Source organism: Polyodon spathula, chromosome 12 (assembly GCF_017654505.1).
Source record: "Polyodon spathula isolate WHYD16114869_AA chromosome 12, ASM1765450v1, whole genome shotgun sequence".
NCBI lineage: Eukaryota > Metazoa > Chordata > Actinopteri > Acipenseriformes > Polyodontidae > Polyodon > Polyodon spathula.
Window position 1 is genome coordinate 16927356 of NC_054545.1, and position 72089 is coordinate 16999444.

At 38.5% G+C, this 72089-nt stretch overlaps 2 protein-coding genes across 8 annotated transcripts; one reads left to right on the plus strand and one right to left on the minus strand.

The window, feature by feature from the left end:
• The first annotated feature begins 2984 nt into the window (after window positions 1-2984).
• LOC121324820 (protein farnesyltransferase subunit beta-like) lies at window positions 2985-25210 on the plus strand. The gene is made up of 12 exons (XM_041267022.1): window positions 2985-3188; window positions 4199-4263; window positions 14224-14296; window positions 14450-14541; window positions 15107-15253; window positions 16391-16474; window positions 18362-18448; window positions 19535-19664; window positions 20761-20893; window positions 21245-21356; window positions 22060-22174; window positions 24595-25210. Exons 1-12 carry the CDS (start codon window positions 3090-3092, stop codon window positions 24712-24714), a joined length of 1257 nt encoding a protein of 418 aa, XP_041122956.1. The 5' UTR covers window positions 2985-3089; the 3' UTR covers window positions 24715-25210.
• A 3568-nt stretch (window positions 25211-28778) lies between these two features.
• Window positions 28779-46506, minus strand: LOC121323818 (protein max). Of its 7 annotated transcripts, none has more exons than XM_041265048.1 (6): window positions 46356-46505; window positions 45978-46004; window positions 39298-39405; window positions 36054-36098; window positions 31633-31756; window positions 28779-30052 (listed from the first exon to the last, which is right to left on the minus strand). In XM_041265048.1, the coding sequence occupies exons 1-6, from the start codon at window positions 46389-46391 to the stop codon at window positions 29844-29846; spliced, it is 549 nt and encodes a 182-aa protein (XP_041120982.1). In that variant the 5' UTR covers window positions 46392-46505; the 3' UTR covers window positions 28779-29843. The 7 variants fall into 7 exon arrangements, with proteins under 7 accessions (XP_041120982.1, XP_041120980.1, XP_041120985.1 ...); XM_041265046.1 differs by having other exon boundaries at window positions 31633-31771; XM_041265051.1 differs by lacking the exon at window positions 36054-36098 and having other exon boundaries at window positions 46356-46506.
• Between the last annotated feature and the right edge of the window lie 25583 nt (window positions 46507-72089).

Below are 72089 nucleotides of genomic sequence, written 5' to 3' on the forward strand. Positions count from 1 at the left end.
AAAAAGTTTTGTGTAATAGACCTAAAGTTAAGATAAATTCTTATATACTAATTGAAGATGTAGTTTATATGTTCAGAGCAGAACTATTGATGGTTGCGCAAATGAATTTGCATGCACCCTGACTACAACTGCGACACTTTTCACTTCCAGTGCCGCTATTTGGCATAACAATGGAACTTCTGCAGAAGAGAGCGGCATTGACCCTCTGTCCTGCCTTGTGGACTGTGGAAGACGGGGTCAATTGGTTGATCCTCCTGCAAGCCTTTTATGTTCATCTGTTTAATTTGTTGTGTTATTTCTTAAGAAATAGATGTGTGCGACAGGGGTATTACATCACATTTCCAGTTCCACGTTTCTGTGGTTCCAAAGTTTGTTGCGTTGTTTAGATAGTGTGGATGGTAAAATGTCAACAAAATACCTATTACTGTGACATGTGTAAACAACTAAGTTATGACTGATGAATCACACCTCAGTACCTGGACAACTGATTCACAAAGACAGTCTTTCATCTACAGGGGTTGTTTGGTGCCACAAACAGTTAATATTTCCTCCCCAACTCACATTTTATTTTTGATGTGACACATTTCAACAGTGTTAAATAACTTCAAATGTAATGACATTGTTTTGTTCACAATCCAAACGTGATGATCACACATTATGTAGGCAGTGTGGGCTTGGTATCAGAGCAATTACACCCCTCTGCCTGCAGTTCAACTGATCAATTCTGCATCTACACTGCATGGATCCCCATTGAAAAACAACCCAATTACAGAGGCTAGGCTTGGCTGGTGAGGAAAGTGGAAGACAAGCTGTCTTTTGTTCCTATTGCCTTAAGAGCAGCAGCACTATCTCAGGGTTCAGTATTCAATGCCATTTATCTCCAGGGTTTACACCAAGGGCAACAATTAGCTCTAAATATTTAATGGGCAACTGCAAATCAGCAGCCTATTATTTTATAGCCATTTAAAGGTTCACTGTACTAGCTGGAATAACAATGTACCATTCCTGTGGCTATGGTGTTTGCAATTATTCAAGGATGAAGTACATAAGAATACAAGGAAATGTACAAACGAGAGGAAGCCATTCAGCCCATCTAATTAAGTTCCTAAGCTCATTGGTCTGAGTCAAGTTAGGTCTTAAAGGATCCAAGTGATTCTGCTTCAACAACATGAACAGATAACCCATTCCATACCCTCACTACTCTCTGTGAAGAAGGTCTCCTTCCCTCTGTTTTTAGTCTATTCCAAATTACTTTCCAACTGTGTTCTCTGGTCCTGGTTTCTGTACTGTGCTTAAAGCATTGGTTTTGGTTAACTATAAGAACATAATCACCTCTGATCTATTCCGTGAACCTGTTAAAAAGAAAGCTCTTCCTACCTTTCTGAAACTTTACTTCCAATTTTACCCCCTCATTTTCACCTCTGCAATAAAATCATGGTTGTGACTTAAAGAGCAACTTGTCACTAGGCTGAAATAACATAGTTATCTTAACCAATGTATTCCTCTTATCATTAAGATGTACTTTGTAATGTTAAAGCCCAGCCATTTATAGGACTCAAACAGGACTCCAACAGTGTTCTCTCAACTGGTACACAGGAGTGTAACCATTAACCTGCCCCCTTGCAACACTTTGCCCACAATGGATGCAAGAAATACCACATTCAATGTGAAATTTTGTACTGTTGTATTTGAGTGTAGCAGGAGGGCAGATTAATGGTAACACTGTACATTCAGTATGAGACTAACGCTATCTCACTCTCTCACACATTCCTAAACTTATCTCACACATTATGAGTAATATATATATATATATATATATATATATATATATATATATATATATATATATATATATATATATATATATGCCGGGGGGTCTGGTCCCCCAGGGTCTTTATTAAATATATAATGTTATAATAAATGAAATTACCTTAATGGAACGTAATCATATTAGGTATCCTCCCTTCATGACAGTCTTGACCAACCCCTTTCATGAAATTCTGATCCGCCCCTGATATATTAATCTCACATATCTCACAAAGGTCTTTTTTTAAAAAATTTTTTTTGACAAACTGTTGAAGAATTGGTGACTTCTGGTATTGAGTCAGTTAACACAAGTGGTAAAGGTGTTTTGTGTATTTGTAAATACAAACATCTAATTTTTGTATACATGTGAAAAAATATTTGTTTGAATAGTGTGATATTTGTATATATAATTTTATAAAGGAAAACTGCAGTGCAAAGGTGCAAAATCTAAAAGAAAAAGGTGATGTAGGTACACAAGAATGTGAATAATTGATAAAAAAAAAAAAAAAAAGGTATCAGGATGTTTTGGACAAGAAGTCCTTCTTCAGCTGGATGGAAAATGCAGTGCGTAAACAAGCTCATATCTATATATTGTATCTGTTGGCTCATCATTGACCAGTTATGACACTGAAGGCTTTCTTTGCAAATACGAAACGCAATGTGAGTTTTTGAATTACCTTAAGGCACAGCCAAGGCCTTCCCAGGAAAGTTCAAGGTCTGTGAGATACAGCTTGGGAGACATTTTTGGAGGAACAGGACTCAGAAGGAAGTTTAAAAAGGGTTATAATTGTAACATACTTTGCACAGGCCCAAACAGTAGCTTGCAAACAAATGAAAGTGAAAGTATGATTCCAGCAAGAATATGATCATGAAACCTTGGTAAATATCCTAAATGGCATCTCTTATCTCATCTATTATTTAAATAAATAAATACACAGTTTAAAAAACAATTATAAACAATATTATGAATGTTGAGAGAAAGTTACCCTTTCGTTAACATTAAATTAACCACCTTTGGAGAACTTTACAGTACAGTCGTTGTTTATCAACCTCTAGAGAGCGCAGCATCTCAATATTGAGAGATACAAATGTTTGAAACAGTCGCCTTTAAAAAACGCGTTTCACAGTACAGCGAGTACCGAAGCAATCCCTGCTGAGGTGCCGTAGGACGGATTTTCTTTGGATCCGCCCAACCCGCAGGAAACCCAGCGATAGGTGGTTCAGAGGAGAATTCATATTAAAACTGGATTTTCGTTATTTTTTGTTAACTTTTTTGTGTTGTTATGGAGGAACCACTTTCAATTCTGCGCTGTCTTGGGGAATGTCATAGCGCGGAACTGTTTAATGAGGACAATGTGAAGACGGTTACTTCAATCGAACAGGTGATATCTGTATAATAAACATGCTATGAACAGGCAACGTTTATGTATATGGACCTAGACATGATGCTGACAGGGTTGTGAAGTTGAAAAACGTAAACATTTGCATTTGCAAAGCGCGGAGCAGTCTTGAATTGAATCTTACCTAGATATATCCAGTGCTGGATAGTTTCATCAGAACTAGCGATTAATACAGTACCATACGAGTGGTAATCACAGATTAGCTAACTGCTCAACCTTATTGTCTGTAGGTTCTGCCAAGGACATAAGAACCGTTAAGACTGGCATGTTAAACAGCAGTGTGTGAAAAAAACAAAACAAAATAAAACAACAAAAAAAAGGCTTCGACTTGTTAATCATTTACATTGGATAATTGGTGGTTTAAAAATACAGTACCGGTCTGGGTGTACATCTAAAGTTTGCAAGACCACAATACAAGCAGTTAGATCATTCTAAGAGACTTGCATGCTTCGTTTTACCACTGTGTACCCAATAGCTGATATAGCACAGTGGATGTATAAAAAACAGCTTTTCATATTCTGTACCTTGATCAGACGTTTCTGATTATTTTGTTCACTTTTTCACACACACACACCAAGGCACAACATTTTTTCCCCTTGAATAAGTTTTAACAAAATATTTCGTACAGTTAATTATCCTCATGTACAGTAACTCCCAATAAAGTCTACATTGTAAAATGCATTCAAAATGGCTTTTTTCTTATCAGCTACAAATGGATCTGTATACTACACAATACGACTAGTTTGCTGTTTGCCATTCATGGTTAAGTTCATGATTTTGTTGCCAGTTGACATTTATTTTCATTATGGAGTCTTTTGTGTGTGCTTGTCTTTGATCATTTACTGTGGGACCCACATAAAATAAGATTAGCCTATACCTCCTCTTAGACTTTTTGTATCAGAATTGTAAACTAGATATTAATCAAAGTATAATTTTTTTTACTTTAACGCTGGTCCAATGTCCTAATATAAAATCATCTTTGTGTTAAACAGAGAAAAGTTGAAGACAGTGTACAAGAGGTATTCAGTGCTTACAAGATAAATCACAGATTGTCACAGTAAGTATTACTTTTCTGCAGTTTACTTCAGATTTTTAACCTGTTTTTAAGCGAGTTCAAGTAAGAGCAGTTAACTTATAGTAAAAATATTTGTTTATATGGGTAAAGTCCATTAAAAGCACATCGTATGTATGACACATGGATAAGAACAATTTCAACTAAGAGCAGTTACCAAAAATGTGAATACGGATACCATAAGAGTAAAATTACAGTACAACAAGAAGTAAAGTACAAGATCCAGCAAATAGTTATAATTAAGAGCAGTAGTACAATACGGTGAGGTATGGAGCAGTTCAGTGTGAGTAAAAGAGTAAAATTACAGTACAACAAGAAGTAAAGTACAAGATCCAAGAAATAGTTATAATTAAGAGCAGTAGTAGAATACGGTGAGGTATGGAGCAGTTCAGTGTGAGTACAAGCTTATGCTAGTAATGGCCCATTTGGTTGCCGTATAGTCGAGTTGTGAGGTTTACAGATGCTGTCTGAACTGGTGTGTCTTCAGGAGGCGCCGGAAGGTGGTCAGGGACTGAGCAGTCCTGATATCCGTGGGTAGGTGGTTCCACCATTGAGGGGCAGGGGTGGAAAAGGAGCGGGCTCTGGAAGCGGGGGAGCTGAGGTGGGGGGTACAGCTAATCTGCTGCTAGTGGTTGAGGAGCAGAGGGGGTGAGAAGGGGGTGTAGGGAGAAATAATAAAGGAGGGAGCAGAAAGGTTGAGAGTTTCGAATTGTGTGTGTGTATTAGTGTATACTAGAAGTGGAAAAAGAAGTAATATAATAATATGTTTAGTTTGCTGCAGCTATATAGCTGACTGAATAATATCAGAAATTTTTAAAGACTTAAGACTTCAGTATGACTGTGCTGATTAAACATGGGCCATGTCTAAACACAATAGCAATTTGTTGTACAGTCTTTTCAAAGCTGTATTCACAGCTATATTGGGGAGCACTATGAGTTTATATAGCTCAAGAGACATCCCTTGGAACAGCCCTGGTCTATAGCACTTTTTTTTAAATTTTTTTATTCATTGTTACTAACCTGATTTTGAAGTTGCATAACTAACCACCTACATCAGTTCCTCATCACAAGTTTATTGTTTTCAAAATATTCTGCATAACCATTAATGGTAGTATAGCCTTTAAAAACGTATTAAGCAAATGAGTGCACTGAATTTGTGTAGCCAAAGTCTCACCTTCCTTTGTTCGATATTCTCTATTCTAGATTTAGGATTGATATGATCATTTGAAGAATTGTTTCATACAATAGATTACGAGTAAATGGTAATTTTCAGAAATCCGTGACTAAACATTGCACTGACACTTTATGCAGAGCCAGCCTAATTCAAATTGTCATGTTGTTCTATATTCTCGCAGTTATTAATTTAAAATGCTGTAATCTTGAGTTAGCCCGTGTTAATAAAGTCACACCACAGACCACACTGCTCAATTGTCAGCAGTGTTAGTACATTACGTTCTGTTTAGGGGAGCTGGGGGTATGTGGGCAAGTCGGTTAGTCAGTACGTTTACATGACAAAGCGTTTTCTGAAAACTAAATCAGAATACTGATTTTCTTAAAACGCCACTTTTCTGTGTTTGCGTGATTAACGAAAGAAAATCTAATTAGAATTCAACTGTATACATGGATTTAAGTTTTCGGAAAATGCAGGATATTTTCGCATGCAAAGTACTGCAGTAGCCTAAGTACGATTTGAAATGACCGGACATTTCAGCGACAGACCGGAGACCAATCCAATAACTCAGTTTTATTGAAGTGTCATGTCTTAAATTCAGAGATTACTATACTATACCTCTTTTCAGATTCCACACAATGTGCAATCAGCCTTTCCAACAGCTCATTGTGGTCTATATTACCAGTTTCTTTTGCAGACATTAGTGCGAATCATCACGTCATTTTAAAACTGGAAAACATTTACTGCTTCACTATGGCCTATTAACAAATGCATATGAACTTTAACAAATGTATTACTTTATCCCTAACTAGACAAATGGATGCATACAGACTGACTACAGATTATTATTATTTTCTGTTTCCTAAAACCACGTGCAGGAAAAAAGGGTCAAAGTTTGCACATGCGCAGTATGCTATTTCAATAATGTAATAACCCGAGATCCAAGATGCAAGAGTATAACTTTAATCACAGTGTCTTTATTAGAACAATCTCTGTTGAAACCTACACATTAGTGTTTTCTAAGGACTTCCTCGACCCCCCCGGTATCCTAGGTAGAGGGTAAGTATGTAGCGCGCTACTGACCTCTAGTGGCATAACGTGAACTGCATTATATACATACACATTCACATTACTACATCCTCCCCCCCTTAAGATTTCAGCTTCTCTAAAATTTGGAAACAGTTTAAACACAGTTATAAACAAAATGTAACACTAATACACTAGATGTCTCTGAACTATTGCTGTAACAACAACTACACACAATAGTCCATCCTTAACTGTACATAAACATTTAATTTCAAACTTTTTTGTAATTTTTTTATTTACAAGTCAAAGTCCTTCAGGTAACCAGGCTTTTTGACAGTTCTTTGGGAACGACGCACAGCTTGTGCCATGCTTTGATTGTCCCTGCCCACCTCTGGGGAACTCCCAGTTTGTTCCTCTGGTTTCAAAGCAAGCTGCTCTGAGACAGTGTCCGCATTGTTTGGAACAAGTTCATCTGGCATGGTTACTCTAGCTGGTGGTTGTAGAACCTCTGCAGGTGTGTCCTGCACAGTATCCTCTGACCCAGTGGTGTTGTCCTGTTGTCTAGACAGGATCTGATCTATGTGTCTGCGTACTATTCTGCCATCTCCCAGCATTACCTTGAAAGATACAGGACCAGTCACTGTTACAATGACTCCTGGTATCCACTTGGGACCGTAACTGAAGTTTCTTGTCATCACAGAGTCTCCGTCTCCAAAACTCCACCCCTTTGTGTGCTTGTCGTGGTGTTCCTTTTGTTTATTCTGCTTAAATTCCACTTTTCTCTTTAAATCGGGATGCACTAAATCAAGCGTAGACCAAAGTTTCCTCCCTAGTAACATCTCTGCTGGGGAGAGTCCTGTGGTAGTTTGAGGTGTTAACCTTTAGCTGAATAGTACCCTTGACACTTTAGTTGACATGCTTCCTTCTCCCGCTTTCTTCATCATCGTCTTGAATATTTGAACGGCTCGTTCTGCGAGACCGTTGGAAGACGCATGAAACGGGGCTGATGTAACATGGACAATGCCATTTTTGTTCATGAATTCCTTGAACTCTGAGCTGACAAAACAGGTGCCGTTATCAGAAACTACCATTTCTGGTAATCCCTGATTGCTAAAACTTTTTCGCAAACAGTCAATTGTAACAGCTGATGTTGCTGAAGTTACCGGGTAAACATCCATCCATTTGGAATGAGCATCTATGAGTATCAAAAACATCTGCCCCATAAATGGTCCTGCATAATCTAGGTGTAATCGCTTCCAGGGTCTGTCTGGCCACTCCCAGGGATGTAGCGGGGCTGTGGCTGGTGCTTTCCGGTGTTCCTGACACTTGCTACATGCCTTTACCCGTGTCTCTATCTCCTCATCTAGTTTGGGCCACCAGAAATAACTTCTGGCCAGAACCTTCATGCGCGAAACCCCTGGATGGCACTGATGCAGCTGTTCCAACACAGCCTGTCGTCCTCGCTGTGGGATGATGACACGTGCCCCCCACAAGACACAACCATCTTGCACACTCAATTCTGTCTTCCTAGCAGAATAAGGTGTAAAATCTGTTCCTTCCCCCTGCTGTGGCCACCCCCTTAAAATGTACTCTCTCACCCTAGACAGTATGGAATCTTTACCTGTCCACACTCTCACCTCCTCTGCGGTCACCATCGCTATGTCTTCCATCATCAGCACCCTGTCTTCCAGACCTGTGGATTGGGAAGTGTCCGGCAGTGGCACACGACTCAAGGCGTCTGCGTTGCCATGGTCCTTACTGGCCTTGTAGACTATCACGTACTCATACGCCCGCAGTGTCACAGCCCACCTCTGGATCCTCGGTGACACCATCTGTGGCACAGCCTTCATTTCGTTGAAGAGTGAAAGAAGCGGTTTATGATCTGTGCATATGGTGAACTTTCTACCATAGAGATACTTGTGAAACCGTTGCACCCCGAAAATCACAGCCAGTCCCTCTTTATCAAGCTGAGAGTAGTTTCGTTCAGCTGATGTGAGTGTTCTTGACATAAAACCTATGGGTCTCTCCCACCCATCCGGCATGAGGTGTGAAAGTACTGCGCCTATCCCGTAGGGGGAGACGTCATAGGACAGAATCGGCTCTTTCTAACTGTCGTAATGCACAAGTATATCTGGATTGCATTAGCTTTTTAGATTTCTCAAAAGCAGCCTCCTGCTCTTTTTTCCATTGCCATTTTGTGTCTTTTCTCAACAATTTGTGCCGTGGAGCCAACAGTGTTGACAGGTTAGGTAAAAACCTGTTATAATAGTTCAGTAGTCCTAAATAAGCCTTAAGCTCTGTTATGTTGGTAGGTGCAGGTGCATTTTGGATAGCTTGTACCTTGTTCTTAAGTGGGTGTAGTCCTGTGGCATCTACTTTGTGACCCAGAAACTCAGCCTCACTTCCCAGAAAGGTACACTTACTTCTCTTTAGCCGTAGGCCTGCCTCCTCCACTCTCTGAAGTACCTCGCTTAGCATCTGCAGGTGCTCCTGATCATTCTTGCCCGTCACCATGATGTCGTCCAGGTAAATGGCTACATGGGGAATTCCCTGCAGCAAACCCTCCATAATTCTCTGAAAGATAGCTGGACTGGATGAAACCCCAAATGGAAGACGGTTTACAGTAAATAACCCTTTGTGTGTGTTTATAGTTACATACTTTTTTGATTCCTCATCCAATATTACCTGTTGATAAGCATGACTCATGTCCAATTTGCTGAATTTTGCCCCTCCTGAGAGCTTCAATTCTGGGAATGGGATACTGTTCCAGTTTGGATACCCGATTTACATTAAGTTTGTAATCTCCGCAAATCCTCACAGAGTTATCAGGCTTTAGCACTGGGACTATGGGAGCTGCCCACTCAGAGAATTTCACTGGTTCAATTATTTTGTCTCTCAAAAGGCGGTCCAGCTCAGCCTCCACCTTCGGTTTCATAGCATAAGGCACAGTTCTTGGCTTAAAGAACCTTGGTGTTGCCTCTTTGTCAACATATATTTTAGCCGGTGGGCCTTGCAATGTCCCCAGTTCCTCTTTGAATACATTCTCATGTTTCTTCAACACATCCTGGAGTGTTGTTTTGTCTCTACCTGCCTGGTTTTTAGTGCCCCAGTTTAATTCCAACTCCTTAATCCAACCGTGGCCCAGTAGGTTTGGTCCTTTGCTAGATACTACTACTACTACTGGCAGCTGTTTAACAGTCTCTCTGTACTGTACAGTTAAGTTTGCACTCTTTCGCCTGTATAGGTTCTGAGATGCAGGGAACATGTCATTAGCTCAGGTACTTTTGCCCCATTCCTTAGTTTGGAGTACTCTGTTTCATTCATAATTGTAACACTGGACCCCGTGTCAACCTCAAATTGCACATCCGACTTGTTCACTTTTAACTGTAATGTGATAGGCGCTGCCTTGGGAATGCTTGTCTCTGTTACATTATTCATAATGAACACGTCTTCACCGTAACTTGCATCTGTTTCAGGATTTTCACTAATGTGATGAGCCCCATGTTTTTTTTTTCCCACTTTTCCCTGCTTTTGTTTTCCTCCCCTCTAGGTTTGGTTTTCTCCACAGGTGAGTTCGCCCTGCACGCTTTCCTGACAAGGGGACCAGCGATGCTGGCAGTACTAACAGTTGAAAACCTTGGTTTTAGTTCCTGTTAATGAGGTGTTTTTTTTTTTTTTTTTTTTTTCACTTTACTAGATTGCTGCATGTAAATGTCAGGTTCACTTATTAGGAAAGCAGTATCACTTATTTGCTAATTTACAAAAAACGTAAATAAAGTTTAAAAGATTAGTCTGTGCTTTACCAGGGGCTCACTTGGCAGCAATTTCTGGGTTTCTTTGTAACCAATAAAAGATCAGCTTTCTAGACTTCCGCAGTCCAGTTTTCAGAAACTTGCCTGGCTCAGTTGAAATATATCGGAGTGTTTCCCTAGCAACAGAGCAAACATAGAGAAAATAAATAACTAAAAACTATTGTCCAACTGGAAAAGTGTAATGGCAAAACTTGTTGTCCCTCACACAAATCTTATTTATACCACAACACAACTGTCAGTCTCCGTTTGAACGAGGCCCTGGACTGAATGCCAGGCAGAGGGTGTTCATCAGGATAGAGGTCTTCCCTCTGTCTCGCTCTCAGAGCTGTGAGGGGAAGCTCAACAGGTAGTATTTTAGAGGAATCACATACAGTATGCTGTATGGCTGATATTCACACTAGTTTATAACGGAATCGTCTTATGTGATAGTTTCCTGAGCACATTTCACAAACGTCATTCTTGTATGTTCAATGCCTGTACTAGGCAGCTAGTTGCAGATGAAGAAATTCCTAGATTTCCCTAAGTGTCTGTTTGTATCATTTGTGGCTAGATGCCGTTGCAACTGCTTTGTGCGCATGAACCTTGACCAGCATGGGTAGGTTTCAGACATGGTCCAGAAACTCTAATGTGTTTATGTTTATTTTATTGTAGCCCAGGGTTGACTCTTGAGTTATAGCAGCTCAGGAACATCAAACAAATCAGTTCCAACAATCCTTCCCTACACAATAATCAAAGATGAACAACATCTAACAACAACAACAACACCTGCAGCAATACATCAGTGACAGTGACAACTAACATCTTATATTTTGGACTTGGCATTGTGAGCAAGGCATGCAAATGAGGGAGTACCAGCCATGTGATTTAAATCGTGAGACCGTGAAAGACAGTGTTTGTGAAAACAAAATTAAATCTCTGTAGCAACTTAGCTACCCTGTGGTGCCACTATCTTAATGTACTGTTTGATCTTTGGTCAAAGGAGTGGTTTTTGGAAAGTTAGTCAGATGAAAGAAGTGTTGTGCAACTGTCATTTTCTACTACGCTGGCTGAGTCACAGTAAATTAAGTGTGTGGGTAATGGGATGCTGCAGAAATCTGTGACTAAACATTGCACTGGCAGTTTATGAAGAGCCAACCTAATTCAAATTGACATGTTGTTCTATATCCTAGCAGATACTAATTAAAATGCTCTAATCTTGAGTGAGCCCGTGTTAATAAAGTCACACCACAGACCACACTGCTCAACTGTCAGCAACGTGGCAAGGCACTCGTGCGTGAAAACATTAAACTGTTTTGTGCTTTCATTTGGCATCTTAAACAGCTTCTAAAAGGTCTCCTGCATTTTACTATCTGTGTCTTTGTGTCCCTTTACTTTTACTATTTTAAATAAATGGCCTATTAAAGTCATCAATTAAATTGGACAGTCACTAATTTGCCTATTTTGACAATTTTCCAAGATCTTCAGGTTTGATTTTTTTTATATAAAATGTGGGTTCTGTAGGATACAAGCAGATATCCAGAAGTTGATTTGCCACCAGTGGATTTATGCTTTGACCTTGCGTCGGTGAAAACACAGCACCCTGCATTATATTTGTATAACATAGTTAAATAAGTTGAATTAAACAGTATACCTAATGTGATCTGAAACAAAGAAACAAATAAATTTTACTGAATTCATTAAAAGATTCCTGCAAACTGAGTAGAATACAGATACACATTTAACACGCACATTAATAAGATGACAATTCAGTCCTACCTCCTGGTGGACGCAGTGTTGCGCAAACACATTCCTTACAGGTGACCAACACCCTTCATCTTCTAGAACCCCCTGAGTCTACAGCACCCATACCATACCGCTGCACCTTCTCATCCCTACACATCAAAACCATCAATCTGCTGTCTGCATTTAACAAAGCATCTGCCCAAACAAGCTCTGTGCCTTTTGCAGCCTTGAGTTTGAAATATCTGCATATCCCCAATTAAAGTATAGAAAAAACAAGCATCAACATGAAGGTGTTCAACACAAAAGACAAGGGGACGAGCGATGCTGGCAGTACTAACAGTTGAAAACCTTGGTTTTAGTTCCTGTTAATGAGGTTAATATTTCCTTCACCACCTTGCTGCAAAATGCAGTGCCGTGAAAAAGTATTTGCCCCCTGACTGATTTTCTGCATTTTTGGACATTTTTCACATTGAATTTGGTCAGATCTTTTTGTGGGTTGTAGTAGTATACAGAGGGAGCCTGAGAGAAAAAATAACACCAAAGTTTTGTCCTGCTTTCATTTGTTTGGTGTGCAAGGTAATCAAACATGCAGTCTTCAGGTATGAAAAAGGTATTGCTCCCCTAGTTAACGCAACCCAATTAAAGGGATAATTAGGGTCAGCTGTTTGAATACTTTGGTTAACAATCTGGACTGATTTGGGCCAGCCCTGCCCAATATAAATCTGACTAAATTTGGCCCTTACCATCAGAGTGAAGTTGTCAGCACACAGGTTCTAGCGGCACATCATGCCACGATTAAAAGAAATTCCTGAAAACCTCTGGAAAAAAGGTGTTGATGCCTATCAGTCTGGAAAGGGTTACAAAGCCATTTCTAAGGATCTGGAATTCCACCAAACCACAGTCAAAGTTTGGCACAGTAGTGAATTTTCCCAGGAGTGGCCGTCCTGCCAAAATCTCTTCAAGAGCAAGGCATAAAATCGTCCAGGAAGTCACAAAGAACCTTAGAACAACATCCGGGGATCTGCAGGCCTCTCTAACCTCGGCTAAGGTCAGTGTTCATGACTCCACCTTCAGAAAGGCACTGGGCAAAAATAGGTTTCATGGCAGAGTAGCAAGGCGGAAACCACTGCTCACTAAGAAGAACATGAATGCTCATCTCAGGTTTGCCAAAAAGCACCTGGATGATCCTCAAGAGTTTTGGAACAATGTTCTATGGACAAATGAGTCAAAAGTGGAACTTTTTGGCCAACATGGGCCCTGTTATGTCTGGCGAAAACCAAACACTGCGTTCCACAGTAAGAACCTCATACCAACGGTCAAGAATGGTGGTGGTAGTGTCATGATTTGGGGATGCTTTGCTGCGTCAGGACCTGGATGACTTGCCATCACTGAACCATGAATTCTGCTTTGTATCAGAAAATTCTACAGGAGAATGTCAGGCCATCCGTCTGTGAGCTGAAGCTGAAGCGTAGTTGGGTCATGCAGCAAGACAATGATCCGAAACGAAAAAGCAAGTCTGCATCAGAATGGTTGAAGAACAAGAAATTTAATATTTTGGAATGGCCTAATCAAAGTCCAGCCCTAAACCCCATTGAGATGTTGTGGCAGGACCTGAAACGAGCAGTTTATGCTCAAACCCACAAATGTCACTGAGTTGAAGCAGTTCTGCATGAAGGAGTTGGCCGAAATTCCTCCACGGCGCTGATCAAGAGACTGATCAATAACTACAGGAATACTTTTTCACAGCACTGTATGTATGTGTACAAATAAGCAGGGGATAGTGATGATATTGCCTATGGGCAGCTAACAAGACTGTGTTTTTTTTTTTTTTTAAACCTCATACTAGACAGCCTGTCTTTTCTACTAAGCACAGAACATGTTCATCATGAACAGTTGGTCAACAAAGCTTATATAAAGTGTTTCATGAAACACTGTGTAGTACAGCATGACTAACTGTTAACTTGCGCAATTCAGCTGTAACAATTGTCAGATCCTAGACATGAATCTAAAATTCCCTGTGCATGCAAACCCGCAAACCTTTGGGATTGGAATTCAAACTCTGTGACATTGATTCCAATGCAGTCAGTTCCTCATGCAAATAAGTGAATGTTCTCTGAAGTGTAGATAAATAGTTCTGTGTCTAACAAATTCAAAAGTAATGTGCATTGGTCAGATTTATCTTCAAGCTTCTTCAGCTCCTTGTCTTTCTTTCAGACCCAGTCTGCAACGGGAGCAGCATTACATCTATTTAAAGAGGGGTTTACGGCACCTTTCTGATGCCTATGAGGTACGTTGTCTCGCTTATCTTTCAAATCATTTTTCTTAAGACGTTCGTGTATTATTAAAACACTTTTTTTTACATGGCTTCTTCCAAATGAAACTACATTTCCAGTAACACTTTTACCAAGCTGGAACATCTGGTTCTGTGTCTCTTTGTCAGTGTCTTGATGCAAGCAGGCCCTGGCTTTGCTATTGGATCCTACACAGCCTGGAGCTCCTGGATGAACAAGTCCCTTCATCTGTAGCATTGGAGTAAGTGGGGATGAAAAACACTATGCTGCTTAAAAAGTGGCTGATATTTTTTTATTTTTATGAAAGGGTCATTGATAGTGTTTTAGTACTGTGTAGGTGTGTCAAGTTTAAACGGACACACGATTCAGTGTGGGTTAGTGCTACTGAACTCTATTTTCTTTTGAATGGTAATTGTTTCTGCAGATGCCTTTTTGAATTTGCATAATAAAAGTCTAAGGTTTCGACCTGATCAATTTATACCCTGTCAGGGTAAGCCACAGCTGGATTTTGTTTTTTACAAGCACTGGGAAATTATCCTGCATTGCATCAATCACTTACAGTCAAAAGTGTACAGTTGAAAAGAGGTTATGATGAGGTTGTATAATGTACTGGTGAAACTGCATTATTGGGACCAATTTTCTACAGTGAGCAAATTGCCCTTTGCTGAGATATAGCCCACTGTGTTCAATCCTGGTCACGACATACTATTGTTTAGGAATGCCAAATAAAGCCCTAGTTCTGTGGCTTTTAACAAAGAAGTCTGGTTTCAAGAGAAATGAAATCCTGTTGTCGCTTTGTTTCCCAGTGTGTGTAAATTCCTGGCCCGATGTCAGAGTCCCAGGGGCGGGTTTGCAGGGGGCCCTGGCCAGCATCCGCACCTTGCTCCCACTTACGCAGCCGTCAACGCGCTCTGCATCATCGGCACAGAGGAGGCATACAATGTGATCGACAGGTACGCAGGCTCTTCACACATAGCGTTTAAGTAATATGAGACACACAAGGGAGCCCCTTCTAATGATCTAAACCAGGGAAGGGCAACTCATAGATATAATTCATGATAAAAGTGTTTTAAAGATCTGATCCACTGTTTAATCAGTTCAGTTTAGTAATTAAAGACGTGGTTGGAACAGATACCTGGACTGGAGGTGCTGAGGTCGCCCACCCCTGATCTAAACAGCAACCAATGTAAGCACTCTGTGTAAATGCTGTGGAAAGAGGTGGTGGTATTCAGATGCTCCATTATTTATACCAGTGGTCCTCAAAGCTGTGCCTCTGAGGAAATTTGTGTCCGTAAAACCAGAGTGCTGAGCATCTGACAGAATCTGGAATACTGAACTAGCAGTAAATTAGCTTAAGTTATTACAATCTACTGCTACTCTGTCTGAATCTCTGTTTGTGCCAGTTCAAAAATCTGCTTGTTAACATTGTTTTATTTCACATTCAGCTTACCTGGACTGAGATTCATTTTGCTTGACATTTAGTGGCCCCTGACGTAGGCCCTCCTACTCATGGTCAGGAATTCTGGAATGTCCTAAACTGTGAAGACACTTATATATAGATATATATAGATATATATATATATATATATATATATATATCGATATATATATGTATAAATAAAATTAGAGAGAGAGAGAGAGGAGAGAGAGAGAGAGAGAGAGAGAGGAGAGAGAGAGAGAGAGAGAGAGAGAGGAGAGAGAGAGAGAGAGAGAGAGAGAGAGAGAGAGAGAGAGAGAGAGAGAGAGAGAGAGAGAGAGAGAGAGAGAGAGAGAGAGAGAGAGAGAGAGAGAGAGAGAGAGCAAGTAGATTATAATAGTAATCATTTTATAATGATGAGGAATCTTTTTTTTTTTTTTTTTTTTTATATAAATATGTCCTTTAATATATTGCGACGCTTTAATAAGTCACTATTTAAGACTAAATTGTTATTTATGGGTTTTGACTTCTTATTAATAATTGTATAATTGTGTTAAAACTAATAAGGGCTTTCTGATTGCTTCATCATAAATGATTCAAATGTTTAAGTATACCTTACAGTACAGTGCAGTTTTAAAAAATTTATTTTAAAAGTGTTTTCCTGTTTTCATAGGCAAAAACTGCTAGAGTTCTTGTATTTACTGAAACAGCCTGATGGATCGTTCATCATGCACGTGGGAGGTGAAGTGGATGTCAGGTGTGTTTGTTCACTATTCGTATTGTTTACAGCACTCATCTGAGCTCAGTTTGGTGCCAGCTGCTAAATGAGAGGCATTTGTTGCCTACTTGTTCAATAAATCATATGATTTAATGAATGAACCATCTTACAAGTGTAGCGGAACTCCAAATATAATTTACTCCCAGTGAGATATTTATTCTTTGTTTTACCTTCCAAAACTGTTCTGCAGTGGTGACTGCCCACGATATTTGCTAAAATGAACAAATGGCTGCCTTATTGCACTGGGAGTAAATGAGTAACATTTTTTTGTAACATTGCATTTTTGGAAGTCTTGCAGAATTTGAGGGGAAGGTTATCTATTCAGTGTTACTGGGATACAAGGGATCTGATTGATGTTAAATGGGCAATAAATGTGCCACCCCAGGTTTTTGTTATTCGTAGAAAATGTATAATTAGGTGCAGCTGCAATTATGAGACGGTTTGCTTGTTAAAATCATATGCATATATTTTGAAGGGTGCATGATTATCTGTTCAGGGGTGCCAAGATATTTAGCAAGGTCTGAGTGGGTTAAAAAGGACAACAACTGACCCCCAGCACCACAAAACCCAGGTATAACAAGACGCACATTTGTTTTTGCACAATCTGGTTACAGAAATATTCGTAACTAGCTGAATTCTTCATTTGGCAGAGTCCTTGAAGTCCGCTAGACAGCTAATACAAGGTTAGGGCAGTGATGTAACACGCTTGGTGCTCTGCCTCAACAGCTCTGTAGCCTAGTGCTACAGACGAAGCTGACATTTGAACTTTGGCCTCCCTGTGCTGCTGAACAAGAGCAGACACTAGCATGCACTGGCTTCTGGAAAACCCATGGCTGCACCAGTCTTGGAGACAACTGTGCTTTTCATCCTGTGAGAGAAACCTCTTTTGTCTAAGGCAGCTTGTCATGAACTGGCTGCATTCAGCTGCAGGGGTTACATTTGTACAACAACAGTGCTGAACTGCATTCAATACACTGTTCAGTTGCCCCTATCCTATTTTGGGAGTAAATTAGATTATATTTTATTATATATCACAGGATTTTTTAAGGGTGGTATCGTGTGCATTTTTGGCATGTAATGCCCTGCTGCATATATAAATATATTATGAGTCACGTAACTACAAAAGAATGCTGTATTTAAAGAAATCCTTTTAAAAGCTAAGAAAACCGGTTTTGGTTTTATCTATTTTGGATATGTGCTGCCATAGCAGTTCTTGACTGAAGTCCCCAGAAGAAGAATCAAGATAAACGTAAAAAAAAAAAATAAAAAAAAATCTAACTCAAATTGGCTGTTTCCATTTTCCTGTTGTTATTTATTTTACCAGTACGGTAGAGGAACAGTATGTTTTTACTGATAGGAACCAAAGAGGTAGCATGGGAGTGGGAGAACTACCACATCACCAGCACAGAACTCATTGGTTTGATACCTACTCAGTCATATGCATTGTTTGTAGATCGTTGTACATGAAAGTCTATAACATTTATGAATAATACTAATGTTTTTTTATTAACGTTGTAAAGGTTTCAACGGTAAACTAAAATAGAAATCTTGAACTTATAGTATTTCACAAAGTATTTAACCAAAAATGTACTGTTTAACTGGATTGTTGTATTGATTTTTTAAAAACATTTTTGAAAAAGTTTAAGCATTTGCAGTATCTTGATGTGCTGTAAACCACTGTAATTGAATATTTTATGTGGAAATCTATTTAAATGTGAAAAACAAATGAAATCAAGTTCATGTCTGATAGTTTAAATGGTAAACAGCTGTTTACACAGTTTAATGTATTAAACGTAGATTTACAAAAAAGAAAAGCTGTATCTTTAAAACTGTACTGTGTGTTTTAAACCTGTCTTCTTTGTATAGAAGTGCTTATTGTGCCGCTTCGGTGGCATCCCTGACAAACATCATCACACCCTCTCTGTTTGAGGGAACCCCCATTTGGATTACAAGGTAAGAGGCATCAGCAACACAATATATGACTCAGCATTTTGAGACTCAATCTCTCCCTCAGGACGTTCCTGGAAACGGAGATGCTCGTAATATAAGCAGGATAAGAGAGTTCTGCAGGTGTTCTGAATTTCTGGTGCTGACTCAGTACCAGCATTATGTATTTAACCCATTACTGTTAAACACTCTTTAGTGCTGAATTTAGAAATATGAAAAGAAACTTAAGTTCAATGACCAAGCCAGAGTGATGCCAAAGATCAGTAGCATTATATCCATTATGTGATTTTTAGGAGGAGTAATGTCAAAGGCAACTGTAAAACTAAAGTTGGCAAGTTTCCTTAATATGCTGCTGCATGGTGGGGAAATAAGGTGCTGCTTATGTAGTGGGGGTCCCATGAAGCCTCATGGTAAAGCATGGAATCGACCCAACTGGGAATCAAAGGGATTTTTGTTTTAACATGCAGTCTGTTTGTTGAATTTAGGTACTTTGAGTTTCTGAAAACTTATTTATTAAGCAGTTATGCCTATATTAATATAAAGAGCGTATTTAAACCTAGAGATCAGCCACAATAAGTATTAGTGCCACTGTATGCTGGTGTCCTAATTTGTCCTTGTTTCTTCCCAAGAAAAAAGAACCAATGTGTTACCGAAGTGTTTTGTATCTACAAAGTCTTTGATGTATTTAGAAACCCAATATTGCCTCATGGCTGCTAACTTCTCTTTTGCTTGTGCTTCTGACAGTGCTGGGTGACCAGCAAGCAGTTGGGAACTGTGAATCAAAGGGATTTTTTATTTTTTTTATTTTTTAAAACATATGGTTTGTTTCCAAATTAACTTAGTTCTGTTCTTTTGAACACAAACCGGTGGAAAATTCAGAAATGTTGGTTCACGCTTCAGTGTCAGAGAACTCCATTCACTTAAAAGTAGCCCCCCTTTGTTTCGTTAGTTCATTTTCAACTAATTTTGCTTTCAGACGGCAATAAAACAGCATTTGTAAATTGTCACCTTCCTTAAAAGACTGGCCTCCCCTCCTCCTGCTAGCGTGATTGTTCAGCTCTGTACAGTGATGTCACTGTTCTTGCTCTCCAGGTGTCAGAACTGGGAAGGGGGTATTGGTGGTGTACCTGGACTAGAGGCTCACGGTGGTTATACTTTCTGCGGAATGGCTGCCATGGTGATCCTTCAAAAGGAGCACATGCTGGACCTCAAATCCTTGTTAGTAAGTCATGTTTCTGTACCACACAAAGGAAATGAAAGTGCAATGACTACAAAGTGCTCTGAATCAACCAGTTTATTCATGATATACTGGAACACAGAATTGGGGTTTTTACTATTGCACCTTCTATGTTTAAATAGCTATGAAAACTGCTATTTGGAAATTGCAGGCTAATTTGCAAATTAAATGAAGTTCTTGGCAGTGAATACATGTTGCGGAGAAACAATTAAAAAAAAAATGTAGGGGCACTTTTATATTCAGGAACTAGAGTTTAAAATGTCTAGTTTGTTCAAAACAACAACAGAAAACGGAAAACTACCCAACCCAAGCAACATTACCTGTCGGTGCAGAATACATTTTAAGTGGGTAAGAGCTGCTGTTTGTTTAATTTTAAAACAGGTTTACTTTGCTTATTAAGACCTGTCATGTCATGCTTGCACCCTAGATAATGGCTGTCATGTCTACTTGAAAGGCAGCAGGACTTGACAGAGGTTGAAGACACTGTTTTTTTCAGTCAGTCTTACTAAAACAACATAGGGAATCAATTTGCATGCAGGAAGTTCATTAGACATTTAATCTGCACAGTCCCATTAAAAACACTGCACCAAAAAGCACTCCCTAAACCAGTAGCGTATGCTGTTGCACCGCGAGACAGTACAGCAGCCACATATACGAAATTTCCTATCAAGAAAAGAAAAATGTTACATTTTACGCCTGCGTTTTCAACCTTTACTCTAAAAATCTGGACTCGGGAGAAAGCCCCTAATATCAGGTGATACCGATTTTTATTAGGGCGTCTGGTCACCCTAGTGTACTGTGTGTTGAAATTAGGTACTTTGATTTTTTTCAAAGCCTTATTTTTTAAGCAGTTGTGCCTATAGTAATATAAAGAGCGTTGGCTATTTAAACCTACAGATCGGTCTGAATAAGTATTGGTGCCACTGTATGCTGGTGTCCTAATTTGTCCTTGTTTCTTCCCAAGAAAAAAAGGAGCAATTTGTTACCTGAAGTGGTTTGTACCCTCAAAAGTCCTTGTTGTATGTAGAAACCCAGCATTACCTGATGGATGCTAACTTCCTTTGCTTGTGCCTCGTGACAGCGCTGGGTAACCAGCAGGCAGATGCGATTTGAAGGAGGGTTTCAGGGCCGCTGCAACAAGCTGGTCGATGGCTGTTACTCATTCTGGCAAGCTGGACTGCTTCCCCTCCTGCACAGAGCCCTGCATACCCAAGGTATGGGTACTGCAAGAGTTTAATGCACTGCTCCGTTGTTATCTCACCATTCGATAATTCACAAATTCAGCTGAAGCACCGTAAGGCCACGGTGACGGTACATTTTACTATGTACTGAACTTACCAGTAACTGGAAAAGGGGTCTTTCTTTTTGCTTGCAATAGATTTATCATTATCAAATGGCATATAAAACTGGTGCTATTGAAAAGAAAGTACCACAAGTCTAGCTTCATAGTGTATGTAATACGTTTTTGTAACAAATTTCAGTCGAGTCTAACGAAGAAATATGTCTTCTTTCATACCTGTGCTAGTGCTTATTTGTGAATGTCTAACAACAGTGTGTTGTTACAGGGAGTCCCAGCCTCAGCATGACGAACTGGATGTTTCATCAGCAGGCTCTACAGGAGTACATCCTTCTCTGCTGTCAGAACCCATCTGGAGGGCTCCTGGATAAGCCTGGCAAGTGAGTGATTGACAGCTTTGATATTTGATATGTGATTGGCATGCTCCTCACCATTTGAACCATTACACTGTGTAACAAATTTTTTTTTTTTTTTTTTTTTCCTGGGTAGTAAGTGTTATTTCCTAAGTGCTTATGCCTCAAAAGTATAGAAAATGGCTATTATTCCCCACAAACTTTGCTTTTGTGACCAGGACAGTGATATTTCAAAATATCACTATTTCCAATGGGAAAATGGGCAAATGTGTGTCTTTTCGTTCACATAAAGTCAGAAAAAAACAACATATGAATCCAAATTAACATGTATTTATACTAAAGTAATACAAAGATGACTACAAAAGATTTAGAAGTGAGTAGTTTTTCGAGATTTACAATTATACTGTAAACAATTGTACTGTAACAGGCTGTAAATGGGCACCAGGGTGATTTAATCAATCTCTACTCCAAACAACATCTTGACGATAATTACCTAACACTTTGCGATGCTGCCTTCATACTCAGCACACCGCTTCAGTTTCTAAACGGGATTGATGAAGATGATGTTACAGTACTCTTTACCACACATTCGACTATCAGAATGACCTGTATGTACAGTAAATCTAATCTACTTTATATTGTATTTACAGCCGTAAATAATAAGTGACTAACATTTTAGCCCAGTGGTATGTATTGCTCTAAGCATTTGCTTTTAATTTCCTTTTTTTAGATCCAGAGACTTTTATCATACCTGCTACTGTCTAAGCGGACTTTCTATAGCACAGCATTTTGGGAGCTGGGAGATCCATCACGAAGTGATCCTGGGCAAAGAGGAAAACCGCTTGGTGAGTTTCCTGAGAAATATAAATACTGTCAACAGGATTACATTAAGCGATCCTGATGTTGCATAAAGTGACACTAACAAAGCAGACTGTACAGTAGTAAATTAGGGTCATTCCATCCCAAGTGAGAGAATGAGAGTACTGGCATGTGGGCTTGTAGTTGTACAACTAATGCAGGTTGGTGTACATTAGAAATGGGGAGCGCTGTCTAGTGGGGATTAGACCTTTCCTTCCCTCTTTGTTAATGATGCATCTGCTGAACCATTTCATTTACACCATTGTTGAATCCCTCAAGTTGAACCTAATTAAACTTTACACCAATGATATTTTCCAGTTGTGTCATCACCCATCTCCCCTACTGGGAAAGCTAGGAAAAGAATCCGGCTTGGGATGGTTTTAGTTTCCGGCTTCATAATGCATAAGAAAACAGCTTGTTACCTTGTTTCCTAATGGGAGTTAGTTTGAATTGTAAGGTCTTATTTTGTCCCACTTTTTATAGCTCACTTTTCTCCTAGAAGGAAACATGATATAATGAAACTGATTGTGTCACGAGTAGAGATCCTTCCTAGCTTTGCAAAATGCAAAAGGTTTCATTGTTACTCAAGAAAATCAAATTCTTTTTTTAGACTATGACCTTTTTGGACTCTAGGGAAGCAGCAGCCATAATATACTTTATATCCTCTACATTGTCCAACTACTGTATTTAATTTAGTGATAGCTTGGGTTTTAAACTGTTCTACAAAAAAAAAAAAATCACACAATTGCATAGACTGCATTCCTTTTTTGGCAATGTATTACATGGAATAGGTACAGCACCATCTAGTGTCAGCAGGCAGTAGAAACAGCTCCATTCATGATTCTTCTACATTATGAACTAAAATGTGTATTTCTCAGTGTTGCATAGAAGTTCTCAAAAGCAACACACCTACAAAACTTAATATATTCAGTGGAGAAAGTGGAGATTATTTTTATTTATTTATTTTTAATAGATTACACACAAGCATGTGGGAGTCCAACCGGACCGTCATCAACGTGCATATGAAACAGAGCAAAATACCACTGTGAACAAATGAATGAACACATTGTGTCAAGTACCCATTATAGCTAATGCATGTGAATCTAAAGAACATCACACACATGATGTTGTCGCCAGTAATACATCAATACGTGAATACTTTTTTTATAAGAAACATGTTTGTGAACCTCTGTTTATTAGTTTAAAGGGTAATTGCATTGGCTTTTTCACATTCTTTTGTTATATTACAAGCGGTCCAGAGAAATTGCCTGAGAAGGATTAATGGGAGACTCTGAAACAGACAGCCACTTCCCAAGGATGCTACTGCTTCTTGAGGAAGCCTGCACCCTGCGGAAAATTCAGTTTGTATTGTCAAGATATAATTGCAGCACCCGCACTGCATCACTTAGTAATGGAAAGATAAGCATATGTGCTAATTAGGGTTCAAAGCATACGGGCAGAAAAAAAAAGCCAGGATCCGCTGTATTTAAAAAGGGTTATTGTGAATAAACAGAATATGGGGAAGTAGAAAAAAAGGTTTTGCTCCAACGAACAAGTCCATACACTAGTGAAAAGAATAAAATGATTCACAGCAATTACTGGTGTTTGGCATGGTGCATTGTAAAGGATTTTTCTCCTTCAGTTATACAGAGCCATAATCAACACTCACTCAATAATCAATGAGATTGTTGATCTCATCACACAAAATTGGGATTTAAAAAAATATATATTATAATAAAGTTGACTAATTGGCCACATACTGCAGTGCTGTATTATTCCTGACCGTGCCGCCTTATGCTCTATGATGTGTGGTTCTGCGATTGGCAATTGTATAAATCTCAAACTTTTCTGCAATATCAAGACAACCAGTTATCCACTTGTGATAAAACTTGGTATGGACATTCATTAACACATGTTCTTTAGAGTTTATGAATTTTGGGTACGGGGATACACTTATTAGTATTATATAATTTTTTTCAATAGAAAAATATGATAGTTCAAAGTTGTTGATATCTTTATGTATACATTGATTATTTTTAATGAAGAATTGTCGCATGTAGCACTGAAATCAAAGCTGCTGTTGTAATGTTACCTCTACAAGCTGGCCATTGAAATATGAAAAAAAAAATACCACACATGCAGTATAAAAGAACAAAAGACAAGCTCGGCCTTTCTTAACACATTAGTGTCCCCGATTTGAAGGGAATTTAATTTAACAGGATAGAATTGTTATTCCATGCATTTATAACTCTAGAGCACTTGGTACCACTGGTGATCACATCAAAACTGGTTTGCTTGGGATTTTAAATTGGCGGATAGTGCCAGCGATCTGATGTATCAAGCCTTGGTAATCTAGGGTAATTTCATTTGTCAATGAAAATCTGTTTAATCTTTTTCCTCTCAACAGACCCCAACTCACCCAGTATACAACATCTGTCCTGACAAAGTAGCACAAGCCGTACAGCACTTTCATCAGATGGCTGTCCCTGGGAAGAGTGGAGCAAAGTCCCAGACTCCTAACCTCTAATACTTTCTTCAGAAAAAACTTTGGGTAACATTCTAGGTTTAGGTAATTTTATAGGTAATGCTCTGGTTTATCATACTTGTCTGCATGGACATATGAAGCTGTGAAATCCTTGTTTCTGCAAGGCCAGCTGACTTGTGGTACTAGGAAGTGAAAATGCATGTGGAAGTTTGTGAACACAATCTGAGTGGTGAGACTAGTTGTATAAAGGTCTTGGTGCCTGAATTAACAAAACCAGTGCAGGAGTTCATTGGGAGTCTGGTTCGGATTTTTTTTTTTGCTAATGAAAGGTTAATGCATTCAGTATGGTATTCCAGGACAAGGTGATTAAAAACAAAAATGTTATTTTGAATGGCTTTGTGTGAAGGGCAAGAAATGTGTAGTGCCACTTGAAGCCTCCACAGTGAATGAATGTGGTGGGTATTGTCTGTATCCTCTACCTATGCTGTTACCCAGAAGTATTGCAGCAAGAATTTTTTTTTTTTTTTTTTTTTTTTTTTTTTTTTAAAAGCCTGTAGGATCATGTCAGAATTTTAACTAGATTTTTTGAGTTAATAAATGTTTGAAAGCTTACTATTGTCTTCTGTATTCGTTCGTTATTCCTTGCTTGCCAACAGTACGAGGCCCAGCAGCATCAATTGACTTTGAGGTAATTCCTTTCAGACAACTAGTGTCAAAATCGGCAGGAAGAGCCAAAAATGAAACCCGTCTAATCCAACCCCTATGCAAACCGGTATTCTGTATAATTTCGCATGATTTGTGGATCACGACCCAAATCCCTATTGATATGAATAGTGCGACACCCTCTACGAACTGGAACCTGTGTATTCCGACAACCAGCACGATTTTCAGCCTCTTCTGTGTACAGTCTATGTAAATAGGACTGTGCAATCCAGCACCGGACTGTTTAAACAGAAGAAAGGCGTTGTGTATATATTCACATGCCCTGCCAGTGCCATTCTGACTTGTTCAGGTGCTGAACAGCATCTAAATGTGTCAACATCCACACAATGAGCTCTCACTGGGGGGGAAAATGTGCTTATCAAAAAAGCAAAAAAATATATATAATATAGACACACACACACAGCGTACCAGTCAAAAGTTTGAGTACACTTGCTGGAAACTAGGTTTTTTTCATAACTGACAATGTTTTACGTCGTATACGTTTCTGTAAATACTTGAAAATGAAAACACATGTTACAATATACAAAACAAAACATAAGGAGTATCAAAGCAATGTTGAAGAAAATTGAAAATTGTCTCTAAATCTTGGATTCCTTAAAATAGCCACCCTTTGCCTTAATAGCCTCACAAACACGAGGCATTCGATTTCAGCAGGAAATCACCCGACATGTCTTCTGCAGCAATTCCCAGAGATGTAGGGCACTTGTGGGTAGCTTTGCTTTGACTCTTCTGTCCAGTTCGTCCCATACAAGTTCTATGGGATTGAGGTCTGGAGACTGGGCAGGCCAGGTCATTAGATTGACACTTTCCTTCTTCGCCAGATAGTTCTTGCACAACTTTGAGGTGTGTGTTGGGTCATTATCTTGCTGAAGAATGAAGGACTGCCCAACTAGCCCTAATCCTGATGGAATGGCATGCCTCTGAAGTTTGCTATGATAGCCATGCTGGTTGAGCTTGCCATGGACTTGGTAAAGATCACCAACTCTGTCACCAGCAAAGCAACCCCAGACCATGACACTGCCTCCTCCATGCTTGACAGTGGGTGCCACACATTCACAACTCATGCACTCACCCTCTCTGCGTCTTACAAATACTCGGCGGTTGGACCCAAATATTTCAAATTTTGACTCATCGGTCCATAAGAGCCCTGCTAGCCCTGCCCATTATAAATCTGACTAACTTTGGTTCTAGAGGCACATCATTCCACGATTAAAAGAAATTCCTGAAGACCTCTGGAAAAAAGTTGTTGATGCCTATCAGTCTGGAAAGGGTTACAAAGCCATTTCTAAGGCTCTGGGGCTCCACCAAACCAGTCACAGCCATATTGTCCAAATGGAGAAAGTTTGGGACAGTAGTGAATCTTCCCGGGAGTGGTCGTCCTGCCAAAATCTCTCCAAGAGTAAGGCGTAAAATCTTCCAGGAAGTCACAAAGAACCCTAGAACAACATCCAGGGATCTGCAGGCTTCTCTCACCTCGGCTAAAGTCAGTGTTCATGACTCCACCATCAGAAAGACACTGGGCAAAAATGTTTTTCATGGCAGAGTAGTAAGGCCCTGTTATGTCTGACAAAAACAAAACACTGCATTCCACAGTAAGAACCTCATACCAGTGGTCAAGCATGGTGGTGGTAGTGTCATGATTTGGGGATGCTTTGCTGTATCAGGACCTGGACGACTTGCCCTCATTGATAGAACCATAAATTCTGCTTTTTATCAGAGAATTTTACAGGGGAATGTCAGGCCATCTGTCCATAAGCTGAAGCGCAGCTTGGTCATGCAGCAAGACAGTGATCCAAAACAAACAAGCAAGTCTACATCAGAATAGATGAAGAACAAGAAATTTCAAGTTTTGGAATGGCCTAGTCCAGACCTAAACCCCATTGAGATGTGACAGGACCTGAAACAAGCAGTTTATGCTCGAAAACCCACAAATGTCACAGAGTTGAAGCAGTTCTGCATGAAGGAGTGGGCAAAAATTCCTCCACACGCTGTAAGACTGATCAATAACTACAGGAAGCGTTTGGTTGCGGTTATTGCTGCTAAAGGTGGCATAACCAGTTATTGAGACTAAGGGGTGATTACTTTTTCACACGAGGGCACTGGGTGTTGCATAACTTTCTTTAATAAATATCAACATTGTGTTATTTGTTCACCCAGGGTCCCTTTTCTCCAATTAGATTTTGGTTGAAGATCTGATAACATTCAGTGTCAAAAATATGCAAAAATGCAGAAAATCAGACCGGGCAAATACTTTTTCACGGCACTGTATATAAAAATGTTTTTTTTTTTTTTTCAGTGATCTGTAATCCAGCACAATTGTCCGGTCCTAACTGATGCCAGATTGGACAAGTCTTACTGTATGGTTGTTTCAGCTCTAGTGGAACCATCATAGGGTATATTTGTAGCAATGAACTTCTCTATTGCCACATTCTTCATGTTTATTAAATCCACTTATATAATGGGCTAAATTTTTCCTACTTTGCACACATTTAACCACATCTGAACTTTAGTCACCATTTGTTTAGCACTATGAGAAATTTAATGTGGCAGTAGTCAAGAACACTTCTGCAAGTACACCCTACGGAACTTTCCTTAAAAGGTAAAAGTTCTATTGTAAATATTTAATTTTTGGACAATACTCAGTGAAAGTTCCAGTCTCTAGATTGTTATTTATTGCATGCCTACTTGTCGTGATTGAATACTACCACACAAGCTATACAGTATTTCATTTTAAAAATGTGTTTTCTATTAATGCAGATGTGCAAGATAATGGTACTTGTGCATAGACTAAATACCATAATGCCATAAATATTTCAGAGCTTTTATACATATGACAAGAAAAAAGCAAACACTTTTGGCACAAATATAAAATTCCACTAACAATACAAACTTTGTATATTGCAACAGGTCGCCAACATTTCTGGCACAAAACAGTTTTTTTGGATGCGATTCACAAATACTTATGGCTTTACATTATCATATAAAAATATTGCACCTTCATGCTTGTTTTCCAGAATGATTAAGTTTACCTTGCACTAAAAATGTAGTCAATAGAAACCACTGTTTTTTGTCCTTGTTCATAACATATTTGCCGTTCAGCATGGTTCGAGTCCTCGTTCAAATGCAGACCATTGATGCATATCTGTCTCACTCTAAATGGTGAATTTCTACCAATATTCTCAGAACTAAAGCCTTTTACAAGACTCGTTCACCAAGCCACCTGGAATTATTGGATTATTCCGAAACTATTTTATACAAAATATTAAACCTACAGATTAATAAAATGCAGGATTATGAGGATCCTTCTTGTATGCGCGCACTGGTTTCCTTTGCTTATGACAATGTTGCTTTTTAATTAAAAAAAAAAAAAAGACAGATCCAACTTTAAAGGATAAAATAGTTTTATTTATAGTCTCATAGTAAAGGTAAGCCTCAACTTGCAAGACAATTGTGGGCAGTATGTACAACATACCTGTAATTTCCACGGAATGGAATCAAACGTGAACAAATACCTATTTAGTACACACTAATTAAAGTTCTAATAATGAAAAAAGGAAGAAAAAAAACACACAAAACATATACATACACCCCTAGTGAGCCACAATGCTTCTAGAGGCAGCTTTTTTTTCCTTTTTTTTTTTTTTTTAATTTGGCTAGATTAATACAGTGTAATGCACAACACACTGACATGGACAAAGTCTTCCTTTTAAAAAGAAAAAAAAGGGCACTACCTTCACCTGTACAGCATTATATTCAATATGCAGCTGCGTTTATATTTGGGGAGCCTAGTATTTATCTTCCCATGTTTTTTTTTTGTTTTTCAGAATACAAAAACAGCTGATCTTGGTGAACTTGTAAAAAAAAACAAACATAAAAATCTGATTGATGCTTTGGAAAAGCCTAAAAGGTGATACAGCCATTTAATTAAAATCACTGACTCGAGCCAAGCTAAGCAAGTTAAAACGTATGTTTATCGTTGGGTTCTTCAATAAATTTCAGCACCTAAAATCTCAGGGTGCTTATAACAATTATTCATTTTTATTTTTTTGTCACGAAGTGGAAAAATACAAATATTAAAAAAGGTAAACCGACAAATCCTTAAGAGGGGGGCGGGGGATGCGCATAACCTCAAATACTTCAACAGATGAATAGATCTCAAAAACAAGGGTTTTTTTCTTCCTATTGATGTGCACCACTCTCCATAGTTAAGCTGCTCTCCTCTGAATGTGACAGCTACTAAAACTACTTCAAGAATCCGAATTCGTCATAAAGTCTTTCAGTAATAAAGCTGCCACATTGTATGTGTGTGTGTATTTATAATTTGTAGGTGGTGCTGACAAACGAAAAAGCTCGGCCATCAAGACTTCCTTTCTTGACAAACAGCATGAAGGGTAAAAGAAACTTTAAACAGAATTCATACATGGAGTTTCTAATAAAAGCACACCAGTTTATTGCCGTGCCGGGTGGTTCTGATTGGCTTCCACTCGTGGTTTCTTTCTGGTTTGGGGTTCCTCTGGTTCGGATTCAGAGCTCGAATCGGACCCTCCATCAAACGCAGAGACCGCGCTGCCCTTGGGATTGGTGTACAAGCTGCTGTCGGATGACGAGTAGTTAGCCTGTAGTTGGGCGTTTCCCTTCGCCTTCTCCAGCGCACGCACTGAAAAGGAAAAGGAGGCTACATGTACACCTACCCACAAGCACATCCACATCCATGCCACACAAGTGGCTTCAAATGTTCCATTATCTTAATGATTCTACCTGAAATTACTCAAATACTGTTTGAAATGTTGTGATAATTCTGTGTTAAGGTGCCTTCACTTCAGGAGTTATTCTATAGTTCTAGTTACGTGTCATAGTTGTATATAGCATAGGCTAGATCAGCGAAAGAGTGTTTATCGAAGTAAGCCAGCACTATCTAGTAACCACCTACTTTGGAAACAAGTTTCCTTCCGTTTTGCTGTCAATACACTGCTGTGCACTAGATGGTTTACTTTCATACATACATTAGATCTTTAATGGAAGGCAACTACAACCGATGCGCCTGAAGAAGAAACACTAAGAATGACTGCAAACATCTAAGGCTGTGTTCAAAGGTTCATTCGCTAGCCAGGAGTTCGAAGGTAGTTTTAAACCTCTGAAGGTTCGACAAGTTGCATTCATGCACTGTATGTTTTTTTTTTTCTGTTGTCAAACGGATTCCGTTAATGTGTGAATGCTATAAAGAACACATTAAAATGTCACTCACATGCAACATTCGATCTTTTGATTTGTATAATGCATATTACGTAAACTAAAGACGTTGTATTACAATCCACTACCTATAACAGTTGTAGTGCTTCAGTAAAATATGTACTGAATACCTAGTGTACAAGACAGTGTAAGATAAGTGATATGGTAGAAAGTTTGAAGCATACAAAATATAAGCTAACACTAATAATTTTAATTTAAAAAACTGAGCACTGTCCGCCACTCCCCCCTACAGCTCGTGTTATCCAGAGGCAAACCTTTAATTTCTTCATTGGGCATCTCGACAGCAAAGCGTTGTATAGCTTAAGCTGTACTGAAAGAAATGTCTCGAAACCTCTCTGCTGTTTGGGATTTGCAAACTGCAAGCAACTCGTAACCAATCTCTGGGTTCACTTGACAAGTGTAAATCAGTTTCCCCATTTACATGTTTTGTTCATGCTATTTGATTATTGATTTAAGAACCTTGCTAGTATTACAGAAAGACAATATAAATGTTGATGAATGCTTCTTTTTACTTATAACTGACATCTCACATTGAAGCCGGAGTATTACCGGAATAGTAGCCATTGCTAAAATAATGCATTGCTAAAATAAATAAATATTTTAACATTAACTATTACTTTTATACTGTATTACTGAACTCACTGTGATAAAATCTACAGACTATATAACAGTTTGTGTTGTTGTTGTTTGACTTTAATTTTCCAGATCTTCAGCTTGGTTGGAAGCAATTAATTTATTAAAACCATTACACACATCTGATAGTTACTCTTGACTCCGTATTGTAAATGTAGGAAGAATGAACATACAGGTGCTTTTAATTTGGTTCTGTATTAATCACACTGTCGCACTGCTATTGATTGGCAGAGGGCAAACCAGGGAGAGCTTTGTTTTGTGTTTATGCCACTCCAATGAATACCTAACACCGTCAATCGTGTTAAAGGGATGCCTCTGAATGGCAGAGTATCTGCACAGCCCTAGCCTCCTCACCTTGTTGCTCCAGCAGGGCGTTTTGTCTCTTGAGGTCGTCTATGTCCTGCTGGTGCGTGTGGTTTTTCCTCCTCATATACTGGATGTACTCTGTGGCTTTGTCTAGGATTTGAGCACGGGATGCCTGTTTGATAGATTGCTGTCAGCAACAGATTACAAACTAAAACATACAACGAAAGGTTATAGTTTCCTTAACACAGCATTTCTAAAAAGGTTTCAGTGTAAACCCCAGTGTCTTCAATTACAAATTAACAGAGCACATTGCTTATGGAATGATGGCCAAAAACATTAATGCTGGGGTAATACTGAACACGTATAAAACAATACAACACAGTTTATAAAATATACTTAAAATGAGTTATCTGAGGCTCTGAAAATACTAAGAAAATGAGCCTGATCTCGATACTAAATCCCTTCAAATATTCAAAATACCTGAGCTATTACTTATTACAAGGAATAAAATACTTTTTAAATTTGGCAGGTATTTATCGGTGAAGATTGGTTTTGACTGAAAACCGGAACCCCTAATTATGTGCGCAATGCATGGAAAGGAATGTCTCAAGTAAGACATGATTTACTTAGCAGTTGAGCTATGTCGAGCTTTCCTACAAGCTTAATGAAAAATATCCCAGAGGCCACCGGCTTTGAAGTAAATGAGCTCACTGCATCTTAAACTTATGCAAGAAAAAAGTCTTATCAGCTATCCTCACAATGCCATTACACCTTACCGTTCTGTGCAGGACCTGCTTGTTTTAGAAACAGATTTTAAAAGCTAGACAGTATATCTTAGTGTCCCAGGACACCCTATGGTGTTTACAAGAAATGCTTTACTTTGCCGTATCCTGTGTTGTCCATATAGCAATCGATTTTTTAAATATAACACTCTTCTGGGTTCTAAATCATCTAGGGAAGACATTTCTCAACTCGAGAGAGTTCGCCAGGAGAAAGAGAATTTCTCTTACAAATGTTGCAGTGTACTCAGACCATGCTTGCTTCTGTACCCCACAATACGGCACTCGTCCCCCCCCCCCCCGTTCCCCCCTGCTGCAGTGAGAAGCATGACCTGGATCCACTACAATGTTTCTGAGTGAAGTTCTCCCTCTCCTGGCAAACGCTCCCAAGTAAGTGAAACCATTACAGACGCTTTGACTCGGATTGTGTGAATACAACGATAAAAATCAAGGTTTATATATCACTGCGATACGGACAACACAGTGTACACACTGCAGGGCATTCTGGAACCCTTTAACTGCACACTATTTACAAAATCCTTAACTTCTCTGTACAGAAATAATACATTAATAAACATGTTAACTAAGCTTTTCACTTACCTTCATGGCATGGTTGTGCTTAAAGTTCACTCAGTTTTTTTATAACCATCTAATGCTGCTTTCACGATTCGCAGGTGTATTTCACCCTGGTATTATTGTTGCACCTAACAGTATCAGCAGCCCTTCGTCATTATCAATGAAAATAAACTTCAAAGTTGCAAAAAAAATAAAATAAAATTGCTTACAAGATCAATACAGAAAGTGTGTTGCTTGTGACCCCCAGTGGATGGTCTACGTGGTATCAAACCCTTAATTTAACTAATAATTAACTTAATTATTCATTTGTTTTCAGCTCAAACAGTTGGAGATGTCACATTAACCTTTTATTAGTAACTTGAAATATGCAATTTTAGGAGCAGAGAACAATTGAAGGTCTAATTAAGTAAATTATTGGCTCAACTAACTTAAGAGATCAGTTGGAATGAAAGCCAGAGACACTGGGGGGTCCCCGAGGACCAGGTTTGGGAAGCCCTGGGTTACACGCTTGTGTCACAGTAGTAGTTAGACATGATTCTGAGCTCTATTAAGGCCAAAATGGTGCACTAAACTTTTAAAAGTCAGCATGAAATGATTACAAAACAGAAAATGATACAAAGTGAATCTAGCCAACAAGAAGAATACATTAGTTAATTCTAATACTTTACACGCCTACCAAGATGCCCTTAAACTGGCTATAGCAGGGCTTTTCAAACTCGGTCCTGGGGACCCCCTGTGGCTGCTGGTTTTCATTCCAATTCTCAATTACTTAACGAGACCCTTAATTGAACCTTAATTAGACCCTTTTTACTTGTTTTCAGCTCTTAAACAGTTGCAGTTCAAGTTAATTATCACATGTTATAGTTAATTTGAAATATGCAACTGTTCTATGGCTGAAAACAAGTAAAGGTCTAACTAAGCAAATTATCAGTTCAATTAATGGTCTAGTTAAGTAACAGAGCTTGGTTGGAACAGAATGCTAACGCTTCAATTTAATTTACTATCGACTTTTAGTAGTTTACCGAGACATTTCAACTAAATGTACTTATATATTATTTTCCTCTTGAATTTAAGTACTTTCTGTAGAGCTAGCTTAAAACGGAAGCAATTAAACAATTGCTGAATTTTAGTTTTCTGCTTCTTTGTATATTTGGTATCATTCCTCAGTGTTAAAACAGTGTAATTCCCTGCAACAGGTGTCCAATAAAACCTGGCTGAAATGGACATGCCTTATTGCCATGCCTGCTAATTACAGCGCTACCCTGCGAGTACTTCGCTTTCTGTGAGAGTGCAGCATTAGACCATTATAACACGCTCCGGGGAGACAGACAAAAAGCACTCAACCATTTACCAGCAGCAGCATTTGGGAAAAAGTTGTATTAGAAACATGTAAAAAGCTGTCTGACTTACTTACAGTACAACCCATTTATGTAAGTTACATTTATGAAATAAATTGTGAATAAATGGTCACTCTCAAGGCGACGTTCGGCCAATTGTGCGCCGCCCCCTGGGAGCTCCCGTCCATGGTCGGCAGTGAAATAGCCTGGACTCGAACCAGCGACATCCAGGCTTTAGGGCACATCCTGCACTCATTTATAACCTCCTACTGCTGCAAGTATTGTATAGCCAGCTCACAAACACCAGCAAAATGGAAGAGAACCTGTGTCCTTACATAAAATATTTAGGCAATGAAAACAAAAACAAAAAATCAAGGCTGCTAAAAGAAGAATTAAACAACGAAAGAATGAAATAAACAGTATTTAACATTTTCAGAGAAACTATTATAGGACACTGCAGCTTTAAATTTGTGAATCTGTAAAGAAAAAAAAAAAAAAAAAAAAAAAAAAAGTGTTCTTTCCTGCCTGGTCTCATTGCTGTGTTAGTGATACTGCTATTACCTTCTCCTGGTGGTTCCTCATGCAGATTACTATCTATTATGGAAGCAGAGTGCTAGTCTGGTGTTCAGTACAAGGGTGCTGTGAGAAAGTGCAAAAGGGGCATTTTCCAAGGAACAGAGCAGTACAGAACTAGCAAGAAACCACTTAGCTGCAGCTTCAACTGGCGTTCAGTTTCTTGTTAGTTTTCTACGTTCTGGCCCGGATTCTCAGCTTCAAATGGCCTTCTCTTTCATTAACTTCTCTTTCTTTGACTGCTCTAATTACAATGGTCTAGCTGTGGTTCTCAGCCCCAAACCTCAAGGTCCTCTGACTGAAGCATGAGAAAAATGCATGGTTAATTTTTTTGTATAATTTTACAGAAAGACTACCCAATTAAAACACATTACATATAGATATTATATTTGTTTTATGCTGGGTCAGAGTGCTCTGCAGTGTTGAGTAGAGATATTTCCTAGACCTGTATACAGCTCTGCAGTTTTTTGTGGTTATGTTTCCTATTATACTAGAGCGCTCTGCAGTGTTGAAGGAGATCTTGTTAGTAGGAACTAGAGTGTACAATGCAGACACTGGCTCACAATACCTTTACTGTGCGAAGATAAAACTAAGTCAAGTAGACAAACCTTTCAGCTAGTACAATGAAGGTGGCACTACCTAAAAGGTTTGTCTACTTCACACTACCATATTAGTGAACAGTATAGGATTATTGGCTGATCTGGCCTTCAACTGTTCACTGATGTCACTATCACATACCTGCTGCTTTCAGCTCTAACGTGTACAGAAACAGTTCCACTTTATCTTTAATTTTAATTATTAAAAGTCACGTTTGATGACCTATACAAATGTTTGAGGTTTTTCCATCATTTATGACAGTGCCGTTCTGGAAACGAACAGTACACACTGCAACACTATAGTGAATAGGGTTATACGGAGGTGGTGTTTTGGTATGTATAGGAATACCAGAGTCCCGTTTACAGGTCTGCAGTTCAGCTGTTAGAGGACTCTGATGGTTGAATTGAGAACCACTGGCTTAGCAACTCCAATACTGTAAAACAAGCTAGGTCTGCATCAGCTATGCTTACAAGTATGCAACTATGAACTCTTCAGAGAGGCTTGCAGGATTTAGTCTCCTAAATAATATCAAACACAAAGAAAACATGACAGAAAGGCAGATGTTGCAGGCACATTATAATCAACAGGGTCTAGTCACACAACTCACCTGTCTATTTGACTCGATCAGTGGGGCTGTGCCGACTTCGCTGTCCTGATCGGGAAAAATATACAGGGTTATTATCAGCTGGCCACTGCCTGCTGCTGTTACAAACAAAACAGTCACTGCAGATCAATGAAGCAGCAAACGATGGGCAACAACATTAAAGAGCTGCCATCACAGAATCTGTGCATGTGCTTTTGCATTCACTGAAGGGGGTACTAGCTTCAAGAGAACTTTAAGAACAGCAGAATGCAATTTGGAATCCTTCAATTTGGTTAGAAATAGTTTCTCCACAGCAGCAGACCAAAGTGGCCAATTGACGTCATCCTGTATTTGCTAGACAGCAGATCCGGTAAAGCAGGGGTTCTCAACCTTTTTTGCTTCTGAGCCCCCCCGAGCCCCCCCCCCCCCCCGCCCCCCCCCCCCCCCCCCCCCCCCCCACTACAGAAATTGTACCGGGTGGTATGTATGGTAATGTGTGTGGTGTGTGAATAAAAAAATATATAATAGTGGGATTAATCACACTCTGTGTCAAACTAACCTGTGATCTATACCTCACTAAAGTCGACTGACGTTAACGTTCAACACTTGTGAAAGCAACAAAGAAAATCAGAAAAAAAAAAAAAAACATGCCACGTTTGTCAAGAGTGCAGCACCTTCGTGCAATCAGCGTGTTGGAGGCTGGACTAGGGCAGCGTACTGTGGCTCTCTGTCTTGGGTGCTCACAGCCAGCAATTTCAAACCTGGCAAGATGGTATAACCAGACACACACTGGGAGACCAATACCACTTTCATACACAAATACATGTACACACACACACACAGATCATGGATGGAAATAAGACTCCTATTGCTGTTGCATAGCAGTTTCACCCATTCAAGGTTTTACAATGAGCTTGATTAGCCCCAGTGTGAACAAGTTCAGGTTTCTTAAACTTGTACTACTAAAACCAAGAATGGATCAAACTGCTATGCAATGGGAGACATTTTTATTATTATTTTTGTTTTACTCAACATGAAACTTGCTGGTGCTGAGCAACAACTCTGTCAAGACGTGGAGGTATCTTCAGCAAGCACACACGCATCTCATGGTCAATGTTCATCCTGGCTCTGGACTTTGTTTTCATCGATGTCATGGCTGAAAATCTGGTTCGCAAAAGCAGGTTGTACTTAGTGGGACCAACACTTCCAGTGCTGCAGAAGAAGCAGTGCTGTATTCATAGACGCACTCACACCAAAATGTCTCCAGCGGCATTTCACTGAACTTGGTTCTGATGGAGCTGTCTGATGAAATGTCAATGAGCTCTTCTAACAGCTTTGATGGGACAGAGGGTGGCAGTTTAGCTTCAATATTCTCACTAATGGGGTTTGTAGCCCACAGGTGTGTGGCGCTTGTTCCATCGTGAGTTCAGGAAAGTAAATATTACATTTGTTGAGTAGACCAGACAGCTACGGTTTGATTAAGTCCAAGTCAATGTTTTGTTCCTAGATGAAAGAAAGTAAGAGCTCAAACACATCAGCAGTCCCTCCACAGACACCAACTTTCCAGAGTTGTAGTTTCCTTTTGAACGCGTCAATTCTTTCATGTTGGGCAATAAAATGCTCTCACCTTGCATAGTTTTATTCAGCTTATTCATTTCACTGAATATGTCTGCCAGGTAACCCAGTTTTGCCTGCCACACGTCATCTTTCAGCACTTCGGCAAAATCGGGTTTCTTATCAGCTAAGAAAGTGTGTGTCCAAATAGCACGAGGTGCAACGGCTTATTTTTTGCACAACACCAGAATGCTTTCCTGTCACTCCTGTGGCTCCAGCAGGGCAGACCCCAATGCAATTATTCCAGCCGATTTCTGCCGACGTCATAAAATCATCTAACAGTTTGAAAACACCGTCCGACTTTGTTGTTGTCTTGAGCTCCACGCAAAAAAAGTCTTCCTTTATTCCACACATAACAAACATGTAAATGGGACATTTTAGAAACGTCTGTGGATTCGTCGAGTTGTATAGCCAAATCATTGTCACGCAGCCTATCACTGTACTGCAAAACTGTGTCTGCCATAAAAGCGATCTGTTGTTTGACAGTGTCATTTCACATTGGTATTTTTGCCAGTACCTTGGCAGACTGCTCTCCAAGCATTTCCTTTACAATTTCAAGGGCACACGGCATTATCAGCTCCTCAGCAATCGAGTGCAAATTTTTTTCTTTAGCAATTCTCTGCGCTACTATGTACGATGACACTACAAGCTTTTTATCTGCGGTAGTTGAGGATTTCTCAAATTCTCATTCTTTGGACAGTACTTGTGCATAAATTACACACTGCAATTGAGGTATATCTCCATAAAAACCAAAATTCAAATAGCTGTCTTCATATTTCCTTAATTTTGCAGGGTTAATAATGGCTTTATGGTTTTTACTCACAACACCACCTCCTCGCTGTTCTTCAGCCCTTATGACTAAACCTGAAAAGTTCTGTATCATCATTCTGTGGGCTTTGTTGTTTTGATGCCAATGGTTGAATAAAAAATGTAACCAAGTCTGGTATTTATTGCGTGCGTTTCCAATCATTTTTTCTGTGCTTTGTAATCCATCATGCTCCTGCTGAAATAACTACTATACCGAGAACACGTTACGTGACCTGAAAACGCGTTCATTTCTGCACATGCTCAAGATAATAAATTTTCAGTGTGTCATAAGCATGCAGGGACAATAACTCATTCCCTGGTTTATTTGTGGAGAACCCCTTGAATCCTCCTCAAGGACCCCTGGTTGAGAACCCCTGCGTTAAAGGACTCTCCAAAGATGAAACTGCCGACATGACATTATCTTTATTTATAGTATTGTCTTCTGTTTGCAAATGAAATGCATTTGACCAGACCTTTGACAGAACCATATTTTAAGATTTTTTTTCTATATAAAATCCATGTTAAACACACTAAAAACCGTAAAACTTGTTGTAAACAAGTGGCAAACATGCTCAAATAAGACATGCATCATACTAGTCTTAATTAGGAAAAATACACAGGGTGAGTCATTTGAAAATTTCATGTCAGCAATTTCTCCCTCAGAATTGCTTGCCTTTTGCTTACAAAAAGGTACAGATCATGTTTTGCTCTACAATGGCAAACAGAAATGTAAAACACAAAGCTGTGTATGTAGCTGAAAGGTCTAGCCTGCCAACATAGCTTGTTTTACAGTAAGTGTGCTAAATATTGAAACTGAAAAAAGAAGTTTTCCCAGAACTGTACCAACCTTTTCCCCCTGCAATGCAGGGACTGAATCCCTTAAACTGTGAAAGCTGTCTTTGATGTGATCCCTACGCTTGCGCTCCAGTGCGTTATGGTGTGCCCTTTTGTCTGCCTGAAATGAAAATATAAAAAGTGCATTACAAAACATTTAGCAAAGAAAATAATTTATAACCAAACGTGAATAGTTACTACTTCCAGCAGCAATCAATTCCCTCCCATCCCAATCTCAAAATGATAACAGCCTAAACAGATTTAGTCGGAAAACAAACACAGAACGGTGGGTTATAATGGTGCTGGACTGAAGGAGGACATTTTCAGTTAATACCTTCTTCAGCATGATGAAAAAAATGTTCTAGTTTAAAACTTATTTCCACGAATGCAGTTGGACGAATTTCAGGACTGAATAGAATGAGGAAGTCTGGACAGTGCTATGAAGTTTTCCAGACACGTTCAAGCCGGGTAAAAACTGAAAAATTAAATAAAATCCCAGACAGCAAACATCATAAAAAGACAACAAATAATTATCTGAAGATACTTGTGTCAAAGTCCACAAAATGCCTATGTGGATGAGATCTATAGTAGGAAAGATAACTACCACAGCAGACATCCTGGTGCCTACATGGATAGCATCTCTACTACTGAACAGACCATGAGATTGCAGAGTTATAATAGGCATTGATCAGATCAGCTGGGGCTATGGCAATGAAAAAACGTGCTGCTATCAGATTTGCAGTTTGAAAACAATTACATAGCAATACTAACTAAATAATGTTAGGAGATGTGGGCTGCTTGTGATGAATTCTCGTGTTGTTTCTTAATAGTTCAGGGATGGCAATAAGACTCCTATTGCATAGCAGATTTACCCATTCCAGGTTTTAATATGAGCTCTGCAGTTGAATGGTAAAATGCCATTAAATAGCTCAAATGAATGTAAATATTTTTCATACTGTCCGATTACTTGGTGCAGAGTAGCACCAACGCCTCTTGCTACGTCTATTCTAGAATGGGGTCGGTTCCACAGTATTTATCAGTCCACAACAGTGATGTTAAAAAGTACGTCTGTGCGTAACATTTTAGTATAATTCCCCATTTCTAATATTTCCATACAAAATTATCACAGATTCCTATTTCAAAAGCTTCAAAGTTTAACACCCAACATCCTTTTCACTGAACTCCCAACTGATCTCTACAATCCTAAACAGTGCAGAGGAGTCCCAATTCAAAACTGCTGGAAACAAACAGGACTCCAATCACTTTTCAACTTGTGGGCAAACACTGCAGAACATACCAGACAGGTCTACACGTGCCACTTTTGGAGTTTCTCTCCAGGGGAAGGAATTGCTTTACCTGTGGGCCTTGTTCGCAGGTGCTTTCCCATAATGTTTCAAGCCACCCTCCATTAAGGTCTGTTGCTTAAGACGCAATTTCACAGATGCCTATGCGGGCGTCACAAAATAATACAAATTCCAGCTTCAAGCCAGACGGATGACTAACGTGAAGAGAGGCATTGAAAACTCTTCAGTTTCGTTTCTTCTCTTTTATACAAATGTTTGTTTTCCTTGTTACTAGGTGTAATAAATAATACAAAACATGTACACTAGGCGGGGCTAAAACTATTTAGTCACGCTCCAATCAATCCAGTTCCACCTTAATACCCTGACTGCATCTGGAAACAGGTTTGAGAAGATCACTGCTCACTGTGTGGCTAAAATCACTTTTTGATGAATGCCCAAAACACACATTAAAAACATCTTATAAAAAAGGTAGGTGGACATGAAATTAATCGTTTTTTTCACATTTTCTTCACACATTTTTGTTGTTTCAATCTTTCAGTGATTCCGTTGCTCCAATATTGAGTTGCATCTTTAAATCGGTCTCTCGCTGGCTTGTGTGCAGAATAGAGCTGCACCAACAGACGATTATTCTGATCGAGCTCTCCACAGAAATAAGGGGAGGGCAATCTGTGCTGATAGGGCTTGGATTTCTGTTCTCCACAGAATCTAAGAAAAGCAGCAATGACAAAGCCAAAGCAGCTGTTTCTTCACTTGGTAATGGTAAATTAGCCCAGTCAACAGCAATGACCCTCACCTGATTGTCAAGACTTGATGTTTGTGGAGAGCGGAACCGGAATTTTTGAATAATCGGGTTGTGAAGCTCTCGTGGAGACTCTGAAGTGCCATAACTGAACAGCTTCCCCAGATCAAGCTATCTATCATGTGACTTTTCAACTCTGCACTTTAGAAAAGACAGAGTTGAAAGGTTATGTTGTCCCTGTATTTCTGATTCTCCAGACTTACTGCAAGCAGCTCATAGCCGATTAACGGAACATAATAGAACCCTGAACGACTCAATGACTGCCAAGACTACAAACTAGGAGGGGACATGTACACAAAGGCAAATCAAACTTACTTACTAAAATACAATTTTAAAAAAATCTTCACATTTTTAGAACACGGAGCTACACAGTTTTAAATGTGAAAAAAACGGGACGGATATTACATTATAGAACCACAGCACTACAAAACAGAAGTTTAAAAACAAATTCAGAAACAGAGATGGCCTTCCACAAAGGAAAACAATGTGCGGCTGCCACTGACTTGCGCATCTTAGATTTGCATAGTCAACCGCTCACACATTATTGTACACATGAAACAGTTTTTACAATTGAAGGGCTGCATGCAAGACAAGTCTATCCATCAGCGAGAGAAACAGAGCTGTATCTGAACACGGTCAGCTTGGTGCTACACGCCTGCTTATACACAGCTCTTAACTGGACACAAGCAGCTTCAGCTCATTTTACTACAGGTTTCCCTCTTATTAGTCCATTTTACTATAGTAAAACCTGGAACGGCTCCATCTGCTAAGTAATGGGAGTTTTATTTCAATCCCAAAGACAATTTGGCTTGCCCCACCGCCAAGTCTGTTCAGACAAATTTCTAAAGCAGGCCAGGTCATTTGAAACTAAATCCAATCATATTCCTTATTAATCTCTTGGCCAGGAAAAACACATGTCTTTCTAAGCTTAACCTCTATGAAAATGCTTTTGGGGTTCATTAAAAACCAAAGCTGGGCCAGTGTAGAAATCATATTTAAGGTATAATTATAGTGGTAGAGTAGTAATTAATATGCACTTAGTGTACAGGATAATATGTAGTCCTGTGTATTTTTTGTAATACAATTGCTTTCTTGTTGGCCAAATAAACATTTTCCAAAAGTAACACTTTGGCCAGTTTAAGAAGCCAGAATTTTACCATAAAAACACCCATTAATATTAATAAAATACAGTTAATGGGTACATTAAACATTTTAAGTTTAAAAAGTGATTGTGGCCAATTAAAGTGGCCTTATAAACTTGACCAAATACACACAATTGGTTAGTTTTGTAAGATTAAACAGAGACTGATTTGCAATTACAAAAGGTACACCTCAGCAAAACCAAATTGTACTGGGTGTAAAACACCGATTAAAATGAAGCATTATTGACTATTTCAATTCAAACACAGCATGCCAGCCATAGGTCCTGAACAAGACGCAGTATTAAAATGTTGCGAGGAAAACGCTCAAAAGGAAATGCAGTTAATCCTGCATACTGTACATTGTTGTGTTCAGAGGTCACCCTTTTCATGACCCACATTCACAGTAACCCGAGTTACACACTGTAACACATCAGTTACACACAGCTGTAAATACAAAACCTTCCCCACGATGTAAACCTGATCCCCAAACATAAGCCAGGTCCTTATACTCCCAGACTCGAAGAATGTCCTTACCAAGTTACCTCACAATTAGCAGATCATGAGAGGTGATGTATGGACGACTCCACTAGATAAAAAGTTATGCAAAAACATTGGTCTAATTTCATTTGCGGTGGTCTACAGCCAAAGTCCTCTGTTGTCTCAATTGTACTTTGTTAGTATAACACATTGTAACCTTTCCAGAATTAGCCATCAAAGAACAGCAGGATCGAACAAAACCAGTAGCTCCTACACACAGGCAGAGGGCGGGCGTGAACCCGGGACCTCTCGCACGAAAGCACAGCGCCGATACCGCTGTACAAAAGATACGGCTCCCTTGAAAGGTGCATATATCAGGCTTATGTCTTTGTATGCGTTTATGTCACCTACCAGCCCTGCTGCTGCACGTACACACTGCAATATTAATGATTAAGCTTTATAGATGATCCACTTCGTACTTTTCATTTATTAAGAGTAATTCCTGACATTTTTAATGCAATGTTATATATCATGCACATGATTTATGAAAACATCCATGTGACATATACACAGACCTCCTCCACTGACCACCAGCGGTGATGTGCACCCCCTGCAGAGATTAGCAAAGAACCACAAAAAAAAAAAAAGAGGGCAAATTGTAACGTTACAAACAGGGGCAGGCAAATGAGCTTCAAAGCCTTGGAGCAGAGCTCTTATTGGAGGCTAAACTGATTTCTACACCACAATATGACACACAACACTTCAGATGCTTTAAGGTTTTTTTTTTTTTTTTTTTTTTTTAAATTAGTGCTCAATTTACATACAAATATACCACTGCCTATATAGCAGGACTGAAACCAGCTGCTACTGGCCAGGTATTTTCTGGTGTGGTGTATTACTGCTAATAAACCCTGGGGCCCTCTGGTAAAATGATCTTCTGCCAGTGTTAGTTACATTATGCATTGCGATTCTTAAATAGAAAGTACATATGATTCATTATAATAAAAACTGTGCTTAAAATAAAGATACTGATTAAAATAAATCCTAGTGCTATCTTTGTATTCCTGACAATATACACTAACATCATCAACAATTAAATCATGCACCTTGGCTGCCTAATTAACAGTGCTAGGGTCCAGCTAAATGAGGTAGTTCTGAAAAATTAAATAAATAAAAACTACATCCACCTGAAGCCATGTCATCACAAACAGCGAGACCAAGAACAGCAAACCGATTGATATTTTGGGAAAATGTTCAAAATGACTACCAGTGTTGTAAATGTTCTTTTACTTTTGAAAACAGTAAAAAAGCTACCCTAATCTACCAATTAGAAACACCTCTTGTATTGTAGAGGTGATGTCACAACCACTGGAGTTAGTTCCATTGATAGAATTCTCAGCTGTTTACACACATGGGGGCTTAAATGCAAAAAAATATATACATATATCAGCAATAGCAATGAACCTCTCATTTCTTAGAAGTTTAGCCATTCCAGGTTTTAATACGCATTGAATTTGGTGTGCCTTACTCAACTCATCTGTCTTACTAATTTAAAATGTATATATGAAACAATTCCCAATCCTTGCAAGTTTTGGTACACAACAATTTTTTAAACTTCATATTGCCTTCTAATTAACTTTGGGCAGAAGGTGAAGTAAAATTAAAAGATTAAGAATTATTTTTTTTTTTTTTTTTTTTTAAGTGTATATTTCCATTGAAATACTCAATAGGTACCTCCTGCTGATGCATCTGTACAGTAACCTATATGAAATTTCACCACAAAATGTTTGGTACAGTGGCCAACCAACACCTAAGCAGTCCAAAGGACTGCAGAAGTGTCGAAGTGACAGTATGTGAGAGACATGGGGTTAATGTAGGTGACGTGGTGAGTTGTCATGTTTAGACGCTAACAAACAGCAATACATGAAACACGGAGATGTCACATTACTCAAATCTAGTGCGTATGCAGACATCGCATTTTAATAGTACCGCAGATACAAAACAATGCAGAAATTACAATTTGATATTTAATTCATGCATATATGGAGCTATACCTAAATGTACCGACCTCCAGTCGGTCACAATACGTGCTGCACAAACCGGTATTTACTAATAGCGCTTGACAGCTGCAGTGTTGTCAAAACTGTCAATGGTGTTTTGGTCACAGCAAAAATGAAATAGGTCTGGTCTGCGTAAAGCAATTACAAAAACATTACAAGTCACACGACGCTTACTGTTACGCAAATAGCGGTTTATTGCACTAGACGTACTTTTCAAGCTGCGTTTTACATTGCAACACCCAAACTGGTCATATTTAACGTTTCATACAAAACCAGGAAATGGTGCTACAGCGGACTGGTGTTCATCTGCATAGATTCGTTTTAGAATACTATTACATAGCGGTGAATGCAAACTGATAACACAAAAGCATGTTACAGCTGTTAAACAACACGCCAATACGGTTTCTGCCCAATTGTTTAAATCGCATAGTTTTATTTAATGTTTTGAAGCCTTCTGCTAAAACACAAAAGGAGCGGAGGCACTCTAAATATAGGACGCGCTGTGGCTTGTGGGATGGGATTACCCCGTATTTCATGTATAACAAGAATCAAACTTGTATTTATTTTTAATAGATTATGAATATCTAACAACCCAACCAACCATTAAAATAAGATACGTGGTGTTGTGCTGTATGTACATTGCTGGATCAATCCCTAAGTGTGTGCTTGCCCCTCTGCTTCGGCAGTGGCCTACAATGGTTTTTTCTGTGCCTAGTGACTATGCTGCTCTTCCTTCGCCGATGTAGGTGTCCCTCGCAATTCCAGCATCGCTGTCTCAATGCAGCCAACCCTGTTGTCTTTATTTACCCATGTGAATCTATGTTAATTTCAATGGAGTGGTAGTCAAAGTAGCAGTGACATTCATTTATAAAAAGTCGAAACGGGATAAAACGCTGTGTAAAATTACGCACCACGGAATGAAATCCCGGTTGTTCTTCCTGTAAAACAAAACAGAAAAAGTACAAACTAAATTTGGTAGCGCTGATAAAATAAAAGTTAATTATAATATAAATAATATATATATATATATATATATATATATATATTCACTATATATATATTTTAAATAGATATATTATATATTTAATATATAATAATATTAAAGGAGACACCCGATGAAAATCTGATTAACCAGAGGCCAATTATCTGTAACTGAACCGAAACCGCGGACCGTACCGAGTCTCTTCCTAGTACAGAACTGAGACCTCTCATAGCAAACCAAGGCGTTTTTATTTCTTACGACTTTATATGATTTGTTTTTACTCTAAAAATATGAATCGGCTACTTACATCACTGTCGACTTCGATGTCATCGTTGTCACTCATGCTTAAATTAAAATATTTGATCTGATTACGAAGAGGGACCGTGGAAAGAATGAAGTAGAAACCAAAATGAAATGAACAAACAAGCTCAACTGACTCCCCACACGTGACTTTGCTTCCACACGGGGACATTTACACAGCATGACATGCATGTCCGGCCTTGCTCTTGGGAGAGCTGGGGAATGTAGTTTTAAGTGAGTGTACTGCCTTGCTACACAACCTTTTTTAAACTACATATCCCAGAAGCCCATTCGAATGGGCGTTTCCTTGAGGCAGAAAATTCACATGCTCTTGAAAGAGCGTTCGTTGGGTTTGTAGTTTATTAAGGAATGCAAAAGCCTACAAGTCCCAGCATATTTTCAACACGAACAGAAGGGCCATGATACAGACACGTGGATGGGCATTGCCTGCAAATTCTCTGGGTGCGTAACATGATGACGATATTTACCGTCACTTACCCTCCCCCTCCAGTAAAAGAGACTTTTGCTTTCATTCTTTTAAACCGCGTTGTTTTGTAGCCGTTTAGTATCACAGTCAAATTACCTTTGCCTCTGGTTACGACGAAAGTAACAATTGTTGCAATATAACGATAGCAATGTAAATGATAGAGGCAATTGTATTCCATGCACATTATGTGATTCTTTTAGGCCTCCAAAAATGTTATTTTAGCATTACGATCATACTGTACATCGTATGAAGCTGTAGACGTTTTTAAAGTTAAGGTGCCGCCTTTTATTGTATTGTAGTTTGTTTTCTTGTGCAGTAAGGGCTAGACCAGAGGACTGCAAAGCTAAGCAAAACTATGTCTCTTAAAATGCTTCAAAGACCCTGCTGTCAGGGTGCAATTTGATACGGGGGGGAGGGGGTCCCTGGCTCTGATTTTAAATGTACCATGTTTTCTCCTGGAAATTTAAATATATTTTAAATTATAAATGTATGCTGCGTCATTTTTACGCAAACCGATTTAAAAAAAAAAACAGTCTAAGCACTGCAGACCACGAGACGAGGAGCACATTGTATTAAAAACGAATGGAGTTTGGTTTCACTCGAACCGGATCATGAGGTTCGGCTGTATAAAATGGATCACGCTCGGATTCCACTCGCCCGTCATTGTCATCCAACAGTAGTGCTGTACGAACCGTAGCAAGACACATTAACCAGTGAAAATACATTATGCCGACGTGATTCAGTTGCTGGATTTCAAACCGTTTTTTTTTTTTATTATTATTATCAGAAGTGCATACTAAATACTAAAGAAAACAAAAATGAAGACAGAACACTAAAAATCCAGAGTAGCTTTTTTTTTTTTAAACAGCACTAGAGCCAACTTTTACCCGCTAAGCAGAGTGAAAAAAAGGCCAGCATTAACAAGAAATTAACTTCTGCAGATTAAGCTTTTAAAATACGTAGGGCCTATGTTGTATTTTGTTCCATGTATTGTTGTTGCACTCTGTTTTGTTATTTGCAACAATGCAAGTACTTGTCATGAGTGCGTTTTAAAATTACTTTAGTTGATGTAAGCAGTGGCACCGGAACAATTTTTATAGTGGGGGTGCTGAAAGCCATTGAACAAAACTGTTAACCTCTGTATATGATGGAAGCAGCTGCACAGCACTTCAATCCAGGGGGTATTGCCGCACCCCCAGCACCACTAGTTCCAGCGTCCCTGGCTGTAAGCGTAGGTCGTTTTTGTTAATGCATTTTTATACAGTATCCATAAAAATAATAACTGGGTTTATCCTGCATGATGGCAAATTTGAGAAATGTGATTCCTAAATCTAGCAGTTGATTCAGGGTAATAAACAAGTAATTTAGCGATTCTCTTACCTGTTTAAGTTGTGTATTACAGATGTATCAAGGCTTGCCATGATATTTTGTTGTTTGTCTATTGCCCCCTCTGGAAATTTAACAACTCGCATCCTGTCTACAGGTGTGAAATGACCTACGATTCATTGAATTTAATTTTTATTTCCTTACATTTTGTTTGGCGTATTATTAAGCGTATTTGTTTCTGATACGCTTACTAACCTATGTAAGTAATTCCCGCAGTAAGTGCCGCTACTTACTCTTAATGCAGAACTAGAGATGGCGCGCGTTACCAGTTTTAACCCACTCAGAAACCCTGCTTACTAAATTTATTGGGGACGTTTTTTCAATATGTGCAAAGTGGATAATGACATAAACTTTACATGCTACAATTATGCATGCAGTGATTGAAGGGGATATATAACAGAACCTGCGCACGAGGTATTATACCAGATTGTCGTCTAGCCCTAGTATGACTAGATATACCCCAAGCAACGTTGTGCTAGCCTAATATACCTACACCCCTGTGGCAATGTGCCCCGCCCCTGTGTGTTATGTGTTGCATATTGTGTGTTAATGTTGGTTTATAGGTATTGGTGCACGGGATATAAATGGGTCTATGTAGCACAAGTGTTTTAATATATATATATATATATATATATATATATATATATATATATATATATATATATATATATATATATATATATATATATATATATATATATATATAGTTGTATTTAGGCACGGGGATTGCACTTCAAGTGCATTTAAAGTATTTAATAGTATGTGAGCACTGGGTTGCACAAATTAGTTCACGTGCTGGGATTCAAGTGAATAATTTATTAGTAATTGAATCCCGGCACAACAGTATATATATAGATGCACATTTTACTCACTCTAGGTTTTTTTTTGTTCAGGGCTAAAGAACGGGAGTGAGTAGAAAATAATTGCTACGTCGTGCTGGAGGACCAGCACGCTACTTGTTTGTTTTGTTTGTCTATTTATTTTGCCCTCAAGTTTTTTTTTTTTTTTTTGTTTAAATATTTTATTTGTTTGGTCAATAAACGCACTGAGCGTGTCAGCGTCTCAGTTTCACCTGTCAGTACTGCCTGTCTGTGTACTCCTTTCTGGCCTGACGTCACCCTACAGGCAGGCTGTTCACAACACCAGATCCTTTGGACAGTGTATCATTGCAATCACAACACCAGTATTGTAAAGGTGGTTCGTTACATCCAAAAAGTTCACTCCATAATCTCTGGTAATTCACTCTGTGTTATTGCTCAAATACTCAAAACAAGTAGTGCAATGATGGATAAGAAGTTTAAATTGCGAAATAGCCCAGTGGATGTGGCTGAAGCAGAGCTAAGCAGATGTGGAATACCATGTCTAGCACAAGAGAACCTTCCTGGGCTCTCTTGTGATTATATCAGTAAAGCTTTAAAACGGCATATTCTGGTCACTTGGGTGACATTTATTTTAATATTCAACATTGTGTGGATAAAGGTATGAAAAAAAAGACAAAATTGATAGCAAGTAAGAAATTAGTATTAATTTCAGTAAATTGTGGAATCTACACTCAACTTTTAATAGATGGTAACAATTTAGTTTTTTTAGTATTTAGCTCTTGAGTCTTGTCTGCGTAGCTTAATTGTATTTATTTTTTGATCAGGTTGCTGAAGTAAGTTTGAAATATCTAATTTCATTCTCCTTTTGTATTTCTCAAATAGTGGTTTTAGGAGAAACAGTTGAGACCATTCTCCCATGGTTAGATTCTTGAGAAGAGAAAGGGGCAGTGATGGGTTTACATTTACCCTTTGAATGCGGAGCTAAAAATGACCTAGGAAGTGAACACACAAGTATCTGAAAGTATACTATAGTAATATAATATATATATATATATATATATATATATATATATATATATATATATATATATATACACCATTTGTGAGTCACAACCCCTTTAAGCAAACTATTATAGAAACACTGTAGAAAGGACATCTATGTGATGTGTCTTGTTTAACATGCGTGAGATGCAGCTTTGAGATTGTGGTGGCTTTGTTTTTGAGCGGTAATGTGAAAGGCGGCAGTGCCTTTGATGTATAAATAGAGTGCTGTGTAATTATTATCAAGAATAAATATCAACATGAAAACCAAAGCCAACTGATGGCATCAGGAAGAATGTTTATGGTCTGGCATCCTGTTGTTGGCTAATTGCTGAACAGTGTACTCCAAGGAAACACATAGACATAGCATTAAAATAACATGTTGTTCTGTGCCCTGTGCTATACCACACCCTTCTTTTCAAAGGTAATTTACATTCTATTCTCATTGTTAAAGAAACCGAAACAAATCACTGAATCTTACCTAATATGAGTTGCTGGCAAGTTGTATGCCTCACAGTTTCCTACAAGCCAAAACTTTGGAAGTAACAAAAAGATTTGCACAACAACAGGGGTAGGGATTTGATTGTCCATTTTCCTCAGTCAGACCTCTTACTTAGTAAATATCTTGGTATCCCTGAATATATTATCGTCTCCTTTTTAAAAATGCACAAACATTTTAATGAGCAGTCTGTCCCACAAGTTCAGTGGTACCCCAAATATGATCCACTTACTGCCCATGCAGAATGTCTGGGTGTGGCAGGGGTGAGGCCCTGCACATGTAAATAAGATGGTCTTGTTTTGTTTGTAAAGAGAATTTAATTTGAATGTTTTTGGAAAATAAAGTTTGTAGTAATTATGGCAGGGCTGGGAGGTTAGAGTTCACTACCTGCCTAATTCAAATTCATGTGCAGCATGTGACCAGGTGTTGATTGACTAATTGATTATCAATTATCCCTGGCCACAGGCCTTTAAGAAGGAGATGCAAAGCTTCTTCATCTACCAGCTTGAAGCTCATGACTGTGTGTCTTAACCAGGGTGAGTAGACCAAATAATATGCAGGAACAACCGTGGTTCTACTGGAGTTCCAGTGTTTAACATAAGGATTCATTTGGGGGATTTTAATCCCAGAAAATAATATTTTAGTTGAGAAGAAGGTTCCTGGAGCGGGACCTCCCTTTTAGTGGGAGCAATGCATGGCTGGTGTTTGGCCAACTTTTGTTTATTTAGCTGATTTGCCTTTTTGTATTTATGATGAAGTGTATGTCCTCCTGCATCAGGGCTACCATTGCTGGTTCCGCAGTGTCAGCCACCTACCACTGCACCTGCCTGTTTTCTGTTTATAGAACCTGGACGTCTGAGAGGCGTTTTTCAACCTCAACCTCTCTCATCTATCAGGGGATGCCCACACAATAACACCCCTGTTACAATGAGTATGACATTTCTCTTCATTTTACCCGCAAAGATAGGTTTCTGACTAAGGACTGCCAAGGACAACACTACCTTGAATACTGTACCAGCCTTTGTAGTCACACTTCAGGAAACAATTCAGGGGTAAAATATAGAACAGTGGCAGATCTTATACAGCCACCCCATTTCACTGTATGTCATTCCATGTAGCAATCATAGTAAGTGATCCAGTATATAAACCGTTAGGGAAACCTCACCAGTCTTAGAAACACTAAAAGTCAAAACATGTCATTGAATTGAAGTTTCTTTCAGTATCTCTAAATTCCCGACTATTGAATGTATATGCTTCAATAGCGCCTCCTGTAGGCAATTTTGTTACTGCAACACTTGTTCCAAAACTCAGCACAGGTCAGCTAGGTATGTCACAACATGTGTGTCAAGTGACTTTGTATCAGCTTTGTATTTTCATTTATTGCCCCTCGGAAAAGCAAGTATCAAATCTCCAAATTCAGCCAATTGTACCCATTTGGTTAAATCATAAAACAAGCTAAGAAATTTAGCAAAGCTGCAGTTTACCAGCAAACACATACCCCAATGTACTACACTCCAATTCCAGAAACAGTTCTCACCCAAACAGAACAATTTTTCATTCTTCCCCCTTTTCCAGAAAGTTCCACGCCCAGCTACCCCTGCATGTTGTAATGGAGCTGATTACAATTATCCAAATAAACATTGCAACCTCAGGCTCCAATCAATTAGTGTCATTAGGAGGACAGGTGACACAACCACATATTAAGTGCTTATTAAAATTAAAATAAAGGGTAAATAAACCATTGCTATATAACATAGTGTATAACATATATATTCTCATACCAGTTGCTAATCCATATACAGTATTTTTTTATCATACTGTATAGCTTAAATGAGTAACTATTTAACCTTTTATTTTAATAATTGATTAATAGTTTTTACATGTTGATGTCCACATCCTCATGTAGAAGTTGTTCGGTTTTTAGTAAGTTACATATATAACTTTTTTTTTTAATATTTCATTATTAATTTATTCATGCTTTTTGGGTCCTAAAAGAAGGTCATTGTTGTGGGAACAACTTCTTACCACACCCAAAGCTTGTAAGACTTTCCAATAACCCTGAAGCACCATACGCATCTTTAGTAGCAAAGTCATTCTTACATATTGTGTGACTGTGCTTAGATCCGCCACCTAGAGATAATTAAAATAGCCAATTACCCACAAACCTCTCAGAGACTATCCCAGTAAAGATTTTGTTTTTCATATTTGTTACCATAATGATGAACTAGAACCTGATATCCCCTTTTCTGTGAGGATTGCTGTCACACGGCTGACTTGAAAATTGTTATTTCTGAAAAGAAATGTAAACGTGACAATACATGTACCCCTTCATAAAATTCTGCTTTCTACTTGTACGCCCTTCATGGTTTTGGGCTTTTATATTTACAGGAACTGTTGGCAGCTTATGCTTCCAGTCACACCTTGAGATCAGTGAATGCTGAACTTTTGGTATTTCCTAGAAGTTGTCTAAAATCAGGAGTGGTGAGGGCCTTTAGTTGTTATGCTCTGTGCTGTAACTCTGTACTGGAGACTTGACGAGGCCACCTGCCTGAAACATTGACTCTTTTTGAAGATGTTCTTAATGCATAATGCAGATGCCGTTTTTTCTGGATGTTTCCACAACTTCTTTGATCTCCCATGCTGTTGTGTGTGAGTGGACATCAACAAGTCTTTACAAAGTTTGATTGAAAGTCTTATGTGATCGTATGTTTGTTATGCAAGTCTGTTTCTTCTCAAGGGCCTCAACTTTCAAGATCGCTACATTTCAAATTGTTATATCAAGATCCCAAAATCAATGATATCAACATCGTAACATTTCAACATGATGATGAGATCAGGAGATAAACTGTTAGGCTGTCCACATTGCATTCTTTCACTAGGTGGTCTTGCTCTTACTTTGATGGAGACACTTTGACTGATCTTGCCCGGGTTAGATCTATGGCAGACAGCAAGAACTCAGCTGAAAGGACCTAAACACAGAAAAAAGAATCTAAAAGTGAATTACTCTTTAAAAGAAGGGGATTTTTTTGTGTCAGAATCTACTTCGAGGATTTACATGACAGGTTTGGTCCTATTCAATTATTTTAAATCTGAAGGTACACAGATTCACCACTTTTCAGACTGTGAATGCCACATATATAAAAAAAAAAAAAAAACACTCTTTTTCTCCCTGAAACCTAACACACATATTACTTAAGATGAAATTAGATCAAAGTCAGATACATGCCTATTACAAAAACTTGTGAAGCAATCAGTGTGTAAAACAATTAATCAATCACTCATATTAATAGTGTAATAATAATGTAAATCAAAACAACTTTCAGTTCAGTATGGTGTCCTCTTTAGGACATCCTCAGACCCAACCTCCTCTCGTCAGTTGTCAGACACCCCTTTAATTTGTTCTAATCCCGCCTCCTGTTTGTCAGCAGGTGTAATACATCACTGCTCTTCTGGTGTGATACATCACTGCTCTTCTGTATCGGGGGTCAATCTGGATTGAATATACAAGTAGATGCTTTTATTTATGGACAGTGACATAACCAGAGGGGGAGTACTATCCCCTAGTATTTGTCACTTAGATTCCAAGTTTCCACCCTCCAAACATTTAGTGTTCGAACTTTCAACTCTTTGATATATGAACTGCTAATATTACAGAACTAAGATGCATGTAGGATTTCTCGTGAGGGTCTTTTTTTTTTTAATGTGAAATAAACGCGGTGGTATGGTTTGCAAAGCCCAGAGAAGAAATTAAAACAAGGAATGACATTTGTTTAAAGAAGAACAAAGGGATTAAAGAGAGAATGTATGTTTTTACTGCAAGGGTACCTCAACAAGACATCATATTTTAGGAATGCATTCATCAGTTCAGAAGAACAGTACATACAGTGCAAAAAAATTAAAGACACTGCATGTATAAATATGAAGATAGTAACATGGGTTATTCATAAATGCCGGTGCTGGTAAGATAAGTTGATGCCTTATACCATATTTTTTTTTTTTTAAGTTTGTTCTTTATAGAATAGGAGATTTATATAGGTTTATATTATTTACCAATAAATTATTATAATCGTAAATATTAACTCTATAGTGCAATGATTTGTAATGCATTCAAAGGGTTTACCAATATTTATTAAACTGGATGAAATATTTGATTTCTCCATTAACATATATTGTTGTATTGTATTTTAAATTAATAAAAACAATTCACAAAAAAATATGTAGGCTTGTTCTCCTTAATTACACCAGGGGGCGCTGGGGTTCTATCTATACAGCCTATAGACATGACACTTGGAAAAAAATTAGGCAGACATTACAAATGCAATTTAAGAAAGGCAAAGGTATTAATAGGCTAAATATGTTGAATGAGTCAGTCAGTTTACATAATAATGCCAAATGAGATATATTTTCATTGCTTTTAAAAGCTGTTTACTGCAGTTGGGTTATATAAGGCCACCTCTTTCGTTGTAAACAAGTTGTAGTGTTTCAGAACTCCCTGCGGTGCTTACAGGAAACGCATTATGGGTCCCTAAACATAATCCTGATTTTGATCTTTTTTATTCAAACATCATAGCTCATAAATCACCTGGAAAAACATTTCTCAGCTTTGACATGTTCAAAAGGAGAAAGAGAATTTCTCATATAAGCATCGTAGTGTTCCAGATCATGCTTCCTCCTGCAACAATGCTGATATCCTTTTCCACCTAAGCACCACTCATTTCAGTCAGAGCTGCAGCATTGTTGCAGGAGGGAGCGTGATCTGGATACACTAAGATACCCAAAGAGAAACTTTCTCTCTCCAGGTGAACTGTGACAAATGTATTATGGGGAGTTATGACCCATGATGCATGATGATGCATGATCAAAATGAAAACTTCTTATGTACAATTTACAACAACAGTGATTGTGCAGTTTCTGTGTGTTTTCATATTTTAGTGTTGAATACAGCTTGGTTTTGGGTTTCTCAGTCACGTGTTTGTTTGATTTCCCGCACAGTTTCCATTAGCTCTGCTTGTTTTGTCTAACATATTTATCCAGAGCTATTGCTTGTAAAAGCTGAATTAAAAAAATGGGCCATGTATCAGTTAAATACAATTAGAAGCAAACAAAGGAAGCCTAGTAACTCACAGAATGAGTAGCACTTACTGTACAGTAGTGTGCCAATGTATTGGAACACCCCACCGCTTCTGTCGTTTGATTTGTTGTGCATGGATGACTTTAATTGGCCACACATGCAAATGCAATCCATTTCAAATAGTAAGAGAAAGGGAACACATAGCCACACACAGTAAAATGCAGGAGACTTTTTAGAAGTTGTTTAAGGTGCCTAATGTATGTTTAAAAACATAAGCACATGGCAAATTCGATTTCCTTCTTTCTTCAAAGAGGAAGTCCTGCATTCAAGAATATGCGCGTATCTCTATAAGCACAACCCACATGTATAAACCGTTCTCCTCTAGGTACAGTTGTCAGTTGATTTATCTTCATTCATAAATCCTAGATACATGAAGATCTTTCCAAACAAGCTCACATGTAACTTTACACGACTCGTCTCTGACTACACTGTAATTGCACAGTAGTGATGCAATAATTGCAGAAATGATTGTGCAGTTACAACCCAATGACTTTCTTAATTACAAAAAACAGAAAATGTTAGCAGTTGCTTTTGTAATTACTATGCAACTACATTACACGTGTTTGTTTCATTTCCTAAAAGTTTAGTATAAAACATATTTTGTGTACATCAATTAATTGTATATGGAAAATATTGAATAGTGTACACCTGTATTAAAAACTGCATGTTCTTGAAAGATTCAAAACGTGTATACTTTTCAACTCCCTATTATCACCCTAAACCACACATTTAGAGACACCTAATGTAAAGTGTTACTAAAAAACATTATCATTTAAAAAAAAAATATTATAATTGAGCACAATATTGAAGAAGCAGAACTTTTTAAAAATAATAATGAAATCTCCTATAATGAATCTATTTTGTGTCCTAGTTTAGAATTCAGGTTCTGTTGTCAGAAGACTTAGAAGATAAGCCTCTCACAGAAAGCATCTCCACGAGCTTGATTCTGTTTACTGTTCACCACTCGCTTTTTGGGTATTTTTGTTTTCTGTTTTCTTGTGTTTGTTTGCTTGAGAGATGTATCCCTGTTCATCAAGCTGCTGTTAGTAATCCAGAAAAACAAAGCAAAAGGAATTACCATTGATTCGATATCTTTAGCACTGCCAATTTGCTGTGTGTTTGTTTGCTTGTTCATTTTGCTGGTAGGGCATTGTTGTTGTTGTTTTTAATTTATTTAAACTTTGCTCACAAATGCTGATAATTTGGAAACAGAACTTTATTTACTGTACTTTACAGGGGGAGATTAAATACATTAAATGATATTCCTGGACATAGTAAATAATTGACTCTCCTTCAGAGGTATTCCAAAAATTTTAAGAGCAAGTGCAGTGATTTCTGCCAAAATGTTTTCTAGAAAGGCACAATTATTTTTTAACCTTTTATGTGCCAATGAAGAGAGGTGTCATCATACATATACAGGGTGATTAGAAAGTAAGTTTACCACATTAATGATATGTGCTAAACTTACTTTATAATCGCCCTGTATTATAAAACATAACCTACAATACAATAAGTATACTCCTTTGAAACACATACAGGCTCCACTGGTCCACGTGGCTTCCCATTTTGAGTAAGCTGGCAAGCTATATTTTGAGAGTAGTCAACAATGCACAATTAATAATGCCACTAAATGTCTTCTACAACAACGAGACTCTGTGCTCCCATTGTTTGCTATGGAGGCCATTATTGCTCAATAACAGAACTGCAAATAAAGAATGGTTGAAAGAGAACAGTCATTAATGACTCCTTCTAAAACCACTGCTTACTGATTTAAAAAAACAAACAAACCAAAAAAAAAAAACACAGACACTTGAGCACTGCTCTCAAAAAGTTAATTTTTGGAGTGGAATACAATGATTATTTCAGTCAAACAAAGGTAAATAAATAAATATCTTGTACTATAACCGTGATAATAGCATTGCTGTGGCATGTCAGGCTTTATTGACTCAGTAGTTCCATTATTACCTTGTAACATGCCACAGCAATGCCATTAACCCTGATTTAGCTATAGCCATAAAAATAGAAATGAATAGCTATAGAAATGAATCAATATATTACTGTATGGTGTCTGTTTTTGTTAAAAGGTGTTATGATGGGTAACTAGGTTTAATCTTCATAATTTTTAAATCTTTATAATTAAAAAAAAAATCAACTAATAACAGAATAAAGAGCAAACAAATAGCAACAAAAAGAAAAAAAGAAAAGATATCATTAAATATACTCTGTGTGTGTGTGTGTGTGTGTGTGTGTGTGTGTGTGTATGTATATATATATATATATATATATATATATATATATATATATATACACACACACACATGCACACTGCAGTCTTGAATACAAAGCCAGCTGCTCCGAACGGTATAGCACAACACTTTGCTTTTACCCTGACATCCAGCAGTAAAAAAAAGACAAAATTAATGAAACAGTTAACATTAGGATATTTCGCAATATAAAAGCACAAATCAGAGTGTGAAAAAAAGCGTTGTCATGTTTCAGTCCATCCCCCATCACTCCTGCATCAGCTCTGTCTCGAATCTATTCCCCTGAGCTGCAGTTGAGAGAAATTCCAGCAACATGCATGAAAAAGCCACAAAGTGACAACAATGAGCCTGAGGAGGAAGACACAGCCCTCCCTGGTGCCTAGAGCATGAATTGGGGGTGCAATACAAACGCAACAGGCTGCTTGAGGCCTAACTCACTGCGGGTCTGTCATTGTGATGCCTCGGAGTGGAGAATATGAAATTCCACCACAAGAGGAACCTGTGTACATTTATTTGGTGCTGGGGAGTTCATTGCTCTGGGAAGGTGTGGGACAATGCCAGGAGACTCTAGTCTCCCCTCACTACACACTTCAGTTCTGAATCAAACACCCCCTGCCTGCCATTCTCTCATGGGCCTCTCTCTGCTGCGGATCCTGTGAAGTCCACATCTCCGTAGCAACAAACCTCTGTGTGCTGCTTAAGATGTTTCCAACAGATCCTTAACCATCACATCTCTGGCCAGAGTTTTGTCGGGGACAAATTATATCTGCATTTTAATTGCCTTAATTATAAGAAATCAGGGTGAATAAAATTCCTTTGCTCCAACTGAGAACGAAATACACATAGTTATTTGATCAGTTCTTATCTATTTATACACACACACACACACACATATATATATATATATATATATATATATATATATATATATATATATTGAACTACATTCCCCCCAATACAAAAATGCCCCTGGATGGTTTCTTAACTACAAAGGCATCCAAGTAATTTTCAAGGATATTTTTTAGCTTCAGCATTTTCATGTCATAGTTTGTTTGTCCATCTGTATGACATACCTACATCTTACAGAACTGCTCATCAAATTGACATTAAACTTGGTGCTCTCAGAATATTTAAATATATGTATTTTTTATAAATTTAGTCATTGCCAGTTATTTTTGTTATTTCCTCCCAATTTGAAATGCCCAATTATTATTTAGGCTCAGCTCACCGCTACCACCCCTGCGCTGAGTCGGGAGCAGCGAAGACGAACACATGCTGTCCTCTGAGGCGTGTGCTGTCAGCCAACTACTTCTTTACACACTGCGGATTCACAGTGCAGCCACCCAGGAGCTACAGTGTTCGAGGACGATGCAGCTCCTGGGCAGCTAACAGACAAGCCTGCAGGGGCCCAGCCAGACTACAGGGGTCGCGGTCGGCTGAGGAATAGCCCAGACTCGAACCGGCGACGTCCAGGCTATAGGGTGCATCTTGCACTCGTGCAGAGCGCCTTGACTGGATGCGCCACTTGAGCCCCCCAAGTGCTCTCAGAATATAGCAGTTATCTTAACTAATGTATGCGTCTTGCTGTTTAAATTCACTATCATTTTCTGTTTCAGTCATCACGCCGCGGTGACTTTTTAAATCTCTCCCTTACAATACTCTTCCCCTAGTGGATGCAAGAAGATGTAAGAGACATTTAACATTGAGTAAGGGCAGAGTGTTGCAGGGGGGATCGGTTAATGGTTACACACTGGTGTTCCTGGTGTTCTTAGAGAGCAGATGTTTGAGAGCTCTATAGAGGCGACAGGGGTAATTTTGACTTCTGAGTTTTAAAAGCTCCCCAGGGTATGATGTCTGAAACATTGCTTACTGTTAGATCACAAACAGCCAGCAATGTGTTGGGTACCAGGAAGCTTCAGCAACCTTTCATGATTTTGTTTGTGTTTTATAGACAAGGCTGGATTAACCAATATGCAAATTATACTGTAGTGTAGGGCCCCCAGCAGAATTGTAGCCCTCGCGAGGTCGACGCTTATTTGGGACGTTTTGCAAAAATTGCATGTGGGCAGCCGGGCCCACACATGCAGGAAGAGAGGTTCATTTGTTTTCTTTAATGATGGCTAGGCATTCCTTCTCAATTACAGCGTACCAGGTCTCTTGCATTAGCTTCCTGCTCATGTACAACACTCTCTACCTCCTAGGAGAGATCCGTCCCTAGTCCTATGTCAGAGGCATCAGTCTAAAGGATAAAATGTATGAATCAGGCTCAATTTACACACTCATTTATTTCAATTTTAGGGCCAATGTAAAAACCTGTCCTGTCTCAAATGTGCCCAGTATATCTGTTTATCTCCCTTTTATACCAAAAGTAAAACAAATAAAGAGATAAAGGGAAGTCAGAACAGTTAGTCTTGTTTTTTGTTAAACACATTGTTTTTGTTTTGCTATATATGAAGCTTTTTTTCTATGTCTGTGATCCAGGTTACATCATTGTGTGTTTCCACAGATGTTTGAATGTAAATTTAAATCATCATTAACAACTATGAGATTTAATTATCACTTGCATGTGATTTCTGTTGTATGGTACCAGGCAATAAAGGCATGCACAGTTTAAGCCTCATGCCTCGAGTACCCTGGTGTTTCTGGAAGAGCGAGTATGTAGGTGGCCCCTAAAATATGGCTTGGTGTAGGTCCCCAACACAGGGTCAATATTTCAATAACACCATTTGCCATGATATGCATAGGGCCCCCAAAATATGTGTTAGTGTAGCCCCCCCACATCCTTTAATCCGGCCCTGTTTATATAGAAAAAAACAGGCAAAGAAGCAAACTATATTTAACCCAAATGGGACATTGCTAATGTTGTTGGTAACAAAAAGTAGTATTTTAAAACCTTGCATTTAATATTGAGAAAAAAAAAGAAATGCCCTACATGAACATCAACAAATAATAGTGTAGCGTGCACAGCGGAAGGCAGCAGCACGGCTGGTAGGTGACTAATCACACACAAAGACATAAGCCCAATATATGCTCCTTGCAAAGGACCCGGCTCTTTTGTACAGCGGTATTGGTGCTGTGCTTTAGTGCAAGAGATCTCTGCTTGTGTACGGGTTGCCTCGACCTGTGTGATGCTGCAATATTTAGCAAGGCAGCGCATAGTGGCACAGTTTGAAATATAATTAATCTTCACTTCCTTATGCAGGGAATATTGTAAAATTATTTCAATCGACCACACTGGGAGATTCTCAGAAAAATATAAATATTGGGGGTTCCTGCACACAACTGGCAGTAGAGCAATCCCCAGCAACGTTTACGAATTCACCAAGACAAGTCAAACACAGTTTGGTCAATGGCCATTTATTAACACAATGATTTACAATATAAAAAGTGCACAGAATGAGCAACTCTGCGAGTTCAATAAGAACGGCAGCTCCAGCACGCATCTCAAGCTGTCTAACTTACAAAGTTATGGCCAATTAAGAACACTCCAGAAATACATTAACACTATTAATAGGCCAACCATATAGACATTAACTACTGAAATGGCCCATTAAAATGATTTGAATAATTGAAATCTATATCGTTAACCTTTGCATTAACACCCCGTTATTAAAGCAGTAGCTAGTTAACAACAGCCAACCCTACTTTCACTAAGCCACCTGCGCCCTAACCTGATCCACCTCCTGAAGTAGCACTGTAGGTAGAAACCATCGCAGTATGCCCTCTACAATCCGTCCAGACACAACACATCAGTGCAGGTCAGAGCGGTCTATTCTCATATCAAGCAAATACCATTTAATTAAAATATTTCAAACAGTTCCCTACGTAAAACCCATTGTAATACTAATCTGAACAGAAGCTAAAAGCGAGCTCCATACTTTGATATAAACAGGGAGCAACAAAGTGCAGGTCAGAACATTCTCTTCTCCAGCACAAGCACTGCACAGTTTTTAAGTCTCCCAGGAGATCATTGCAATTTTGCAGGGGGCATTTTGATTGGGAGTTACCCCGATTGCTCTCGCTTGGCAATCATCTCCCAATCAGACTGTTGTCACTTATGTTATATAATGTTCGTATAGACATTCCACACGTGTACAATAAAGAAACAGAACAGTGCTATAAAATATTACAAAATTAGACACAGTGAAACACAGACATCGAATAAAATATATAAAAAAAAACAGTGATAAGGCTTAATCAGAAAAACAAACTAGTGAAAAAAAGAAGAAAAAAAACACAAAATAACCCTGTTACAAATAACAGTCTTTTATAAAAGTACTGCTATACATCAGCTGACATTTTTGAAAGTATTCCTTTTATTAAAGGAGAACATTCTCATTTGCAATGTAAATCCATGTCATTGTAATAGTATTTTAACATTCTCTTACTGTTGTATGGTTTTTGCAATCAATCTGAGTTATTGATCCAAGACAAGTAAAGGCAGATTTAGAGTACAATGATGATAACTCAATATGAGAGCGACTGAACCCAGAGCTCTCCGAATGAGTGTAAGTAAGACATTACAATGTCATTTGAAGCCCCCACATATCCCTTGAATCTGATATTCTCAATAACTCAAGTTAAATAATGTTAATACCAAGTTGCATGACAACTGAAAACGAGATTCTCCTGCTATAATGTAAACGTGACAGATAGATGCACGGCTATGTAGACAGGCAGACACATCACGAGTATCCTTTATTCTTATTAATAACTAGAATTCCAACAGCTTTCAGGAAGCATGTATGGTGTGATATATGACCACCTCCACTGTGTCCCCTTCCCAGGGTGTTTCATCCCCAGCGGGGGTAATAACAGGAGGTTCTTTTCTGCAGTCAATACTCCTTAGTCTCCAATTCACAAAAAAAAAGCATTTTGGAAATGGCATGCATTGATTCAGGGAAGACATTAATTTGAAATGATGTAGGTATATGTGACAGATATCAGAGACAACATGACAAACTGCAGCAATATCCTCCACAGCAGCTCACTCACAAAACAAGTCAACTCCTAAAGTGTCTTACCCTGTGACGTGCACATCAATCTCACTCACTATCAGTGACATGTCGGTCATGCTTTTATTATTGGAAGCAAGACGTAAGCAGTAACAGACTTCCTGGGAGACAACAAGCACCAGATGCCATGTTTTAAATGGAAATACCTGTTTGCTATAATATGTGTTTCTTTCAAAACTGCAAATTTGAGTCCCACGTAGAGAATGAAAGTGCCCATCTATGGATATCTTTAGAAGCATTGTACTTTGCTTGGAAAGTTGAAAGCAACTGTAGCTGACAAAACAATTTATTTTTAAATGTTGCTACTGATTCAGACGGGACAAGCCTCATAATTTGGTTCGAGGTTAATAAGTATTCCCTGTGTGTTGTTCGGTTTCAAACTGATGTAGTTTTTAAAGAATGTTAATGTCTGTGAGTACATAGATTCAAGGAAATGCACAAAGTACTTTTCTTCAATCAATACTCGGTTTATTAAAATAAATGCAGGGGTATATCCAGTCCCAAGTACAGAGCAGACAGATTTTCCAAAGTTCTTACAACTTTACAAGATGTTAAATACCCCTTAACAAAGAGTACTTTCTCTTTTCTATTTCTGGCACGTAACCAGTGATAGAGACAACTCCCTGTGACCACACCTCGTTATTGGGTATCAGAGGTTGTGTGCGTTAAAGTGTGTGTGTGTGTGTGTCTAATCTGAACTCACAATAGCCTTTTTGACTGGTGACTCCACATAATATTTGGTTTTAGCCAGGCCTCTTATCCAGTTGTCTGTAAAGTGCTGGGGCCCCTTCTTGTCCACAGCGCTCTGTTATCTTTTTATTGCCTGCTGTAGCCTTGTCTCCTTCTGGTCCAAGCTCTGTTATCTCTGTAAAGTGAATCGTCTGTGATTGTTTTCCCTACTTGGGGTCCTGCTAGTGCAGTAGTATTGCTATGTCCTTTAAAGTGCCTGAGAGCCTTGCATAGGGTCTAGTAGTATGCTTCCCTCAGTTTGCCAGCAGTATTGCATGTATTATTTGAACAACCAGTTTTCTACCCTGTCTGCTAATCTCCGTATAGAAAGAAGCACAGCATACGTAAGTCCGCATGCATCGCAAACTGCTATTCAATCCTGGTCCATGGTTTCCAGCATAGCAGTATTGCATGCATTATTGAAACTAACAGTTTACCATACTGTGTGTCAATCGCTTCGCAGAAAATAACACAAGTACAGCTCTGCCAGTCCAGATGCATACTGCTACACAATACTTATTTAATGGTTAATTCATGTTCTCCAACACAAACCATCTGGGTCTCTATGGTCAGGGGTATGTTCCCCACACTATGGGGCTGCTGCTCCGAGCTTCACTGCGACTGATCATCAGCATCACATTCAGAGTCTTTCACTTCTTCTGATCACTCTGCATTTATCATTATGGTTGAACAAATTACCCACAGTGGAATAGAGTACTGCTTTGTGGTATCTGGTGCAACAGACTAGGCTAGGTACAAACCGGCAGCCACAAGCTGCAATCAAGCATCTTAACCAATATGCAAAGAGGCCCAGCTGATATCAGATAAGTTCCCATGTAAACAAATAGGAACACTCGCTTCTGTATACATGACATAGGAGTCTGTGTATTGCAGGACTAGAAGAGAACAAGAAAAAATGAATATTTAACATCTACCCTGCCAGCTTTAATATAAGATAAACACTTTAGTTGCTGTATAGTACGCGAAATAAAACCACAGAAAAACATTGCAAGTCTTTTATAAAACATTTTTTATTTGTGCCCAATTATTTTATCCCTGACCTTTCTCCTCGATTTAGAATGTCCAATATTTTTTTTCCCCTCCCTGTTGCAAGTTCAGTGGGCGTCCTCCAATCCCACGATCAAGACAGCTTCTTCTGCACCCAGGAACCCGATAGGAGATGTCAGAAAGCTGTCAGCCTCTGGAGTACAAAGGCCAGCCCTGCAGGTGTCCGCCTGAGCTCACCAGGTGCCTGGCGGGTCCGCCCACCCCCCACCCCAACCCCAACTCCTTTCCTCCCTCCCACCACACTCCCCCTCCCCCCGTACGCCCCTCTTACCCTTACAAGGAAACAATGTAAAACTACATAATGATATATAGTTTCTCAAAGAGTTATTTGATCACAAAAAAAAACACATTCTTGACAAAATATCCTGTTGTGAATTGACTCCAATGTCTCTTCAACCAGCATGACCAGTTGAAAACCAGTAAACTACCAGCTCTGACCAGGATAAACCAGCGAGGAATTTTCATAATGTGACAAATTGTTTACCCATCATTCCTTGCACAGCTGCTCATTTGCATTCCACTAAAACAGTTTCCAAAAGGTCATTACTCGGTGATTTGACAGTTGATGGATTCTGATAATCAGATTAACCTCTAGAAAGAAGAAGATTCTAGATCATAAATTCTCTTAATGATGCACTAATGCTGTTTGGTTATTGAACGAAACAATTAATAATTCAACTGGGTACAAAGCCAATAGTAAAAAAACAAAAACAAATCACAGGTCAACAATTTAAGCTCATACAAGCCTTTACAATGTGTTTACAGGTTTGTTTGCTTTAGTTCTACCAGGTTCTATGATGTTATGACATGAATGTTGCCCTGTATGCAGTGTTTAAGTATTCAGTATAAGACATGTGTTCCTTTAGATGTTTTGGTTTGTGAGTGAAATACACACACTCATTAGCACTATTACATCAAGCTGCCAAGTAAAAAGAATATACAGAACTGGATTTTCATCATGTATTCGGTACGTTGCCAGGGACTAATGCAGACTACTGCAACTTAGAAATCTCATAACTTTTATCCTCCAATCAGGAAGCTCCACTGTGGGACATAACCACACAGTAGTTGACCACAGAACTTTCAGATAAAAAGTCTTAATAAAAATGAAACGGAAGGAAAGAAAATCATACTTAATACAATGTAATATTTACAATGTTTACAATAATAAGTTCTAATCACAATACAGCCCAGTTTAATGAACATTACTCTGGCTCGTTGTTTTGAAAAGGAAATTCAGTCATTGACACCTCTTTGTGAGAATACTTCATAATATCAATCTTTTCCCAATACTGTATATAAATTTTACAGTTGACCCTGTCTCTTGTGAGCACTTTTGGACAGCGAACAATCCTCTGTTGTCGTTTCTGCTCATTATTCCCTGCGTTGACTCTTCCAGCAAAAAATATCTTTAAATTTTTCTCAAGCCCATCGGTGAAGTGTTGTGTTCTGATGCCTGTGCAACAGTGATATGGGGCTCCCTTCCCCACATCAGCCTTGAGGAGTCTTTTTGCTAGTTAGTAAACATGGCAGATAATGAGCTAAGCAGGAACAACTATAGAGAGTCATACAGAACACACACGGTAGACTATTACACAGGCTGTGTTAGTTTGGGGAAGAGCTAGGCAACCAGATATCAGCTTGGTTCTGGAGTGTTCCTCCGAACAGGTAACTGTTTCCAGAGTTTCACTCCATGTGTAGTTGATCACTACAATACATTTCTTTTTGTCTTTCCTTGTGACTTTTTTTTTGCAGTAAAACAAATTGTTCACATATATTTTAGGTTTAAAATTATTGATGGCTCAATTTACATCATCAGCGCCTTGACAACCCCCTCTCTTTAGAATCATTGTCCATCGCCATAGTAGCAACACCCCCCTGCCCCCACCCTCCCTGGTAATTATGGAATACTTGAATGTCCCCACGGAACACATCAGGCAGCCCGAGACCGAAATAGAACATGCGTGATGAGTTAGTCAGAGTTTGGAATCTTGAGGGAAAGTCTTCAACAGTGAAAAATATAAAAGAAAAAAAAAGATTAGGCTGATGTGAAATCAGGTTTAATCAATGAAGAGTAGCAGTTTGGAAAGTGGTTGTTTGTTTATAATAGTACTGCTGCGGTCCTGCTGCTTAAACAGTATTGCTTTTTAAATTGCAGTCTTTCTAGAAGAGACTCTTGACCTTGCAGCTTGTATAGTGCTGAATAAGATGTTCTTTTCCTAAAGCAAAGCTGGGAAATATGTAGTAATGGGAACTCGCATGCATACAAGGTAATAAATACATCTCCTTTTCTCGATATTTTTTTTCATTTTAGTACCTATTGTATTATACAACAGCAGGTTTCTTTGACAAGGAAATATTTCAACCTGCTTCTGAAAACCATTGTGTTGCACCCCTGTATTTAAACAGAGGCCTCTTGTTTGCTGACAGCCTTCTTTTTACAGGGAAAGTCACTCAGAATGTGAACTTATTCATAAATAAAAATAGAGGCACTTGTTAAATATATTAACTGTAACACGAGCTGACACATTAAAGCCTTTCTGTGTTAAAGAGTAAGTAGCTCCCCTTACTGTTTATGCTGTTTGCAGTCATTGTCAGGTGTTCGTATTACAAGTATTCAAATACTGTTTGTTTGTGTTCCAGTGCTTTTACCTGAGCTACGGTATTCTTTGGTTCTATACATACATGTAACACAGGCTGTAAATAAGCTTGATCAGATGATAAGACGTGTCTTTATACAAGTAACAGCCAGCATCAAGTGAGCTAGTTACAAATATAACCCACTGGCTAATCTAACATGCATTACTGGTGCTTCACTTATTTCTCCTCCTCTACAATTCTCTAGCATCATGCATTCAGAGATACCCTTCAGTATATGCAATATTAGGGGCCTGCACTTTCATCCCTAACCATGGCAACTGTATCTATTTAATATGAACATCCATTAAATAATTCAATAAAACAATTCAAAGAAAATATAGAAAAGGAGGCTGTGTGGTCCAGTGGTTAAAGAAAAGGGTTTATTAACCAGTAGGTCCCGGGTTCAAATCCAGGCTCACTCATTGCGTGACCCTGAGCAAGTAATTTAACCTCCTTGGGCTCTGTCACTTCAGGTGAGATGTTGTTGTAAGAGACTCTGCAGCTGATGCATAGTGTTCACACACCCCAGTCTCTGTAAGTTGCCTTGGATAAAGGTGTCTGCTAAATAAACAAGTAATAATATTCTAAACAGTGGAGGGCCTACATACTACCAATGTTTCAATATTACATTAGGACCAAACATGTAGTTTTTATTATGAAAGTACACTACAGAGATTCACACACACTGTTTTAGATACAGACTACGACAAAGTCCCCATTCTTTAAAGGATTAAACAGTAGCATTTAGACCCACCACGGCTATAATGAATTACATTTTCTAGTCGGTGAGATTGGATATTCTAACAGCTAATACACACTGTGAGGGATCTCCTAGCAGTTGATGTGTTAAGATTTTTTGTTTTCTCCCTGAAATCGTGATGTTATTCTGGAAGGATGTTTTGCTGGCTGTTTCTGGCAGCTGTTCTGTCAGTGAACATGTTTGCTTATTAAATACAGGAGGTACAGTCTTCAAATCTTACACTCAGATGGTATTAAATAAACCTTTATAAAGCTTGTTTTACTACTATGTGTAATCTTAATGAAATGTCACATTTTCTGCTCTTTAAAAGTTTACTTTGAAAAAGCTAATGGAAATGTAGTAGAAGATTAAATGACTAGATTATAATTGTGAGGTTTCATCAAGCTTTGGGCTGAAGATATAATTATAATGTGAAAAGTGAACAATGCTGTTGTAGAAAATGATATAATATATAGAATAACAAAAGGGATACATGTGAGCAGCTTTTCCATCAAGGATCATGTTCTACCATGGAAATAAATGTTTTGAATATTACAGTGAGATTTGGAGCCCCTAAAGTGTCTAGCATACCTTATACTTATCTATACGTAAAGTGTCAAACTATTGTATAACACAAGAAGTAGTAGAAGAATTTACAATTAAATACATAATTTGTAACATTGCGTTTGTAAACAATGTTTTATTATAAATGGTACCACACACAATATCAGCATTATTAAATTATGACTTGATTTGTAAAGTGAAAAAATATAACAAACAGCAACTATAGTGTGAAAACAAAAACATTTCAAATCTCTATAAACAATGATGAAAGGTAGATGGCAGCTAGACCAATAAAAATAGCTTTTAGCACAGGAAATGATTCATTACGAGGAGGAAGCAGCCACTTTTAACTTAAAGATTTAAGGAGATATATCTGCATACACCATATTATACAGTATAGAGAAAAGAAAGAACAAAAAGATATTTAACTCAAAAAATAACGTAGCCAGTGCCAATCATATATATACACACACATATATATATATATATATATAGATATATATATATATATATATATATATATATATATATATATATATATATATATATAGATATAGAGAGAGAGAGAGAGAGAGAGAGAATAAAATCTTATCAAGTAACCTTTAGGTTACCTTCACCTAAGTTTTGAAACCTTTTTTTTTTTTTAACCAAAAGCACAGGTGAAAAAGGTCAAATTTGGTCAAATGAATTGTTTCTTTTCCATCTGAAAGACCCTCTTTTTCTGCATTTTATTTGAAAAGTTGAAAAAGGAGTATACACTACGAATATAGAAGCAGTATACAGTAATTGAATGCGGGATAACCGTCAATTACGCTGAGACGGAATTTGAGTCACATCCGAATTTTGAAATCAAAACTTCATCTTTTTGCTAATTGATAGTGTGGCAGGCTGGCGAGTGGATAGAGGCCCAGAGACAGACTGCAGTTCAAAAAAATAACTATTTTATTATAAATAAACACAAAAATGAAAGGGCACAAGGGCCAAAACAAAACAATTTAAACACAAAAAAAAACAAAAAGCAAAATTTACAAAAATAATAATCTCCAGGCTGGGCAATGCCTTCACTGGATTCAAGCTCTCCAAACAACCAAAAAAAAAAACCAACCTGCTTCCTCAGCTCCCTCTCTCCAAATGAGAAGCAGAGGCCTCCTTTTATATCAGGTGGCTGGGCGCTGATTGATCGTTAATCAACCTAATCAACTAATCAACCCCAGCCACCTGAACATAATAAACCCAGGCAGGTAGGGGAAGTTAACCCCATCCCTGCCAATTTAAAGGGCAGAGCTTTGCTCTGCCACAGATAGTTAAATTGTATGCAAGCAAAGTGACAGTGTTTGATCTTCAATTGAATGGTAAGATGTTCATCTGGTTTGCAATTTGTGTTCAGCCATTACCTTTCTACTCAATTCAACCGATTGAGACGTGGAACTGAAAACTCAATATTGTTGCATTACAGGCTACACATTGCAGATTTAACTGGAATTAGAAAATGGTTTTGTATTTACACATGTTTGTACTGTGTTATACAATGGTTTCACACAAAATGACTGTAGGAACAACTGCCATAGCATTATAAGGCAGCCGGTGTGACACCAGTTTGATGTGGCCAGTGAGCCAGGTGGAGGGATTACAGACCAATCTTTAGTGACTCTAATTCCTTCTGGGAAGTTGAGAGTAGAAAACTATGGGAAAGACTTTTCTCTAGATTGCGATTTCAAATCAGCCTAATCCTCTATCTAGAAGTCATTATAGACAGGAGTAGTAAAAGCATGCAAACGTGTATAATTACCACTGTAAACTTTAAAGACAGCATTGTCCGTCCTGGTTACCCATATAGATATTGATTTTGACTGGTACACGACATTTGTCACTTTCACACATTTTAAGGTTATTTCACGGTTAATGTTGCATTATCAAACCTCAGGGACACAGGCTGGTGTTGTTCACAGCTCTGTAGCTCCTGACACTATCACCAGATTTCTCCCTCCAGGCTCTTGTTAGTGCCACGATTGTAATGCAGCCTTGTAAATTGGAAATATGTTTAACACGCTTTGTATGTGATGTTGTAATGAAACACGAACCGCAAACTGCATGTTTTGAAGACCAATGCCTTATCATTCAACTAAAAAGCGATCTCTGTAATTGAGAGGCAAGTGTGTGTCTTATGCTAATGTCAATATATTCAACAAGGAAAGAAATCCTAATTTGGTGATGCAGGGGCATTGACATTCATAAGCAGACCCTAATAAGACCCTCATAAAAGTTTACAAAAAGTAATTTTACATGGTCATTTTGTAGTTTTCCCATGCTTGTCTTGTGGTTAATGTGGTTTACCTTACATCTCTGGGCTTTACAATGCTTACCTATGCTTTATCATACTTTCACTGTGCTTTTATACCATTGGCTCTGCTTTTACTATGTTCATTTTTTAAAAGAGAACTTTACTTACTATTAAAGAGCAGATTCGGAGAGGTTCTTATTGCAATTTCTCAAATACTGTGAAGGTGATCTCCCCTGAGTTCAGGAGCTGCTCTTCCATTCTACTTACTTGCCGTAGATGTATGTAGCACAGGCAGTATATTGAAATAAAAAAGTCTGTTCCTCCAATCAGAGTGGTACACAGGAGATCCGTACCCAATACAAAATGAGTAAGGAAGTTTTACAAGGGAGTGAATTCAAAGTCATTTTTCACTTTATAAATTCAGCTTTTAGAAGTAAACCCAGTGTTTAAAAAAGAACATTAGGTTGTGCGCCAACTTAATAATTATCTAAGCAGAAAACAGCAGTACAGACTGAAAGAAAACACAAAATCAGGTAGGAAATTTAACATCAAGAAAATGTAAATGGTATCCCTTTAATATGTGACATTACATTTTCTTGTACTGGTTGGTTTTCAGAAACCATTACGAAACATTACAAGCGCAACTTGGCTCAGTCGACTAGGAGTTAGCTGGGGGATCAGAGAGGACGTGGGAGTGAAGACTATACTGCGTGCATTTGTTAATACTTCTCTTTGAAAGAATCAAGACTGGGGCCTAGCAGCTTTTTACATAACATAATGTTATTCATGCAAATTCCAGAGCCTGTGTAATTCTCAGTTACGCTGGTGTAGCAGAGAACACATTCATCGATTCTGCTGGGGTGTGTTTTGTTTTGTTTTTAAATATATTTAGTTCTGCCAATGCTTCAGGCCCAGTGTTGGCCTATGTGTTTTTTCAGTCTGTTATACACTGCTCCCTGCATATTTCACTTAAGAGCCAGTATCTCCATGCTTCAAAGGGACTTGATTATTTCATTACATTGGAAAGAGACTTCTTGGAACCAGGAATTTCAAAGGATTGGCATTTTAAGAGTTAA

What these genes read in the sequence shown, in the direction of transcription:
- LOC121324820 (XM_041267022.1), top strand. Translation starts at nt 3,090, where the DNA reads ATGGAGGAACCACTTTCAATTCTGCGCTGTCTTGGGGAATGTCATAGC. An exon ending in ACCTTTCTGATGCCTATGAG is followed by an intron (nt 14,297 to 14,449) that starts GTACGTTGTCTC and finishes TCTCTTTGTCAG; the next exon opens with TGTCTTGATGCAAGCAGGCC. An exon ending in GCATACAATGTGATCGACAG is followed by an intron (nt 15,254 to 16,390) that starts GTACGCAGGCTC and finishes CTGTTTTCATAG; the next exon opens with GCAAAAACTGCTAGAGTTCT.
- LOC121323818 (XM_041265046.1), bottom strand. Translation starts at nt 46,391, where the DNA reads ATGAGTGACAACGATGACATCGAAGTCGACAGTGAT. An exon ending in ACATCGAAGTCGACAGTGAT is followed by an intron (nt 46,005 to 46,355) that starts GTAAGTAGCCGA and finishes TTTGTTTTACAG; the next exon opens with GAAGAACAACCGGGATTTCA. An exon ending in CGCCCTGCTGGAGCAACAAG is followed by an intron (nt 30,053 to 31,632) that starts GTGAGGAGGCTA and finishes TTTCCTTTTCAG; the next exon opens with TGCGTGCGCTGGAGAAGGCG.